This window comes from Myzus persicae, unplaced genomic scaffold (assembly GCF_001856785.1).
Source record: "Myzus persicae strain clone G006 unplaced genomic scaffold, MPER_G0061.0, whole genome shotgun sequence".
In the NCBI taxonomy this organism is placed as follows: Eukaryota; Metazoa; Arthropoda; class Insecta; order Hemiptera; family Aphididae; genus Myzus; species Myzus persicae.
In genome coordinates this window covers 92,133-164,221 of record NW_019103878.1, presented here as the reverse complement: position 1 = coordinate 164,221, position 72,089 = coordinate 92,133, and the positions used below count along the sequence as shown (strand labels likewise).

Genomic DNA, 72,089 nt, shown 5'->3' with positions numbered 1-72,089 from the left:
TAAATTGTAGGTAGGTATTTACATTTCGGTGAAAATGCAGTTAATTTTTCAGGTTAATAATCCAGTTAGTTTGTTCGTGGTATTCGATTCAAAAAAGAATATATTACGCAGGTAATCGTTATCGGGAAAAAGAGATTAACATGCTTATCAATATGGCAAAAATAAACACACCTGTTCAATGATGACATACACAAGCAGTAATCGAAGTACCACATTTCTACCGCCATATGAAATGACACAAAAAAAAAATGGTTTTTTAAAAGTCAATACCTGCACATATCTTTTCAATATTGTAATTTTAAATATTGCCATATAATAGGCCATACTAATAAGGTACGTATAACTTGAAAACAAAATTAGTAAAACTCCAAGGAACTCACTACTGCTGTAAGGTAAGTTTCGAGTGAACCTATATTGTAAATCAATGTAATGGGATATAGGAGTTAAAGTGGGAGGAGAGAGTCAAGGGAATTCAGTCCACTTACTCCTAACTGTGATTAAATAGAGCACATTTAAAATGTTCTTCAAAATTACGTTCAACTGCTTAAGCTCTTAAGTTGAAGAAAAAAATTATTATTTATCTTCGAAATATTATTATTTTACTACCTACCTATTATAAAGTTATTGTTATTTCATTAAATAATTTTTAGTTCGAGTAGTTACTTTAGTACTTAGTTGTGTATTACTTTTTTTATTATACTTATTTAATTTTGTTATTTTATATGTATAATATGCGTTAAGAATCATTGATATTAGTTTACGTATACATCCTAAAGTGATTAATGTTTCTGTCATATTTATATTTTGTTTTTTTTAAGAATATTTTTCACTCAAGATTTTAGGTAATAGGAGCCTACTGTATAATCATCACAGAATTTAAATTTTGGATGAATGGGTGCTAGGATTAATTCGATTAATTGGATTAAAATATGATAGGTAAAGCAAAGATTTGAAATTTAAATCAAATTATAATTAAAGTGTACCTCCTAATTTAGAGATTAGTAATAGGTACTTATTTTTAATGAACAGAATAACGACATGGGTTGCGACAACGTAATAAAATTAAAATTTTTAAGTAATAATATTTATTGTTGACACTAATGGAACACTGGAAATAGTATATATAAATCACCGAAGTGAAATCATTGCCATTTTGCTCCATTTTGTGCCACTTTAAGTCATGATATTATGGATATGTTATACAATTTGAATTGAACCATAAATCAAACTGCGTGGGTACTTGGTACCTATGCAAACAATAATTATTCCCAGAGAAGGAGTTGAGTCCATCAGAATCCACATTTTTAAGGATATAGTGTTTATGTCGTATGATTTCATAGCTGCCAAAAACCCCAATGTGTTTGGGAAACTTAAGACCCCCTCTCTGGATATTGGTTTTTTTTTCAAATACATACTCATTAATTTGTTATTTTAGATTATCATAGAATATAACACGAGTAAAAAAATTTTGCATTTAAATGTATTGAAATTCACAAATTGATAATAAAATACTCTTATTTACTTGTTTTCCTGTGTTCACCTAACGAATGATGGTTACATAAAATCAAAAAAGGATGGATTACGCGGACCGACTACCTACTAACAATACGTAACAATAAACTTTTCGCCATCGTCGTCCAATAACAAGAATCGCTATTTACGACGACTACGTCGAAAACCCGTGTGAAATTTTTATCGTAATTATTTTATTCTTTAAGTTTTATTTTTAACTTTACCTTAAGTAAAGGCAATACTTAATTTATTATTTTTCGGTACTTAATCAATAGCGAATGTACGTACTTAAAAACGGACAGTGAGTCTGTCAACGAATAATATATATTCGTAGGACAATAGGACATGTTAAATTGAACTTGTTAGGTTGATTTTTGTTGCCAAAAAATATCGCATACTTCTTACTAAAAATGTTGGTGGGGGTTTCGATGTAATTTTCATTTGTTTCCTAAATTAGTGATGCTTGTCTTATAATAATAACTTATATTTTACGTATTTTTCAGAATAACCATTTTTAGACAATTTTTAATTTTAAGATCATCTCTTAGGACATTTTACTGTTTCTAAGGTCTTCAAAACTGAAATCCGGTTATTAGAATTTTATTTTGAGATTTTTACTTTGAAAAATGTCTTTGTAACGCTCAAACAAGAATTTTACCTAATCGAATATCATTATTTATTAATCATTATTTTTCGAACGTAAAAATAGAGATTACGAGTGGCAACGTAAAATTACACTATAATTTTTTTCCAGATTAAAGGTTTACGTAAAATAATCGTAATTATGCAGTCTTGCAAAACCTTTTTTTAAATTTAATAAAAAATATTTTAAGGTTCAAAACTAATGCTTAAAACAATAAAAAAAATTATGTACATTTTTTCATACTTGCATTATTTTAAACTTTTAGGGCAGTACATTCACAGTCAATACCGTGAAGTGCCGTAGAAAAGCATATATAGGATCACGGTATATAAATAGCTTAAAATTAGTCTGAATACAATGGAAATTGAAAATTATAATATAAATAATGGCGGAAGATTTAAAGTAACTCTGATAAACATGTCTGAGCTCAGTTTTGCATGATGATACATAGATATCAGTATATCTCGAAATATGATTTAGAAAGCCTTTATATAGAGGTGCCTTTGTATAATATATTATATAATAGATACAAAAAATAAATAATAAGTTGAAACATTTTTAGATTCTGAGCGGAGCGATGAATGTATTGATTTTACAATGATGTGTGTTTTTATTTTTATTTGTTTTTCATTTCATTTGTGCGTCCGTGTACACGATAAATAGTCGAAAAAATGCTTAGATTTTTAACGTTGGTATCTTATCATTTCCGAGGGCAAAGGGAATCAAGTTGGTACATTTGGGAAGTCTAAATTTAAAATTCACAGAAATTTTTAAAAAGCGCCAGGAAAAACAATCAAAACATTAAGAAAAAAAGGGAGTTTTGATCAGTTTTGATTTTTGGTGTAACTCTAAAACAAGATATATGAAACTCTTACTGAATGCATATATTAGCAATTCCTATACACCTTTAACATTTTAAAAATATTTTGACTCATGTTCAGTTATTAAAATGCATATGAAATTTTCGATTATTATTAGTTTTTCTAAGACTGGTAAAAAATGTTCGCTTGAAAATGTAATACAATAGGTTTCTCGTAAGTTTTTGACAGTGGAAATAAATAAAAGTCCACATATTTTTATGAATTTAGAATTTTGACACAAGACATCCCGACATTGTAAATTATTTTGACTCGTTCTGAGCTGTTTATTGACATTCTCAGTTTTCAATTTTCAATTTTTCTAGCTTTTTTTCTGTAAATATCAATACAATTTTGTTCGTTGGGTCAAAACGCTTGAAAATTGAATACAAACCACAAGGTTTTGTTTATTGCTATAGTTGTAGTTGAAAATAATAAATATACATTCCCACATTTTTTTTTATAGGTTTTTATAATTTCAAATTTTGATAAAATGGGCCAAATTTAAAATTTAAAACTATTTTGTAGTAATCAAAAATTTATAAAATGTTCAACTTTTATAGTTGAGGATTGAAAATTTAAGACAAGGTTCCACGTAAGTAAACTATTTTGTAATCACAAAATCTAAAGAATATATAATCACATTTTTTTTTCATTGTTTTTATGTTCAAATTTGGGTGAAATTACATATTATTAGAAACCAAGAATAATGATTTTAGTTATTTTGTTGTAATTTAAAAATATTATTCGTAGGTACTTGAAACTTTTAGAGTATATTATTATATTTTATACACACAATGACCTTTCAAAATATTTAATTTTTTGGCATAAATGAATTTAACCTACTGCAGTACTAATGACTTATAGGAAAATAAATCACTTTATTCACAATAATATCATCAAATATACTAAGTAATATTATAGGCTGGCAGACCACCTTCGCTCAAAATCGTTTTTCGTGTACAATACTTTTATATCATTGAATTCAAATTTCCATTAAAATCTGAACTGGTCCAAAACACCATCCATTACAGTGACCTACTTGTAACCCACTGTATAGCAGAGCGACATCCGCTTACCCGCTTTTTTTATACATATTTTCAAAAAGTTTTCTTATTGATTCGTCAATTTGGGTGAATAGATAGATATATAAATATACGGAACATATCATATAAAAACATCGTTTTTCTGTTTTTGAAAAATGTTTACATAGTATGGTAAAAAAGGAACAATATATGTATATTTTTAAAAATATTTCAGAATTATATAGGTAATTTACATCAGTCTTAAGATTAAACAAGTTGAATATTAGTTCTAACAACAAACAATAGGTACTTAGGTAACTTCCTTTTTATACATAAAACAGTTTTCCTTTTTCTAGTAACAGTACTAAATTCTTCGAAACTTTATAATTTACATAAGTTTTAGGTTCAACATAATAGTTTGACCTATAAAAAAAAAAATATATTTAGGTAGGTAACTTTCTTTCTTATGCTGAAAACAGTCCGACAGTCTAATTCAAAAGCATACAACTCCAAAAATTATGATGTCCTTTTTATGAAAAAATAAAAACTTAATAAGTACCTCTTCAATACTATACGAGTATAATACCTATGTGGCTATGTCTTATAATAACATATAGTGTTCAAACATATTATTTATCTAGAGCAGGGTTCTCCAAACTACTTTTAATCGGCCCTCCGAAGGACGATGAATAATTTAAAAAATATGTTTATGTATATATCTCAAACCGTTATCGCATGCACTTCTCATCATTAGTCGCGTGTTGTATGTGTCAGGAGTTATTCTGTAAACGTAAGGTGAAAAGTGAATAGTAGTAAGTGAATAGTAGGGTGAAAAATACTTATATTAAAAAGTATATGAGCTATTTTGAGCCGACTAAGAAATTTACATTTTGTTTGTATGGCCCACGATTTAAAAAAAAAGTTTGGAGAAATCTCTATCAATATTATTAATTTTTTTTAATAATGAGTCGTCAGTAATCAAAAATAAGGTACACAAAAATACCATCTAAAGATGGTGTAATCTATTTATTATGAAGTACACCTAATAATAAAACAAAATATGTATAAATACTATTATCATAATAATTTTAAATTAAACTGATTCTTATATATACATAATTTACTATAAAATATGACCGAGTAATTTAATAAATTATAAAAATCTAAACTTCGTTTCATAGTTAAATTATTTAAAAACCACAGTTCCCAATGAATACGATTAAGTATATAATAATATTTACTATTGTTTAATTTTTCTTTGTAGGTATCGTATAATTGCAATCAACCACAAAATGCAAAAATATAAATTGTATTATTTTTACTCACATTTTTTAAATGTATTCAATGGCCAATATTATGTATGATTAAATACTTCTTTGAAAAAATTTGTACTTGTATATTATATTATGTGTGTGGCGTAAGCGGGGGCCTTGGCCCCTTGGCCCTCCCCTCCACCATCGGATCCGTCCCTGACTAGAGTATGATAGAAAGTATTTATATTCGCTCCGAAACGACGGTGGTATCCACTCGATTTTATTTCATCAGTGCATTTTTTTTCAGCATACACACCCGAAAAACGTACTATACAGTTAAATCAATAGACGACGTAGTTGGTATATATAGGTATAGTTGAGGGTTCTCAAAACGAAATTATTATATCTCCTACACGGCGAATTTCTGATCGGATAAATAATTATTATTATCGACGTCGAAATAACACTATAGTGAACCATTTTGAAGGGGACTATATCATTACCGTTTATCTACCTATATGTGTAGGCAATGTTCTATACCGCGTATACCATGAAATCATGTGTGCGTGGGCAAAAAGTAAATAATTATTAGTGCGAGTTGATACTTGATGCGTTCAGGACAATCAGCCACGTATAGTATCCGTCGACTGTCCGCCATGTACGCCCATCGTGCATAATATTTATAATTTATTTGAATATTACATCGCATTATATTATATTATTATTTTGTACAAACGAAAACGCTTTGTTTCAAAAACCAATAGATCGTTGTACATATAATATTATACTACCGAGTACCGGTCAAAGTATCTTCAAAGATTCTTTGAAGTCATCGCCGGATCGCATTAGTATAAATATCATGGATAACCATTTGCTCATGATAATATTCAGGATCATGATGGGTTAAGTTAAATAGGTTAGATGCCAACATGCCCCCCCTCTCTTTCAAAACATGGACATTTTATAAAAGTACTTACAAACATTTAACAAAATAAAGTATTTTTTTTACTATAGTTCCCGCATCCCCCAACTATAAAATTCTTGTATACGGTATACTGGCTACTCATTGCCTATTCTATGGTCGTCGATCTCTACGATTTTCTCAGTCGATATGAATTTAATTATAATTGCAAACCAATAGCATAGATTAAAATATATTTCGTATTTTTATTATTGAAATCTTTTACAGGAATAAAATAACCACCGGGGCTATAGGTCACACTTTTAATTAAAACACAAAATAAAAACTGATTCTAACAATGGATACTAAAAAGTAACATTATTATAAGATATGTATAGGTACAGGATTAAATTCGACATTATTTTTTATACATAGGCAACTTATTAAAATGTATCTGTGACGAGTCTGATTTAAGTATTATAACTATTTCTTCAATTAAAATTACGATTATGTCATATTTCTCGTAAGGAGACGGACTGCTGTTTTATTATATCTACATTTTTTCTTTTTTGAATGACAATACATTAATTTACAATTTCATATTCCAAAGAAGAATATTTTTCTGAGTTCTAATTAATACATACAGATCAAATTTTAAACGAGTAGTTAATTCAAAAAGTTAAAAATCTGGAAAAAAATTAAATTTGATAAGACATTAGAAAAAATATAATTTTTTTCAAAAATGTAACAATGACATAAAATTAGGCATGTAAAAAAATATTTTCAAAAAGCTTGTAACTTCAAAATAATGCATATAGACACTTAAAATGGATCATCTTGCAGCAGAATAAAATACCATATAGATCCTAACAATGCGTGGCCCCAGGGGTATATATATGTTCGGAATCCACGCCACGCTATTGGTAGTTTTCGACTTTTATCTCTTGAGTACTTTCATTGTTTTAGTGTGCTTCGTTGGATGTATGATTTTTATTTTAAAAACTGCGATGGAACTTGTTTGTTAGGAAAAAAACCATTTGATATCATTTTGGACTCCGGTAAAAAAATATCATCATTGCAGTTGTTTTGATTGAACCACTGAACAATAATTCGTCGTATAGTTATAGTAAAATAGGTATGTGTATGAAATAAACGATTTTAACGCCAAATTGTTAATAACAATTAACCAAGTCCAACTAATTATTAATAATTTACACAACAAAAATTCAATTACTGTTTTTGACATGTACAAACTGTATGTCTTTATTATGAAAATTTTAAATTTAAATATAATAAAATCGATATTCAATATTGATATATTTTACTCCTCAACAATTTCAAACACCATGTACCCATATATAATGCACAGAGGCATAATAATAATTTATAATACATTGATATTATACACGCTATAACTGTTGGTTACATTGATGATATGCTCTTGAGAAAGTTATACAGTGTTGATTTATATCAGGCCCTTTGAAGTCTTTTTTCCAAATAAAACTTGCAGTTGACAGTTTGATAAAGTACTATTGTACTTTCATATTATAGTATCTAGATGAATATTTTCAACCTTAATTTCGGGAAACACAATATTATATAATATGATAATAATAACATGATATTGTATTAATATAAATATTAAAATCGTTGCAATTAAATTTACAATGCCTTCACTTTCTAATAATTGTTTGCAGATGACTCCACTACGTGAGCTCTTTTTTTCAAGGAAATTATACCTGTTATTATATTACCGATTATCATATTTTATTGTTTGCGAGATGAGTTTGACTCTATGTATGCAATTATTTGTTCAACGGGCGTATTCGTGGTGGTGAGACTATATATTGGTCTTTCTCTAAACACTGATATACTGAGTACTGGGAAATGTTTAACTTTTACTTGACTTCGTTTTCCATTGGTTAGGTCAGAAATTCGAGATTTAGTTTTGAAAATCATATTAGCGACCTATATAAGGGTACGGTTTACTGAGCTCCCTTACCATAGTTTCCACATTTAAGTTGAAATGCATGCATCGTAGAAGCTAAAATCTATCATTTTTGTTGTCATAGCTCGTGAAGGGCTTTGACCTCCATAATCTCCACACCTCACAGATCATTTAAAATACTGTATAATATGTAACCACGCCAACCAAAATTCAGCCAGACTCTGGTGACTGTTTAGAGCTGTGCCAATAAATTATTCAAATAAATATGCAAATTTTTAGAAATTAATTTACAGAATTATTAAAATATCTACAATTTAGTTTATAGACACATCAAAAAACAGTTCACACCATAATCCAAAAAAGCCAGGAAAGTCACTCAGCTGCATACAGTAGATTTCAAGTGCACTTCATCTTTGGTTAGGTTACTGTGGCGGTGGCAAACTCAGCTTTTTTGAAAGGGATTGACTTTTGACTGTTCACAGACTCCTCTGTTATAACGGAAAAAAAAAATTATATTCTTACGTTTACCTGCAGAGACTATCGTTAGGGATAATAATAATACTAATAGGTACTAAAATGTTTTAACTCAATTTTCTTACATAATATATCATTTAAAATATACAATTTAAAAAATCATATTAATTACGTAATCTCATATGAAAATCACCTAGTAGGGGGAGGGCGGGTAAATATGCATTTGTATCATCTCGTTACACATATTTTATTGTTACCAATCAAATTTTAAAAATCACAAGAAAACAAGAAAAATAAATTTTTATTTTAACAATAAATTATACAGTGTTTTTTCTATTTTGTGTTGAAGGAAATTCAATAGATAACTCCTACCCTTCCCTAAGAACATCAAATGGGTCATAGTAATGGATGGAAATTGGTTAAATTGTTCAATAATCATATTGATCAGCCAAAAACGATTTTGAACAAATAAAGCGCAGCTCAGTCTCTATTTCTATTAGGTAGAATATAAATTTATAATTTATAATACTTATATTATATTAATTTTATTTATAATTGTATTAACGTATATTTTGAATAGTAGCCAATTTTTTCCAAAAACGTCAATAAGTAAATTGTTGTTAAATTAACTTATAATTAAATACCGACGTGCCGTATGATGGTATTGATAGGTTCATCATCTAAATAGCTATAAACATTGATAACAATGTTTTGAAAATGTAATTGCGTATAGAAAATATCAATATTAACTTAATGACAAAAACTTAAAGTCCCTACGATTAATTTATTGTAAATAACAATAAAATAACTAAATTTCTAGAAGATAACTGTTATTAATTGTCATTTAAATATCCAATGTTTCAAATATTATGAAAACGGAAGTGTAAAATATAAATATTCGATGAAAATTTAAAGTCTCTACTGTTATATTTTTTAAATTGCTACAAAAAAAAAAATAAAAATCGATTTTGTCAAAATCCCGTGTTGTCTAAATATTCCTATTTTTCGTAAATTATTCTTTAAGTTTTCCCGATTATTTTGAAAAGTTCTAGGAATTTTTACTTTTTATCCACTCCCTAAAGTACTACTTAGATCCAGTTTTCTACTAGAAACCTCTCAACGTTTAAAGAAGATTTAAGTATTTTTATTGCTCCAAAAAATGATAATAGAGTGGCAGAAAGATTGAAATACATAAATGTAAAATATAAATCAATAAATGTATATATTTTCCAAAACAGTATTGATATTTACTTTTAAAACCATAAAATATAGTATGCTTAAATATGTATGCTTATATTTTTAAAAGTTTTGTGCCACAAAAACACCCTTTTGGTCATTTATTTATTCATATTATGCTAGCAGACTGAGAACCAAAATTAATATATATAGATATAAGCATGCATAATAATTAATAGTATACATAATAAAGTATGCAAAAGAAGCACACAAAATAAAACGCTAAAAAATGATGACCCTTTTTTAGAAATAATTTGAATATAAAAATATATTGAAAATTGGGGTCGACATTTACAAGACGCACGAGTTGAGTTACAGGTGTATTCAAAATTAGAGATATACATTGTTGAGGTAAACGAACAGAAAGTTTAATAATGTTTTTATTTTTGTTATATTGAGTTCCTAAATTTTATCTCGTGGCCAATAACTCCTGTGAGTCAATTCTACCCGATAGACATTTGAAATGAAAGTTTTGCTGTTTTATACGGTCAGTAAAGCTGGACAAATATTTTTGAATTTTAAATAATACCCAATGTATGCTCGTGAGAGAGGAGGGATAATTTATTTTATATAACCAACCTTAAGCATAATATAAGTTACGACGTTAATATATTTTTTGTATAATGTACGATATATGATAATGTATTATACTATTGTACTGTGGATTTGTAGGTAGAAATCTAAAAAATGTTATAGCAATAGTGTATTATGGAATACTCTCTCAAATAATTTTTAATACGAACGATTCCTTGGAAAAATGATTAAGGCATTACGCAGAACTCAGATCAAAGCTGGCGTACCTATATTAGTTGCAACTTGTTTCACTGAAAATTATAACAGGCACAACCATATTTAAATGTACTCATAAAATGCAATGAAATATATTATGAGCATTTTATTTTACTTAACTTTTATGGAATATTTGGTTTTGTTCTGAAGTTTTATGTACATTAACGGCGGGTGCGTATGATACCTTATTTGTCTTATTCCATTCCATAAAATTAATTAATATTTATATTACAAATAGGTAGGTACAAAATATAAATGTATAATACAGGGTGATTCACTAAGCATGCCCACCACAATTTTTTCTTTAATAATGTAGTTATTAAAAATCTGGTTTTTGGCGTTTTTAAATAAACTTAAAGATATAATTTTCAAATTCTTAAAATGTATTGTACTACCTATTTAAAGAGTCTCAGGTAAGATACAAACTTATACTTTAAATTATTCACATAACAATTTTCTACTTTAAATTATTTAGCTGATATAATTTATGAAAATGTTTATTTCTCAGAATAAACTCTCGTAGTTTTTGAGTTATTTCAATTTGTGCACACTAAGGATAATAGGTCCATGATAATAAGTCTGCAGGATATGGAGGCTACAGTGGTTTGAACATTTTGGATATTAATATTAACAATTTGTAAAAATTATCAAAGTAAAATAGGACCTAAATCCAGTACCTATTACATATATTTTATATTTTTGAAAAACCATTTGTTAGTAATATTATTCTTTGTATAAGCATTTTAATAACTGAGAAATTGTTCTCCCTCTAATTTTTAATTAAGTACTCGTACAATAGTATTTTCAAAAAAAAATCCACTTAATAATTTACAGTAAAAAAGGAGGAAGTTCTCATTTGAAAAAAGGGAGTTAATATTGCCACAGGACACTCCTTAAGTAGTACAAGCAAATTCAAGAATTTGAAAAAATGGTCGTAAATTTACTACAATTAAGACTCCAAGAATCAGAATTTGAATAAATTCATAAAAAACAATGGGAGGTGAGTACTGAGTATGCTTGGTGAATCGCTCTGTACAAGCATATTCATAATTTTTATTAAAAGAGTAAACACATGTATAAACTATGATAATTGTACCATTGTGATATTATATTATTATTAGTTATTACTTATATTTGTATCATATAATATATAATATATTCATATGAAATATACCAGTAAGGTTTTTACACTTTTATGTGTTTATAATTTTTATTTGTAGAACAACTGAGAAGAGTGCCCTAAAAAAAGAAGAAAATGTATTAAATTAATACATTTTTAAATTAAATTGTATATATTTTATAAGTTTCTTGAGTCACGGAATACTAAATTCGGCCCTGAATTACTGAGAACTTATACATTCCTTAGATAAAAGTCTATAGTTTGTTGAAATTTACGTCTGTGATTGTGTGTATTACATGTTTACTTTTTTCTTTATATTTGGACATGTTATCAACGAATATGAGTTTTAAAAAAAAACGCGATTGTGATGCATAAGAATGCCAAGGAGACTCAGAATGTAAACAAAGTATTGATTCGATGCAAAGTCCTTAAATTCGAAATGCGCTAGGATGGATTCAGTGATATTATTGTTAATTGTAGAATAAAATGTATCAATAAACATGAACACTTTCTTCGCTATTGGAATTGGAGTTTTCATTTTAACTTTATAGTTTGTTCGTCAAAACACAAAATGTTATCCATGAATTTTAATTTTTATAAAAATTAACGAAATTATAATTATCCAGAGAGAGAAATTATCTGTAAACTAGGTTTTCTTCGATTTAAGACAATTTTCAGCTGACTTATTGGTTTAATTAACATAAATATAGGTAGGTATTATTAAAACAGTTTTTTAGGATCAATTATTCTTATCGACGACATTAAATATTTTTTTAAATAAACACACTTGAAAAAAATTATAAAACCATGTACTTACATTTGAATAAATATTAAATATTAATGTATTTGTATAAGATCATTGTATGTGATAATAGTTCAAATCAATAATTTCTTTTCAACGCGGAATAGATATCATTAAATAGGTTTTTACTTTTTACAATTTATTTGATTTCATATAAAAAAAAACAAATAATATAAAACAAATATTTTCTATCTTTAAAGAACGATGACGGCCGTGGCACAGTGTAATGAAAGAAAAAATACAAGTATATGTACCTATCTACAAATGTTCCGTATAATTACATTATACTTCTTGTTTAATAGGTTTTTAAGAGTTAATTACAAATAATAACAATAATAATAATAATAAAAACCGCAGAAGTCGTTCTACTGATAATAGGTTACGAAGTACCTGCTGGTCAATGAGTGGGTAACTGTAATAGTTGTGTTAAATTTGAATTAAATTATAAATCATATTGAATACTAAAAACGAGTCTGGGCGGAGACGGTGTGTCGCCTCCATGGCTCCATTTGTAAGGATATTTTATAATTGAATTTATTATATCATTATAGGTATATAGTAGTACTGTTCAATTAATTTTTGCCAAGGTACAAATCATGACTTATATGTAATATGTGTACTATTATATTATTATTATTTATTAAATTATTATATCATACTTTATTGTTATTTATTTATTTACTTATAACTTATAATAAGAGGGTACCTACCGTAAAACGGTGTGAATACCTATAGGTTCGTGTTATAAATACTTAAAAATTTAAATAGCTTAAAATTAATCGAAGTATTTTCAAATGTTATTGTGTATAGAACATTATAATACAAATAATAGCTGAAAAGTTTCGTTTCCCAATGATTAATATTTGTTTGAATTAAAACATGATAATTAGTAATCATCCTACAACCGAAACATTGACATTGACATTGATAATTTGGTAAGTATTTAGTCTCTGGAGTTATTCATTTTTTAAGTACAATTTATTTAGAACAAATAAACAATTAAAAATATTCCGATCTTGTTGAAAATTGCTTTAGCGTGATAATTCTCGTTTTCCTCTTATCTTTTTTTTTTAGATTTTTCCAATTATTTTGAAAAGTTCTGGAAGATAGTGGGAATTATACATTCCCCAAAACTTATAAGTAACAACTAAACCTAATTTTCTTTACTAGAAACTCTATCAAAGTTAAAGTTTTATTTTTACTACTCTAAAATAGTCGATGACATTCCACAGTTTCGACAAACGACCAAAAACTAAAATAAAGATACCTGCATTGTCTTTATTGCTTTGATCGGGATCTAAAAGAGGTTAATAAGCTTTTAGATATAATATACGAGTACTTTTGCGAAGATAGGTAGTTTTCTCTTATTATGTTGATGGGTGATAATCACATATAAATACGGGTTATGCGTTAAATTTAAAAATATTATTTAACTTAAAGCTATACATGTAAGTATTTTGGCGAATTATCATAACAAATATTGATCACGGCCAGAGCTTACTCGACATTTTGTATTATATCTACTCACCTACCAATAAATTATGTAATTAGGCAAACACATCAAATGTTGGGTCCCCGTATTAAATATTTTTCCGATACAAAACTTCTAATAATAAATTACAACCCATCATACACGCGATTATATACGACTGATACTGGTGTCCAAATAATACACGATAATTTCTGGGTAATCAATGGTTAACCCACGCAGCTTAATATCAATATGACATTATGACTTAATATATACATTTGGGATTAAGACATTAAGTATATCATAAAATATTATTTAAAATAAAATAAATGCATCTATAAAAATTTTAAAAAATTTAACGGGGCCCTGTCGAGAGGTTAGTGAGTGAGTGAATATACGTCCAACCACCCGGGGCCCTGCTTTGTAGAGGCCTTGCAGGTACGAGGTACCTATAGTTTTAAACTCAGAGTGTTTATGACTCAACAGATTTAGAACGGTGTGTTTTTCTAAAAAAAAAGCCGTCGACGTAGTAAAGTGCTACGCGGGTTCTTGAAATATGGTAACAAAACTGCACTAGGACGTTCACAATCGAATTGGGTGCTGTGCCTAGTTTATGTTCTTCTAGGTTTGTTGAGTTAATTCTATGGATATAGTTCACTCTTTGCCTGTGACCGTATCTGCTGAAATCCGAACTCCTAAATCGTGCTCTTTGAACTGACTGAAGAGCACATCAAAAGCAGTTTTTTATTTATCGTATAGTCGAATACAATCGTATTTATCATCATTCCTGACCAATGACCTGATTACAGAAGTGGGTTTTGATTTCCTGATCGATTCACTAATCCCATTGCTATTTTTTGCAGTTTTTCTACAACACACAGCTGGTTGATTACAGCCATAGAAATATCATAATCGACAGCCTTGATTTTGTTCACTGAGAATACAGAAGATGTTACAATATATTTAAATCAAAAAGGTTTACTGAATATTTAACGTTTATTATTATTATATATTTATATCATTATATGTATATTATAACGGTTGACGCCTATAGACTGTGTCAAGTGACGTTTTAAAACATGTTGATGGACATACTGTTTACGTGGATGAAGTCACCGTTCTGATTACAATAAAGTTTATTTGTTCGCAACAGTTTAAAATATTAAGTTTTTTTGTAGTTTCAAACAATATTTCATAATGATTTGAAGAATCAGTTTGATCGAATTCTGTTTAATCTATTCAAGTAGTTACAACTTTAGTACCTTTAAATATGTTGAATGTTCGGCTTTCATTTTAATCTTGTCTTAAAAAGTTTGAACAAGACTAATTCACTTTAAGGTTACAAATTACCTCCATAAAGTTTTAAACAGTTGTTTAGTTGTTAATAAAAATGCTGTGTTGTATAAATTCTTTAAGAATATACAAATGATAAATATGAAAAACTATTCACTTAATAAATTATTTAATTACCTTTTTAATAAGGCAGTAATATTTACGGACCATATACATTTGATTTAAATCAAATAAAAAAAAAAGTTAATGCGAATATCTACTTAAATATTTTCATTGGGAAAAATCGGAAAAGTCGCTCTGGTGTAAGCACAATGTTTCAGATTTCGAGTGTTCTTCGTCAATGAGTAAATTGATGTGTTTAATTGAAATTCAATGTTAAATCATTAGAAAATAGAAATATGGGAATAGGTTCGTGGTACTTATAAATAAATTTAAATTAATCTAAACATTTTAAAAATTACATTGCTTACCTGTAGAAAATAATAATATTTACAATACACGTAACAATAAAAAATGTAAAATACGTAGGATTAAATTTTTTTAATTATTACACAATACCAATAAAGTCGATGGAGGAAAAATCATTTTTAAAATAAATATCCAAAGTCGCTAAAATTAGAACTTCAAATGTCAATATTGCATGAATATTGAATATATATATTTTCAATATTTTGAAAAGTATATTTTTTATATTTTTTGGAATGCTTTAACTCAATAAAAATGTTAAGAATTTAAGCTTTTAAAAGCACCTATACATACCAAAATGTATGGGAATATAACTAAAAAAAACATTGAAAACATCAAACTATTAATATTTATCCTGCTACCAATGCTTAACATTCGTTTAAATATTTTTAAAATGGCATTTTATAGGTAAATAAAATGAGAATTCAAATAATAGTGGAATTTTCGAAGTTTCTATAATAGTACTTTGAATACCTACTTAATAATGTTGACACAACTTATAAAAGTTATAAAAAATGTAGTTTGCACGTAGAACTAACAAACTAGGTATGTCCTGTATTGAATTTTGAGATTTTTAAGTCACAAGTCAAAAACTAACTTTTTATCATACGTAAATCAAAAAAAATACTAAAAAAGGAGACCATTTAAAATGTCTATAAAAAGCTAGAAAATATCCAAAATATTTTGCACTTTGTATATATAAAGTGAAAAGCTGAAAAGCGAATATTGAGCTGCTACCATTTTAGTCAATACGTTAAATTATAAGTAGGAGAGGTAGATATACATACCTAAATCTTTTTCAAGAATTTAAGATATTTCCTCACACAATAAACTTAGAGTTAAAACTTCTCAAACTACAAAGCTCCAATTATATTAACATATAAATAATGAGGTATTGTTATAATATTTTATCGTATTTTTTGTTTAAATATCGTTAAGTATTTGTGATGACTGATGAACGTCACGATGTCATATATACTAACGAAAAATCAATAATGAAGAACCCAGCCCATTCGAACTTTATATTTTGAAACAAAAGAAACAAGTTTTTAAATAACTTATAAGTGCTCCTCTACGTATATAGCTTCTAAGGCCGTTTCTAAACGTAATCCACCATAAGAAAATATAAATGGCTAAAAATATAGGATTATATGAATAAAGCTCCCGAGTATATTTAGATTATTTAATACAAAAGGACCTTTGTAAGTTTTAAATTTCTCCTAACTGTGCTTTTGGCATACAGTTTTACTTAATATTTTGTGTTTCCTTGGCACTAAAGTCACAAATTATTTTAAAAACGTTTTTGCAGGAATCAAAAATTATTAAAAATACAATTTTTACTATGCTCAGATAGTTTATAGGCATTTTCAGTTCAAAATTTGACTAAGTTTAATATTTACGCAAAAAAGACTAAATTGTATTCTTATTTCCTTTAGCAGAGAATTTAGTCATTTTGGTGTGATTCAAAAAATATTAACCATAGGAACTTGAAAATGTTCTAGATTATTACTGTTAGTACACAATAATTACATTTTCAACATTTTGTGAGAAATTTTCTAGTCAAATTGTAAATTGTTTTAAGCCCTTTTGTCTTTTAGTACAAATCAATTTACATCGTTCTACTGTACGTTGAAGATATTGACTTATAATATACCTAATATAATAACAATATATGTGATGTTTTTAGTGAAAGTAAAATCGACATACCGTATTACTTAGTCTTTAGAGTAATATAAATAAATTATAAAATATCCTTTGAAGTTTGAAGCAGTCTCCGCTCAAAAACGTTTTTCGTATGCATTGAACTAAAATTGATCACATCCATTACTGTGGCCTTCTAAAATACTAAATGCAGACGAGGTAGACTTAAAACTTACTATACGCAACCATTAAAGCGACTTCTCCAGTTTTGTTTTTTTGTTGAGTGTAATTGTTATATTTGTGATTTGATTGAACTTTTATGCCACAAATTAATTATTCAGTAAGAAAGCTATTCGAAAAATATTTCGTAATTACATATTTAATCAATTTTTTACGTTTAATTGTTTGTCTTAGCAATTATTATTCCTTAAATTAAAAAGGCGTTTCTAAGTGGTGGACTTATATTATTTGCTTATATTAGAACCCAAAACATGTGTGAAGTTTCTCATAATTCTTTTGAATAAATCTAAATAATAACATGTACAACCCAAATTGGTTAAACTCTATACATTGTCATTTTTTTTTTAAATACATTTTTTGAAATGTATTGAATAATTTCAAAAATAACTTTGGTTTAGTGTGTACATATATCTACGTACCTGTGATTTGTGGTAACTTGCTTTCTAGTCAGACTGCTTAAGCTATTTGTGAAAATTCCACGCCTTTTCAAAATAGTGTTGTTATAATTAGTTCAATCAAAAAAAAAAAAAAAAACACTAATATGTACCTTCAACTAATAAATTATTAATTATTATAAAATAAAAATACTCCTCCAGGTTTAAATGAAATTTATAAATTATAACTAAATATAAAGAATTATCTATATAGCATGCGTTATTTGTAGATATTTATACAGGAGTTATTTTATATATGAATATTTTTTTATTAAATCTACATAAAATTTACATAATTTTTACTTGAAATAAAATTTCAGCGATATATCTCTCTTTTAAGCAAGCTTGCAATAGAGATAGAGAATCTTGTTCTTATCATATCTAAATAAATAATAATAATATACACCTTGAAACATTCAAAGTTACATATAGAGCTAATTAATTTATAACATAACTACATCTAGAAGAGAACCAATATAAGCGATAAGCGATTAGCGATTCGAAATTACCGAATTAGTAATAGAATAAGGTATATTTGCAAAGGATATAACCATAGGCTTGCACACGTGTATGGCTTACAGGGCTATAGCCAGACACGAGATTGAGCATTTTTGTAGATAGGTACTAGGTACCAGATACTTAATAATTTAATGTTTTTCTCTTGCAAGTTTTGTGATTGTCGTATTGAAGTTAAAGTTACATCAATGCAATTTACACCAGTTTTTTTAGATTTGGGAGGGCATTACACTCATACCTTTCAACGCTTGTGTCTGCGCCTTATATATAGGGACGGATTTCAGCATATTAAAATTACAAAAATTAAAAAAACAAAATATAAATTATAACTTTATAATATGAACTGAATACTGGTAGGTAACAGTTTGGTTTTTGCATAGTTCTGTAATTTCAGGAAATTACACAAATGTGATATATTTTACTGAATACAAAATATTTGACAAATACTCAGAAATAATTTTTGGTATTTTTTTAAAACTTTTTTCGGGTGTTTTTACAGTATTAACGAGTGTTTAATAACGTAAATCGTAATTGTATGTATAATAACCTATGGTGTTAATGTGTTATATTATTATTGCTCACGACACTTAGGATTTTATCATCGTAAATAAAAAAAAGGTGGCAAGTTGGTACTGCTGTGCTGTATAGAAAGTATCGGGTGGGTGGCGTGAGCCACTGTATACACTGTATACCATATTTGTGTTAAATTATAATTCGGTGATAGGTATATATTATCATGATAAAGGAACGAAAAATGATTTTCGGCGGAGACGGACCAAAATGTTTGATGTTCGATATACTTATATTGAAATCGTTGGAATCATTTAGGGGAGGGGAACTGAGGCATTTGCTCCAATCTAGTATTTACATCAACATTAAGTCGGCACATTTAGAAATTATAAGAAGTCTTGTTTTTGACTTCTAAAGCCATTATCATAATATTGTTATTTAATAAACAAACAAATTTGTAATTAATATATCTTATACTGATAACTGACCGGTTACTGTTTGGCAGTTGGGATTTGGTGCCTATCCGGGCGCTCATACATTTAGATTTTAGACACACTGCCACACTGCAAAGTACTTACTGCACTACAAACAGTTCAACTGCCACAGATTATATGAAAATCATCATATAATCTATAGTACAGCGTCCAAGTTGTATGGTACAGTGGTGTAGGTATGGGCATAATTTTTCTATGATTGTACGACAGTCGACAAGTACCACAGCTACCCACGTCATGTGTCGTGTCGCGCAAGTGAGTGGTAACTTTATGGTTATAACGGGTAACCAAAATGGCTTGAAATTTGAGTTGTTGTCAATTCATTGTACACTCGGCTGCAACTTATTACATGATATCAAAAAATTATGTCCAATCACAATGCGATTTGATCACCACGAAACGACACATGAGTACACGACGTAGCTGTGAATCCGGCTTAATAAGAATAATATTATATTAATTTTAGAATAGTACAAACATTGATTACAAATTAATAAATTACTAAGTAAAGCACAAACTAACAAAACGTCATCAACATCAGCATATCAGAAAATACCTATATTAGCTGAATATAAAATACCTATGTAAGTATAATGAAAATAACTATATGTTTCATTTCCATTATTAGTTATTTTTGTATATAGAGGAATATTTTCTATTAATAATTCAAAATCCAGTGTGTGAAGTTCAAATATCTGAATAATTACCTCCACGGTTCACACTCTTTCCAACACTATGGCCACTACGCTATTTGAATCAGCGTGGAAAAAATGTTGAGTCGACAAATCCTTGAGTGGTTGCCCTAGTCTAACAAAAACTGAAATGACGCCACTGATTACCATTGGTAATTAATTTTACTATTGATATCAAAATAGATTGATTTAATTTTCACCGAAAACATTGCGTGTTTAAAATTATTAATATTTAATTATTATATAATAGTATAAATTTATACAGTTTATTATTGTTATTCGTTTATTATTGTTATTCGTTTATTATTATTACCTCTTGAGTCGATACCAGTATACTACCGTAATATGGTGTGAAAAGGTATGTGGAATAAACATAGGCAAACAATAGCATAAAATAAATTTAAATGCATTGAAAATGTCATTGGGTGTATATAAATGTAATAATAGGTACGTAAAAGTATTAAGTACCCACGAATTGTATTTTTGAATTGCAATAAAATAATTAAAATTCTCATACTTTGTTTAAATCCAAATTTTATATCTAAATTTATTTTTGATCTAATTTGATTCAAATTTAAACTTAAAATGTCTACGAAAAAAATTGTGTTTAGGTATTTTTTTGATTTTTTTGTTTCACTATAAACTACTTATGATGAGGAACCATCAATTTTATGTTCAAGACTGAGCTCTGCAAATCTAACATTTTATACATTTTTAACGACAAAATAATTTGCAAATCTTAGTGTTTTTGTCAAAATTTGAACTAAAAATCCTTATAAACAAAAACTGTGCTTATGTACCTTTAATATTTTTAAATAGCTACAATAACAACTTATGAGAAAGCTTGTGTTCGATTTTCAATAATTTTTTTTAGCAAAAAATGTTTTATGGACATTTTAAAATGTAAAATGTCAATAAATGTTTCAAAAAACCCTCAAAATATTAAAAGATTATATCAACATGTAATATTAACATATCAATTATTATAAAATGCTAAAAAAAAAAAAATGGGTAATATTTCAAGTGTCTATGATTTATTCGTTTTTTAATTAGGACAGAATAGGTTTGATGAGAAATCTTTATTTTATGAGTAAATACCAATTTCGCCAAAATTTAAATTTCAGACGTTCATAAAAAATAAAATGGAATTAAGGTCACTTTATTTTTATTTCTTATTATGACAACTTACGAGAAACCTTGTAGTATGAATAGTAAAAAGTTTTGTAATTTTAACAACAAAATAATCCGAAAATGTTTGAAATTAAATGACAAATTTCGCAAAAACCTAAAATTCAACAGTTCATAAAAAATATTTGTAAAATTATGCTACACTTTTTATTTTTATTTTCAATAATAGAAATTTACATGGAACCTTATGATACTCTATGATTTATGAGTATTAAGTGTTTTAAATTTTTAACTACGAAATAATTCCGGAATTTCCGTGATTTCGGCTAGCTCAATAAACATTTGTACTCCGAATGCTCATAAAAATATTTGTGGAATTATGTCCAACTTGTTTTTTTAAATTCCCTAATTACAACTTATGGGATACTTGTATTAAATTTTCAAGTTTGTTGACTACAAAAAGAATGTTTATCATTAATTGTTGAGAAAATAATCAAAAATATCTCGTCATGCTTGTGAATTGCTCAAAAATAATCAAAATATTTTTAACATAACACCATTTATAAAAAATAATTAGGTGTATGCACATTTTGTGAAAATGTCAAGTACCGTCTATTATTATAAGTTTTTGAAGTACAGATGACTATAAAAATTGATTTGAACTGGTTTGTGTGAAAATTTCCGTTTTTAACTAATTTTTTTTAGTTTTTACCAATTATTAAGAAAAATGAATAATGTTTTACTTTTGTCTCCCCTGAGTACCACTTTACTAACAAAAAAAAACTGAAGTTAAAAATCGAATCATTTTTTCTGCTATTAAAAGTGTCTTCAGACGTGAAAAATACAATCACACATACACACACACACACATACACACACACACACACACACACACATACACACACAACTTTGTAAAATCAATACTTGCATTGCTCTGCTATCTATATAGGTACTATATTTCAATTCCAATTTTGGATTATTTGAATAATTGACGTACAAAAGAGTGTAAATAAAAATGATGACACATCTATCTTATAATGTATTTAATCATTATAGATAACGTTTATGACCGTAACGATCGAAGTGTGTGTAGTCGGCTTAATAAAAACAATTCACTCCAAGCGATTAAATATGTTGGTTGTTAAAAATGTTATTATTTTTTAATACAATGATATATTTCTTAAATTATTTAAATAAACGATTATTACAACAATAGGTATATATAATATACTTTACACATCAGAGAATATTTTATAGAATTTTCGTTTGGAACAATTATAATATCCCTATGTAAATACAAACACAAAATGTACAATTGTATGGTAATATTTAGTATTTTACTAGTTAAAAATTTACATACCTACCAACAGTTTTGAGAAATAAAGATTTTATTAGAGATTGCCAGTTTATAAGCAGCAAAAAAAAAGAAAAATTTAAAGTCTACCTCTAAAATAATTGTTTTACACCACATTATTTTTCTCTCAATATTTCAGGTATCTGTATAACATGTGGTTATTATCATTTTTGTACTATTTTTTGAAAATCCTATCTTGATATTCAATAAAAAATTAATAAACAAACATATTACTAATATGTTTGTTTTATAATTGTTTAAAATCAAATAGCATTTTTTTTTGAACTCGGTATTTACGAGCATATTTTACGGGACATTTATTCATTTTTATTGCATATAAATGCGTATTTTTAAGAACATATTTCGTGATTTTTTAGTACATAACATAAATCCAAGCCCAGCTGTTAACCTTTAACGTTCTAGATAAATGTAAGTATTGAAAATTTCATTAAATCTAAATTTTAAAAAAACTGGGGAACTCCTTCTGCAATATAGTGGGTATCAGAATGGGCATCCTCGTCATTGAATAGGTCACAGTAGTATTTGATGTGTTTAATTTGAATTGAGCCGTTTATCATTCGATGAAAAACAATTACTAGAGCGGAGACATTTTAGAAAAATAAGAATAGTGGAATACTTATGTACCTAATTATATTTCGAAATTACTCATTTTACTTCTATTTCTCCTATATAAGTAATATGTTATGATTAAGATGTTTTTAGGCATGCTAAAATTCTCGAATTAGTGTTAATGGACTCGGCCCTTCACTAGCAAGCTGCTAAGACTCTTTTTAAATTTATATTGCGTCTTGTTGTATTTGATTGTACTTTCAGATTGTAAATATTGGTTTTTCTTAATTAAAAAAAGACATGTTAATAAATAAAAAATAAATTATTGCACTCAGTTATTAAAAATTCTCCCCACTGGAAAACTAAAATATTTCACTGAGAGACAATAAGTCCGAGCTAGTATAATACTAGTTAAAATATCCACTGATACTCATAGTATGATGTATTGATGTCGTACTCTTATTCCTGTTTCCAGGCCCAGATAGAACCAGTGACCAGTCACAGAGTTGAACACTCAGTTAGCCGAGCTATATTTTGATAGATTATAACTTATAAGGCCTGGATTATTATGCAAAAAAAATGTTTATTGTGTGTTAAAAAAAAAAACTGAACATTTTAAAACAATACAAAATATATTATATGTGAAAAAAAACAATTTAAATATCGGTATACTTCTGCGTACAAATGTGTTCAAACTTTTGAACGTTTTTTTTTATTGCTCAATTAAATAAATACAAAATTAATAGGTAACAAAAAATGTAATCCTAATTTTGGAACGAGTACCAACCTGAAGTTACAGCATGTGATTTTAAATTTTCAAATTCGAAATTTCTAGGATTGTCAGGTGGCATAGATTTAATGTTGAAAATCTCCTTTCTACGTCGAAAGACGCGGTAGGTGCATACTTTAAAAAGAAATGTCTTCAGGTGCCAGCTCTTCAATGCCTTCGTTGTCATTGCTTATTTTTCCGATTAATATTCCATACATTTTTATAATTTGAGAATACCTTGGATTCCTCGAAAATACTTTAATTAATTTAAGTATGCCTATTTCTCCTTCACTTAACCTAATTTTAACATTTTTAACCAACGATTAGTTTTTCGTAGGTTTTTCTATTTTTAAAATGGTTTTTGTGATGCATTGAAAATCTGTTTATATTGCTGCAAGTTCATTTTGTATTGAATTGTCTTTAATTAAATCTTGAACTTTTTTAATAGACATTGAATCTGTTTTATTAAATGTATTGATAACTTCTTTAACCTTATCAAAGTTTTTACCATAGTAAAAAGCTGCATTAAGCCTAGTACCCTAACGAGTAATAACGGGCTCTTGTGGTAAACTTAAATTTGGCCACATTTCTTTAAAAATATTTACCCGAGCAGGTGCCCTTAAAAATATTTTTTTGTGTTAGAAATTAACATGTCAACTTTTAGGAATTTATTCTTAATGGCTTTCAAATTCCTATACCTTCGTAGGCCATACATGTAATGTGAGTTAGTTTAGGATAAAACACTTTTAAAGCTTTTCCAGATCTTATTATGTATGGTACAGCGTCTGTCACATAAATTAATACTTTATTATGTAATACTTTTTCAGACCACAGTATATTCATGGAACCATTTAACAATTTTAAAATCATTTGATAGTTAGCCTTTTCAAAGTTTTCGAATATTATTGGTTTTGTAGAATTTTCTGACAATAGGTTACTAATCATTACGCATGCACGGTAACGCCGTCGGACATCAGTAGTTTCGTCTATTGATACCCATATAGAATTATCCACTACTTATTTTCGGATTTTACTTAATACGTCTTCATATCACAACGGAGCATAGTTTTTTCGTAATGTCGATTCTTCTGGTAATTTTAATTTAATATATTTTTCGAAAAAACATTTAAATTTTGGGTTTTGTAGTTTCCAAAGTGGTTTATCATTTGCCACCATTAAGGTACAAATATATTAATTAAATTCATTAAGATGTTGATTATTTGTTCTAGTTTGATCAAGCGAATATTTTATAAACTGTTGACTAACCTGGTCTTTGTTTGATTTAAACTTACTACGTTCGATGTGCTCTGAAGTTCCTTAATATTGAGTACCTAATCTATGATTTTATATAACACGATACGCTGGTTTCACAAAAAGTCCAAAATAATATAGCTACATCTATACGAAAGACACCTGGGTAATCTCTTACGTAACAATGAGCTTTCTTTATTTTGACATTTTCTTAGAAAAAAATAATAAAATTTTACACTAAAGTAGATATAATATAATTTTATACGGACACATAAACTGCGGTGGGTAAATTAAACCAACAAATTACAGTCACTAACTAATTGAAACACAATTCGTGCATTGCATGTATCTAAGGTGCAGATAACACAAATACTCAGACTGATTTCCCAATTAGTGCTTAAAATAACTTTTATCTCGGCAGCACACTCTCCTTGCCTAACAAAAAATCATCAACTATTTATTAAAATGTAACTTTTATGCAATTATTTAGAAATATGCAATTAATATGCATTTTCATCCAAAATAAGCAAAAATATGCAACAAAAAAAAATTGTCGATATTTTTAATCAAAATTATTCTAGGTCAATTGTAGAAGAATATGCATTTGCACGAAAATCCAGACCCAACATTAAGTTTAATACTTATATTTATAAGTATTAAACTAAATGTTGTTCTAACCCATTTTAACGAGGTTTTTGCTATTCAAAGTTTTAACTCTCAGTGGACCGATATTATATTATATTTTAACCCACTGTACCACTACCTGTACCTACTTCCTGCGATGGATAATATCCGAAAACATTTAACAGATAATTAAAACGGCTGTGTCATTTAAATTATTATTAGTAATTTCCGACAAATACTATTCGGTGCATGGACGTTTTATTATCGCCATAATATTATATTGGTTGATGTATATTTTAAACACGGCGTTTCCTCTGGTTAAAAATTTATCTTTCCGAGAACCTTTGTCAAACGGATCAAACGTGGCCTGTGATCAAACGTCATGCAATCAATCAGCTGTACATTATAACCATGATAATATAGGTATCGTATTAATGTTTAAATTACATCAATGATTACTGAATCACATATGTGAATACCTAATTTGTACAGTCATAAGATTCACTTGAATTTTTTTTCAAAATCAAATGTAGAATAGTGTATAATATAGGTCTTACTTGCAATATTATTTTATTCTTATATTAATATTTTTTTATTATTTTAACTGTATGAATTAAATATTATTAATGAACAATATTATTTTTGAACTTTTACTTTAAAGAGCTTAATTATTATATTTTTCTAAAATCGTTAAACATTTTTTGAAAGATGGATCAAAGTTAAAATTTAGTCATCGGGAACAACAAATTTGTTAGAAATGGAATACAATATGAATATTAATATTAAAATCACAGAATAAATGAGATTTAATTAATTATTCTGTGATGACTCCTTCGGAAATCATATGTATCTAACCGTTCTTATATCCAAATATATACCTAAGTCCCAGTTGGTTTCAATGAATATTATGTTCAGTTCTGATGGTCCATCTATTTTTGGTATAAAATTGGAAATAAAATTAAATGACCACATTTCAGTTGTACTTTTTATGGAATTATGGTTTTTAGTTCTTACAGGTTCAAACAAGTAACTGTCCTGTGTTAAAATAATTGTTTTTATCTTAATTCCAACTTTCATTCACGGTGTAATAAAATACAAATTAAAAAAATATGTACAAATGTGGTAGGTAACGTACATATAATATGGGTCCAATACAATAATTACTTGAAGGGGCTTATGTCGTGTTTACGAGCACTTAAAAATAATTTAGAGGGTAATAAAGACACACAGAACAATGCGATCGCCAGCTGGGAAGGAGCACTGTTAAGATTTTCTGAAGAATCGGTCCCTATAATTATCCCTTTTATAATGATGTTATTCTTCCATATGTTAATAAAAAGGGCATAATAAAAATCGTCTTGGATCACCTCGCTGACAGTTTAACAATATATTTTAACTATTAAGTAGGTGCGTACCAAACAGTATTTCAATGACCGTTATATTAATAACCACTGACATAATTTGTCAAAAGAATACAATAATTATGGTAAAATAAGTGTTTAAAATATTGATTCAAATGTTTAATCCCTCTAGCTTGTCTGTAAACACGCACGGCAGTAAAGCTGTCAATTCGCTGGCTGCTATACAATATACACTAAGGTCGGCGGGTGACTAACGATGTTTCAAAAATTTCAACACGCGTCTAATATTAATATGTAAACACAAAATGAATAATCAGCTGTAAAACGATATGCTGTGTGAAACTACCAATATTGTGCTATTATTTTCCGAATCAATCTCAATAACTTAATGGTAATAATAATTGTAATGCGATTTTTCTCAGATCGGGTGTGTGTAAACTGTACGTGTTATACCTATATGTACCAATAACCATCATCACTCTCTTAAGACAACTGACGGGTCTTTTCATATTACATATTATATATACCAGCGTAAAACTACACACGTGCAGTGCGTAATGGACAACCGAGTCTAAGATGAGTGCCCAACGATGAAATGATGAAGAAGGAAGTGAGAAGTGGGTGCGATAATAGGAGTGCAGGCCCCTCAAATAGACCGATCCCCAATATTTCGATTTTTGGTTCAGTTAGTCAGACCTGTGTAATACTATTATAGTGAGCGTATAGATATACATATAATAATCTAATATACTAACTGTTCTGTGGGGAGTAATGACCGGCTGGTATATTCGGTATGTCAAGGTTAATTTCAGTTAATGGGATAAATATGTATATGGTTTTAGTTTAGTCGTATGGATTAAGTTTTGTTTAATTTATCATCATCGAATACATATATATGTAACACCTATATATATAAATGTATATATACGGACCGGCTGCCGGCTAGAACATCTATACGGCATCTTTATTGACCCATCAACAATTCTAGAGGTGCTTGCATAACGCGCGAGTAGAAAAATATGTAAAATTTCAACTTTTTGAATCAAGCTTAAGTATTTCGAATACGGGATTAAATGGAAACAATCTATCAGTATTATGTTCTCAGATAATGGGTAGAATGAGTCAATGATGGATAATATATATATCTAACTTGATAGTTGATTGTCAAGTAGAGTATTTAAAATACTCAATATTAGCTAGATATAATAAATCAATCTGCTAGGATGCCATTATTTTAAGTTGTTAACTATCAAATCAGATAATTTCATCTGATAAAAAAGAGTGTAAGTATACCATTACGTCATATTGTATTGAAATTACTTAAACAACAACTAGTGTCTAGCCTAGTACCTAACCTAACCTAACCTTAATAATGCATACGTAAATGTTTATAAATGCAAAATAATTACTTTTAATGTAAAGCAAATTCCATGCCATAATAATATTACTTAAAAAATTCTCAACTCACTTGTGCTTACCAGAACAAAGATTTAGGTATAGGTAATTTCGAGATGTCTCTGTCGTTAAACGCACAACGTATTAATATGCAAAATAAAACCTCCCCTATGCTGGATCTTGCAGGTCGGCTGTAAAGACTTTGAAAATCCAGCTGCACTGAAAGCACGTCTATATAATATACGTTCGGTGTTTGACTAATATAATTCTGTAGTTTGCAAGACACCGCGAGCGCTGTAAATTCAATACGAATAATTGAGTCTATTCAATGTCGTTTTCCGAGAACATAGTATCCTTTAGATGTGGTCGTACGCACGTGCACGTCAACCTCACTCGTCTTATTAGCCATTATTAGCTTTTTTTTGTTGTTAAACCCTGAATCATTGGATTCAAAAAGGATAAAGTTAGATCTTTGCTTTATCTTCAAATTACTTAACGGACATATTTACTGTCCAATATTCCTTGTCAAATTAAATTTTTCAATTCCTTGTCGTCGTACTATAGCAGACAAGCAAATACCTCGTACATTGTACGATTTGCACGTGCTATTTCAGTCAACGAACTTACGAACTATATAATATGGTCTCCGTGATCCTGTTAATATAGCGACATACGTCCAATGTCTATAGGGATTTAGTTAATAAGTATTAAAGTATGGTATATGTATTTTCATGTATAAATGTTAATGTTTCTTAAATAGCTTACCACCTTAATTTGTTTGTACATTTTTATCTCACAAAAATTTTACTAACAGCTGTATTAATATAACAACTAGCAACTAATGCCCAATTGACTGCATGATAGTAAATAAATAAATATTGATTCGATTATAAAAGGTAACTGCTTGGTGTGTAATGACACTTGTTTAAATTATTCTATAAATAAGTCATTATCCTGAATTGGATGCATTCTTATAATTTATGTATAAATTATTTCAACGTGTAACTGGATAGTGGTGAAAAAAAGTTATAGGTCAAAACACTTCTGGGAAAAACAATCTCAATACAAAAGTCCTAAATAAAAAAAACTGAAGCATACAAAGTCGGCTTTTTTGAGTTAGTGGTAAAAAAACACGATATCCTTAAAGTAAAAGTAGAAATTATTTATTTAAAAAAATAAGAATACAGTAATTTATTATAATTACAAAGTCTAGTTTGAAAAAAAAATTGAATTAATTATTCATACGAAAATTGTATACGAGTATAATATGGTGGTATAAGAAAAACTCGATAAGCCAGATAGTTTAGATAAAATTAATGGTTCAATGTTGCGTGCTCCCAGAAGTCGAACAATGTTCGAAGTCCGAAAAAAGTAGTTCACTAAAGTTAGTGAACTAAAATTAGTATCACTAAGTTGTGATATTGACGATACTGGTAGGTAGTACCACCTACGAGAATAGTTATTACTTATGTCAGGTAAATCATGTAATTAAAATTAAAATTATAATATTAATTTTAACGTTAAATTTTCATCGTATTGCATTTTTTTTTTACTAGCCAATTTTAAGCGGACTTTTATACCATAGACTTTTTAGGCTTCGTATTTTCCTTTAAACTTTTGACTTATAACTTGATTGCCTATATGCAGATTTCTATCAACCAAACTTAAACTTAAACTTCAATTTACCTATACTATTTTTTATTGTATGACTGTGAGTTGCCAATTGTACATTTAAAAAAAAATTAAGTTTTAAAACAAATTATTATAAACTTTTTTTAAGATTAGTAATTTTTATATAGTATATTTTGACCTTTCAAAATAATAACCGTACTTAGAAGTATTAGGTTTCCAGGAAAAATATAAAATTGCGACCTCTTGTAATTATTTCTCTCTATTTCTTTCTGGAAGTCTAAACGATAAAATGAAAATAAAAGTTTTAATCAAAAACACATGTATTTAAGGAATACGCTTACACGTTATACACTTATATTCTATGTGTGTACCTAATAAGTACGCAATATATGTTGTTGCCTATAGCATTTTATATCTTTTAGTTGGGTTAGGTTATTTTATACCCAAGTTATATAAGTAGGTATATAAGTATATAACTAATACCTAATACCTATAACTTATGCGTTATAATATCCACGCTTGTTATTGGCATGATAAAATATGTGTTGAGAAATAAAATATTTAAAAAAATCTTCCGAATTAACTTGTATAGGTACACCACACAACTTATAAATACTTTCTTTTATTACAATCAATAAATTTGTTTTACTGCAGGTGGCATTGCCTTTCGATGAGTAGGTAGGTAGTATAAAAAATTGAAAAACTATAATTTATAAAATGTCATAGCAAATAATAATAGCAGCTATAGGTAAGTGACCGTAAAGTAAAAACTAATTGGTGTTGTGAATTATTTTATGTGCCATCTTTCTATCTGCAATACTGATAGTGTACAAAACATAATCATAAGGTAACAATTTAAAATTTTAAACAAACCGAAAAGAAATTAATAAATACTGAATTATGTAAAATACTGTAGGTTTGAGTATTGAGTATTCTAAAAGTCAAGAGTCAATATTAAGTATTTCACAATTTTTCAGATTTTTATAGTCTGTAAATTCCCGTATTGTCGGTCTATCAGTGCTAACAATTTATTTCCGTGGTAACCGATACCAATATAAATATTGATAAATCGGTTTTATTTCTACATTTCTTTATATTTTTAATATAAATTCTTTTTCTATGCTTTATTTTAAGTAGGTACACAATTATTATTTACTAATTTAAAATAATTACACACGGTTTTCTTTCATCACATTATACCATACATATTTATATGAAAATCAGAAAATATAAAACGCTTGATGAAAATGTTTTTCCTAATTTTATTAATTAAATTTTTTAATTATAAAACTTCTTTATATCATATATATATAGCGTTATAGTAATGACATTATAAGTATAAGTATAGCTAACAAGCAATTATCGAAATATATTTTAGTATTTAAAAACGTAATGAAAATAAAATATTAATTACAAGTACATTAATTTCATATAGTCGTGTGTTATTCAGCGGCGTATATGAAACGAGTACGCAAAGGGTGGGTCACTCGGTTCCTTTTTCAACAGTGGTATTTTCATAAATAATGTATTATCCTTGCGGGCGTATTGATAATTTATCGTTATCGACGTTTCTAAAATGTACTGATAAGGATATTGTATCACGCAATATATTTTGCTCATTTTTGTGCAGACTTACTATGGTTTGGCTTTTTTAAATATTATATACGTATAGAATCACTACAGAGATATTGAAGAGGAAGGCCAAGCAATCATAGATCGGAAAATGTACCATTGTACCTACCTATATTATAGTTATTACTTTAAAAAATTTCATTTCTGGATTTTTTACTATAAGAAAATAACATTAAATTGTTTAAATAATTTCATTTGTTATTTGATGACTTTTTGAAGCCCTTCGTCAGATTTCGAGGTGAATTGCAATTTGTAATTGGATTCCTCTCTTAATTGAGCTTTACACTGTGTACAGACATGATAAACAGGTCATAAGATACAAAAAATTCTCTGAAAAAAAAAGTTCAGTAATAAAATCATAATATATTACGCCATTAAAATATAAAATTTGCTAGTAACTTGTTATAAACAAAATATTTGTATTGACTAAAGTTCAAGTCACATTTTAACCATAGTACAGGGGTTGTGAGCTCGTCTGTAACTTCTTCAATATCTATATGCGAGGACATTTTTTGAAAGCTTTTTGTTCAAAACTTTTAAATCTTTATGACGTTTATATAAATAATTACTGGAGTAACAAAATTAAAATGATATGATCATTAATAAATGCACTCTGATTAAAACAATAAATATCAATGAAATATAAAACTATATTCCTGCAAAATGTTAAATGAACTAATATTAAGTTATCTGAAAAAAAGCCCCTTCAGTTTTCAAGGCGATAAATTTGATATGTTTGTCGGAGTTATAGAGTATACGCATATTATATAAACACAAAATGCAGTACCCTCGTATATCACATTTATATGGCCTTAAACTTAAATGGGTATAATTTTATAAGTTTCAAAAAAAAAGTTTAAATTACATCATCGTATATTTGGTAATATGGTAAACAATATTCATAAACGTACAATGACAACGGATAAGATGTAATAAACTATTTGCGTATAAGGGAACAATTTACAAAATAATGAATTTTAAATATACATTTATTTCTAATTTCTATAAAATAGTCAATAAGCATCTATGTAATTTTTGTTATATTACTGGAGACTAGACTACTATTACCAGATCTAGGTAAGGTTAAAACATTAAAAAGTAATTTACAATAAAGTTAAATCTATGATTCAGGTAGGTAGTATAAATTGTCGTTAAATCATAAATAATAAAAACAGTAATTTAATTATATTGTGATTTATGATGACTATGTAGCAACTCGTATAAATAGGCGGAAGCCAACTTTTTGATTGATTGTCCATTTATATATGTACCTACACATTAAACTCCACGACACCTTTAACTTTACATAAAATAAACTAATTTGAATATTGATATTTGATAACGTAGCTTACGAATATTTTGAATTTATTTTATAAAGTACCTATATAGTCCGACGGGGTCGTACATGATAATGTATAATATTATGCACTCTCTCTATGTAGGTACCTACTTGCAGATCAAATAATACATACGTTCAATATTATGATTTTATGAATATACTTATAAACCATATTCTTGGTGTGCCTGAGTAATTTTTTACCGCGATTCTTGTAGTCTATAACAAAATAATAAGATTGTGTGTAGGTACATATGTTTTCGTTTGAGTATTAAATGGTGCTATTTCATGAAATATCTGGGTACCTAGGTACTTTATATCGACCAAATTAAGGCAGTAAACTATATAATTTATAATTCAACTAAATATTTTATAAGTTCCCATTGATTGGTCAGTTATATTGTGTAAAATAGTACAACATATGTATTTATACATATTATTTTAAGACTTCAGTTTTAAGTGTCACGTGTTATTTACATTTTTTTTAAATGTTGTTACAATAAAAAGGTATTACGTGTTTAAAATATACATTTAGGTGGTTAATAAATTAACTTAATTTTAAAAATATTTTAAACAATAGTTGTATTACACGTAATCGTATTACTGTAGGTATTTTCATATACTGTTATCATATACTAAATAATAAAAGCTAAATAAATACTGATATTGTCAATTTTTTTATCTAGATGTTCATTCTGTTCTAAATGCACCTGGGTAAAAAATATTTCCATAGTATAAAATATATTATTATTCCTGAATATTTAATCAATATTTTTAATAATAATATGAAAATGATAATTTTATATGAATTTACTAAGCTATATTCTCAATAGGGGATTGTATATTACAGAATGAATCTAGTTTTTAGATTTCACAATTTCTAGATAAACTATTGATTTCATTTTTAAATAAATACTTAGCACTTCAACTAATACAGTACCTATTCTAATAACCGATTTCATATAATTTAATGGTAACACAATACATAAAACAATTCGTGGTCATGCTATAGAGGTATATACATAATAATATTGTCATCAAGCATCGCGGGTCTATAACTGCGAAAAATCCAATCATTTGGTCTAATTTGTTTTAATTTGTTTATTCGCACAGCATTCCCAGACCTTTATAATAGCTTATTATATAATTTTGTAATCGTTATTTTTTTTCATATGGTTTTATGACATAACTACAGCGATCTACAAAATGCAAACTGACTGTCTGTGTTGCAGTTGTTTGAACATGTGGCATAATACAATTATTATTATTGTGGGACGTAACGCGGAAGAAGCTGGTTCACGATGATAAACAATCTTAAAAAAAAAATAAACTATCAAACATATTACACGTCACATAATATTTAAAAACAAAAATCCCTAATTTTCATTTGAACATCGTTAAACATTTTAATACTATATTTCACCAATGCCGTAGAACCTTCACTGGTAGGTTCTTCTCTCAAGTCAGCCAAGCTACTGCGCTAAATTTAAAAAAAAAACCCACTCATTATGCTTATTATACTTTTTTGTTTAGTACAGATTGTAAAAGTTCTAGATAAAAAATAAAAATAATTTTTCACCTATAGGTACACGAGCACGCATTGGGATCGGGTGGAATTTCAAAGCCAAAAATACCTAACGAGGAGATCATATTATTATTATAATAATATTCTTAAATCCACAACATGCCTATTATAATATTATATAAGGCCACGCCATTCTATAATATATAGTTATAAGTACCTACCTAAGTAATAAGTATTTCCGTAGGCTCGAATAGGCCTACATTTGTGGGATTGATTAAAAAATTGATACCGAATTGGTTCCCCCTTTGAAAAAAGGTTTTAATAAGCTAAGTCGAATTGGTTCCCGTTTAATAACTCACATATTCCTCCTAAATTTCGCAGGCTTAGGACTGTCAATTTTAATGAAAGCTTGGTTAAAAATGTGCGGTTATGTGCTAAAAAAATAAAATATAATATATATATAAAATTTAAAATAGTTGATGTGGAAGTCAACCAGTCATCATTTAGATACACAAAATAATAAAAAAAATTTAATACATACAATTTTAAATCGTTAATTTACAAATTTGAAGCAAACTTTTTTCAAATATTCAATTCGTGTGAGTTTCTCATTAATGTACTCAGTCATACAGTTTTCCAAGAATTTTTTATCTGTTTCCTGTTTGCTGGTAAGTTTAATTGCATTATTACATCGATATTTCATGTAACGCCAATACAACTATTTTATTGTATATATTATAGAGTGCAGGTTCATTTATATTTTATACTATATCATTTATATTTTGTATCAATTATACATACATATAATTTACTATTGCAAAAGAATGCTTAAAAATGAAAATTGAAACTATTTGACTGGCACACAAACGAGGACTAATTCGGCTCAATTTAATAAAATACCTTTTCGAATGGGAACCAATCCGGCCAAATGGAAACCAATTCGGTTACTCCCGATTAAAATTACTTGGCCCTCACATCCCCAACTATATAAGTTATCGACATGAATACATAAAAATACCATTTGCAATTTACATTCAATATCTACTATTTATACTTCTCTTATTTGGTACAAAAATAACTTTGATACAATTAACTCAACATTTATAAGGTGTTCAAAATCGTTTTTTGTTTTTTTTATCGTTTTAACCTATATACTTAGAGATTTTATCGTAAATTGAGTTTTTTCCGTCACTAAATAAGTAATAATTACCTACATAGATTAATAATAATAATATGTATCAACGGATTATTATCGGAGTAAATATACAACTGACAAAATCACGTAATATTAATCAAATTGAGTTAAATTCACAGTGTACAGACTCGCATAATTTTATCTGTGATAAAATATTCTTACACTATCTGGTCACAGGGTCATATTATTATTATTATTATTATTATCATATTATACTCTCACCACATGTGTTTCACCAAATGCAAAACCCTACGGAAACACACAAAAACTATTATCGTTCGTGTTTATATCGCCTATAAGAAATACTGCACCACGAAAATAACCAGTGGAGTACGATAATCATGCGTGTTGTACCTTTTTGGCCATTTTGGGTATACGATTGTGGGTAGTGCCGAATAACAAAGAAGAGGATTTTGACTCTTTAAAGGCGTACGACGGAGCGTGAAATTGGAAGCGACGTTGCCAAATTGTGTTACACCAAATTTCAGTTATTTCACAATTATTATTCAATGTTTAAATACAGTTAGAAATTCAACTATCACATTCAGAAAGTGTCTAATACATTGAGTACTTAACAAGAATGTTATAACTTTATGAAGTTCAAAGTTTAAAAAAAAATTAAACCACAGAATAGCAGAATTGTATATATTCACGCTCAGCCTACGTCATAAAAGACAAACATACCTTATAAGTAAATAAAATATAATACAAAAGTAAATAATTTTAAAAAATGTGCAAATTAAATGTTGTATAATATTTAAATTAAATTTAAAGCCGCGATACCTATTTATAACTATACTTAACTACAGCTAGATACGTAACTACATTAATTTCTGAAGTATTATTTTTTACATACCTACTCATTGAGTTCCTTACTGATAAATTTAATTGTCATTCCTTCTTCCCTTGATTTCTCCTCTATTATTCTTTTGGAAATGGATTATAATTTGGTAACTGTTTCTACCTGAGTTTCAATACGAATAGTAATAACCATAGTTATAGTCATGGTTATAACAACAAATTGCGGTAGATGAGCACTGTTAAGCTGTGCGTTGTATGTAGTATGGAAACTTTCAGCCCTGTCTGTTGTTCTAAAATGTGTGTGACGTAGGTACTAGTATTTATCTAGTAAACAATATTTTTTTTATTTATCAGACTTTCATTAGTCAATATTTACCATGGATTTGGTGATGGCGTCTCAGCCCATAAAATATGTGGAAATAGTATTTCAATATAGGTACGTTTTCAAAACATAAACAGAAAATAGTTGTTCATTTAAAATATTTAGAGATGCACATATAAGTTCTATAGAAATATCTTCAACGATCCCGTGGAGGGATAAAAGATGAATGAAAGTCTAAAAAATAATTTGAACAATATTTGTAAAACATTGTTTTTATCGTTATATGCCATTCTTAATTTTGTATCGCTATAAATCTGAAAATTTATTTGGATTGTTTTTTCAAATAAGAATTATTTGGTTCAGTTTTAAAATTGTAAAACTAAATAATACCTATTTACTTAGTAACTATTTTCACTTACTTGATAAAGGTTTAGGGGCCTAAGCCCTATGTATCCATATTCGTGACAAAAGTATTATTATTTTAATTTTTTTTGAACTAGTCAAATACAAGATATATCAATTTGATTTGAAAATAAACTTTTTTATTATATTTATAACTTTTAATTTTGGAGGAGGAAGTGAGTTACAAAATGTATACTAAATACAATTTAGGCAAGATTGTACGGATAAATTAAGAAATAAACAGTGTGCAAATATACATTATTAATAAATTAGAAAAAATATATACAAAATTGAATTTAATATTGGTGCTTATATTGTAATCATTATTGATAATCATGCAACGTATAAGTACAAAAGAAAACACGAAGTCTAGGTGTTATATAGGCACAGAGGCATTCTTCAAGAAACTCAAATATTCATTTCGATACTTCTGTTTTGACATGTCTGGCCAAAAGATTTTTGAATAAAACATAAAATATATTTTGTTACATATACATATTATGTTAGAAAATTCACATACTGTATTATGCTTATTGCTTATACTTCTCTTGTAATATGAAAGCTCTTATGGTTTATTGATTTTTTTTTTAAATAAACTTAAGAAAATTTACAATGTTTAACCTTACTATTTTAAAAATATTTTTAAGAAGACAGATTCTAATTACTGAATATTTTGCTATATCCAGGTATTAAAGAATTACATATTATAGGTCTGTGGGTTAAATAATATATGGTCGTTGATAATACTATATGTATATTACGACTTATAACTGTTAATGATACCAATATTGAATGTACTGCAAGTAAATAAAGTAGGTACGCGATAGCAGTTGGGCGGTGTGTAATTCAATCAAAAATAGTCTGTCTATATGGGTACAACTCTGGTATAATAGCCACGCAACTCACGACCAACAAGTTTCTAAAAACGCTATTTTTGATTCTTAGCTGAGTGAGAAATGAACAGGTTTTAAAATTACGGTAGTTCTGTATTTTTTTTCTTAGCTGTTTTACCTTGTGACGTTATGAAACACGTTATAAGGATTATAGGTATAGTACTTACTCGAAAAATATTCATGCTGTAGGACGTATTTCAGAGCTATGCAAAATCCTTAAAAAAAAATGATTTTTAAAATCCAACTCCAAAATTACTGAATAAAAGATTTTGAAAATCCTAAACTTAAATCGGTTAGTATGTATCTAATAACTGTGGTAACTAGTAACCGGCTGATAGACCCACTTTTTTTTATTAATTGTTCAAAACTATTAACTAAAAAAGTATAAAAAAGTATTATCTACGTCGATGTTGAGAACTGACAACACGAAAACCAAACTCATTACAACGATATTTTAAAATCAAAAATCATAATCCTTTTAAAACTGAATTTTAAAATCTAAAATTCGGAGTGGATTTTAGATTTTGGATTTGAAATCATGCCCAGCTCTGACATATTTAAATGTGATTTATATGTAGATACCCATAAGTACCTATATGTACCGATTGCCAGTGGATAGAACAGGTAGATTTAAAGGAGAGAAAAGCAAATATGGACATTTGTTGACTGCAGGGCCTTTGCGATTGCGATCCGGGCCCAATTACAATTTGTTTTCGACCATACCAAAAGCAGAACGGAATATGATTCGATCTAATAATATTCCAAGAATGATACGTCATGTCACCATTTGCAGGTATATTGTGTGGTGAAACACCCCCTCTGGTCGTTTTTATGCATATAATATACTTACTATACATGTGCCACAGATTTCTAAAAAATATGTTGTCATACTATAGTTCTATAATTTCAATTTCATATTTGATATTATATTAATGACTACAGCGGACTGCGTGTAAGCCCCCACAGGTTATAATATTTAAATTAAAAATTAAAACAGTTCCCCTCCCCCTTAGAAAATATTGTCATTTGAAAAACAGATGTTTGTATTTCCACTAGTTAAGCGGTAGTACAACAAAAATCTCAAGAATTTAAAAACATGGTAAATGATATTATGTAAAAATCTGGAAAATCATGTTTTGAATAACTGCGTACTGTTGAAATAGAAAAAGAGGGTGGGCTCGCTTGGTGAATCGCACTGTATAACACAGACACCGAATCATCGGCGAGCAGCAGCTTACGATGGGACGTTACAGGAGCGCCCTTTGCTGCAGTAGTGGAGTGTAGATATAGATAGACCACTCTACATAGTAAAGTAGGCCACCGTTTTGGATGGGACGCAATAATAAGCATATGTCGCGATAACTCGGTGTCGTATATTATTATATTTACAAATATTATAAAAGCGACCATAACAATATTGTTATTGTCACGACGGCATTGGAAAAAAATAAAACGATTGTGAACAGATCTCAGCCCATACAATATATATTATATCGATGACAAGCTATGGGAATGCCGCATACGGCCAGCGTTCTAATCTCTATGTCAACCGATCCCCTAAAAACAAATGGCACCCAACTCGTCGACATACTTTCGTATAATAGTATGAAATATCCGATGGCTTCTTTCATCATAAAAATAATTTTTCGTGAAATATTTCAAAACACATATGTTCAATGTAAACCCTCGTATTTAACAGATTGTGGTGACATTGCGGTTCATATTATTAGAAAAATAATGATAATGCTAATACGAGTAATAATAATAAAAATTATACAATCATCGCCGTGAAAATGACTGCGTATTATTTTCATTAAAACCAAACGGCGCAAACAACGTTTTTTGTGAATATTAATTAATAACGTCCTACTCAAATTCCCAACACATCCAAAAACCTTTTTTTTATTTTTATATTTACCAAATATGCCACTGTTTTATGCGACTTTTTACGATTCGCTAGTTACTTGTTAATAAGTCCATCTGCAGTTCTGAGGCACCACCAAATAATACTTGAAAAATATTTTAATTTCAGACAAGTACTTATAGCTGTGTATACAAATATGCAAGGCGAGAGAAAATTCTGTCCAAACAATTATTACCGAAAATAAATAATTGTAAAAAGAAAACAAATGAAAAGGAAAACTATAAAACTTGATTAAACGAGAAACAAATTACATTTCGGGTATAATAGGTGCACTATACAGCTAATAGCTATTTACATAATTATTACGAATATCTATATAACTATAAAATAACTGAAAACTTAAAGTATACTTAGTATGTGTGTTTTATTATTTATTTCATAACAAAAGAACAGACGGAAAAATTACTATTGTTAATGTATACCTAGGTGAATAATGAATATTTTATTTAACAAAAGACAAAAAGAAGTATGATTTCATTTCGTTTATTTTTGGAAACAATATATCCTTATTGATTAGTTTTTGTCTAGACAAAAAATTTGAATATGAAATAAATGTAAGAATAGTATAATATAATGTAATTTGCAATTTGATTGGCTGATGTCCATTAATATACCCATTGTGCGTAAAGGTAAGTAGGTAGATAAAAAATGTGAAGTGAAAAAGTGTTTTTTTTATAATTATTCTACAAAAATGTTCAATTATTAATATATGGTTTGAGAGAATTTAAAAATTTGAATAACTATAACTTAATATTAATAAATGATTAAATTATAAATGATTTTTATATTATGACAAAAAGAAATATACCAAATCGAAATTATTAAACACTTTCATATTACAAAGTCTCATAAGCAACAAAAATAATTTGTTAAATATAATTACATATATTTGGTTCAAATTTGATTCTAGTTCTCAATAATATTTCGTTTAACACAATATTTCATTAAAAGGAAGTGTCACTGTATTATAATATAATATATTATATAATATATAAGTATATTATATTATAATATATTAATATACTATAATCGGGTTTCGCCTCCTGCTTACTTTATGTCCACCAACCCCTTCACATGTTTTATTTAAGATTATTTTTATATTTTTATGCTCATAACTGTCATTTTTTAAATATTATTAATTTTGATTTGTTTTTGACAGCCATATGGAATTTATAAAATACTGAATAATATTTTAAAAACTTTTTTGTGTAATAGAAGCATATGATTATTATTTCTATAGAACAATCAGAATATTTTAATTTTATAATTGTCGTCATTGTTTCATGTTATTTTGGGATAGTGTGGTTTTATTTTAGCTCAGTCCCTCATCCAAGTTCCACTTAATTACGCCTATGTCCATAGCAATTTCAAAATAGAGATCTGCCACAAACAGTAGAGGAACCAACGCCCTTAACGCACAAAGGCTATACGCATTTCTATTATTTTTATGGTTCCAAACAAGTATACTACCTAATTAAATTAAATGTTATCGGATTATATTACATTTTACATTCATAACTGAAACCACAAAATGTATTCAAACATTATACATTCAGTAAAATTTAATAATGATATATTATATACCCATATTATTGCTAAAATATTCATTACACAATGTGCTCTATTGTATACATAAATTCGTTTAAAAATGAACACATTGGGACCAGTCTAGACTAGTCTAGTCTTTGTTTGTCTCAGCGTAGGATAGTGTTAGATATTATTTTATATTTATATGAATTCAGAAGCAATGTGCTATTGTAATATAATCACTGTGTCAAAAAAACCATTACGAACGCAGCCCAGTCGAGTGCCAAAATGGTAAGATTTTCAAAGGTTGCCGATACTTTTTAATGTTTTTGCGTTTAAAAAACGACTGAAGCAATATTGAAAAACTAAATACTTACGACCTACCTATTCAAAGTGACATCTAGACTCGATTTCCAAATAATAGATAGGTACCGTAAAAGCAATATAATATAGTACTGCTTGAAAAACCATAAAACAGGAAAAAAACATCGTTGGAAACCCTATATAAAAATGCGTTCACCTACACGCTTCACATTCAAAAGCTAAAATCCGAGTAAACCACTTCGGCGATTGTGTTATAGATAGGTGGGTACTTTAATGCCAAACTCGTTATGCATCATCATAATATAGGTATAGTATAAAATATTATGTTGTATTTGAAATTTAAACGATTTTGAATGAGTGTTTTTTTTATTTTTCACATTTTAATAGAAGCAAATGTATTGAATAGCATTTAATATAATATATGTACCCGAGTGCCCCTCTTAACTACACCTGTATAATATATATATTGTGCATAGCTCAGGCTTGTGAAATATGTTGCCACTTACACTCTTTTAAATTTTTAACTAGGAACATTAATATTTATCGAGATTTGTTGATTTATTTGAGATTACTCTGTAACTTGTAGTTTTTGACGTTACAATGTCCATCATACATTGATAATAAAAATATTTTGATGAATTTGTGGCTCGGAAGTCATAGGATTGGACTGTTTAGATTTTTCCTATTTGTAGCAGTAGACATTCAAAGTCAAAAATTAATTTAATTTAAATAAAACGAGATTGAATTATGCATACTTTTGCATATCTCAATAATTTAACTTGTGCTCGATATATATGCTTAATATAATATATTGATCATGCATGTAATATGTCAGCCATATTATTGCCATTAAATATTGAATATATTAAAATATATATTTTAACCATAACAATACAAGCTATACAACATGAATGATCACACTCGTACATACAGACCACAATGGACGATGTATGTATTATGTATAATAGTATGTTTATCTATATTGAACTATTGGTGGCTATGTATTATAATAATATATAGGTATGTAAATATTATGTATACGTTTACTACGCTCCGATTTTCCGAGACGTATATTTTTTTTAAATGATTTTATTTTTCAGTTTAGTTTAGTTTAGTTAATAGTATACATATATATATACTTCAATGTCACAAGGACACAAAGTAAAAGTCGACTTAACAATATTTTTAGTTGGTATCTATACATATATCTATATTTATATCTATACATTAAGTGTGGACAAATATGAACAAAATTGTAAATTATATTGTAAATATTAAGTTATTAACCTAATGCATATTTAACATTGAAATGGTGTGTACTTTAATTCCGATAACCGTCGAGCGATATAGACTAATAACGATAATATACTATATGACATATTATGTACTTATGTACACATTATTAAACTGTAACTTCCTGCAATATAATGTAGATATGACGTTTAACAACAAACACAAGTTCTGTGTTTAAAAAATAAATAAATGACGTTTTCGTGTACATTATGTTTTCCGATTTGGACTTTAAACTAATATAAATTATTGATCTCAAGCGATATGTACATATCAACCGAAGAATAAGTTAAATAAAAGAGCCGTTATTACCGAAAAGCCATAATTGATTTCAGAATTTAGTACATTTACGATTAATTACTTTACAAACCTACAAATTAAAACATATTGATATTATACACTATGAATATAAGCTAAACCTAAGTCCTATTATGATAGGAAGGGAGGATTCAATTTAAATATTTATACATTTTTTTTCTACACTCGTATATAATAGGTAATATACATTTTTATAGACTTCCTTTGAATTATTTACTATTGAAATAATATTTTCTCTCCAGTTAAATATCGTCAAAATATAAAACAAAACATCTCTAATCATAAATATCGGATTCCAATACGATTGCAGTATTGCACAATAAGTAAATAATTTCTTTACATATAAATAAAACCCTACGAGAGGAGAGCGTCATTCGTATCGCCCCCACACTGTCTCTGTCTGCGTCTGTCCTTTAAGTAAACTTTTAACGATAAAGTTTTACGGCGTGTTTATCGTTTAGGAATATCGTGAACCAATACGATATAAAACAACACTGGACTACCTCAATATTTACAAGAATTGAGAAATTCTGGGAAAAGACGAACCGCAATCGATGAAATGAATTTGTTTACAAAAAAAAAAGTTTTTATTATGACGTTTATAAGGTACTCAAAACAAAAGGAAAAAATGAAGTAATTTATGTGACTTTATTATATATGATATTTTTATAACACTAGAAAACGGATTTTGAAGCACTAAAAATGTATGGAAAAAATATTTAAAAATAAGACAATAAAGTTCTAAGTTCCTTTAAAAATCTTAACAAAAGAATTATATAAGATCGGTTTTTTTTTTAAAAAATTGTCCAGTTAATATTATGATTAAACTAATTAATACTGCTGTAAGTTTTCTTCCAATGATTAATCTGTAAATTGAATAAACTGTTTAAGGTTATTTATACAAATATATGAAATAATAGCAAGTATTCAAATAATTTCCTTATATCCTCTGATCATCAAAGTTTTTTAAGTTTTCAAACAAAAATCTTTGTTAACTATCAGACAATATAATATACTTATATTTTGAAAAACTAAGTTCTATATCAACTGATGAGTTTCAATTTCAATTTTATTGAAAAATTGAAAAACAAAAACACTATTAGTATGTTTTTTTAAAATAATTATAAGGTACATTAAAATTGGTAAAATCTCTAAAAAGGGGAGCCATATGTAAAATTCTACATTTTAGGCTTCTATGTAAAACACTTTTTAACATAACTAATAATACTAATATACAGCTATAATGTATAATAAATCATAATGTGTACCTCTATAGCAGTAAAGGATATTATAAATGTTATAAATTATAATATAATACTTAGTATTTAATTTAGGTTTTCGACTTGTTTTGATTTTATTTTTTAAACTTAAAACTCAGTTAAGAATTTATACCTAACTAAAAATTCAGCAACTCTCAGTTTAGAAGAATAAGAAAGAAAAATTAGTTAATTAGTTAGTGTTTAAAAATTTAAAATACCATATTAGTCTGTAAAAAACTTTTAAATAATACACAAGTGGAATTAAAGTTCTAATAATATTGTGTAAAAGTGTTTATTGTATCAGTTAAAATGTCAGTGTAAATACCGAAAAATCCACTAAAATTGTAATTTATTATTTCAGTATAATAAGTACTTCATAGGTGACAAATTATTAATACTATTATGATAAATAATAACACTGTAAAGCCAAAATAGTTTTCATATGTACCTACTTCCATACGTAGAGTATGTACGTAAGAGTTAAAAATATTGTGATGAAATAAAAGTTCGGTAAAAAGTAACATTCACAAACCAACTATAACCTATATCATAAAATTGTTCAGTTTTGTAAATTAAAAGTATTTTACTTGGATCTAATACCTATAGTTTAAATACTTTTCCCAGGGACTTATTGGTATAGGTAACTGTGTTTTACATGAAATACATATTGATTGATTAACACATTGATTAACATTGAAAACAAAAATCGATACTTCGTTAATTTTTACCTAAGTCATACAACATATTACATAAACAATAATACAAATGTAAGAGCAGCTTTATGTTAATTTGTATACATAGCTTGTGAACCATGGTTTCAAATTTATAAACAATCATTTTCAGAGCCACAAACCGTCCATTTCATTCAAAATAACAGTGTAATAAAACTGGAAATGCCTTAATAGAGATCCCATTTCCACAATCGAAATATATTATTTTATTCGTGTGTGATTTAAACTCAATCAAACTTTCAGATAAAGAAAATAAATGAAATAATTTATAAATTATAATTAAGCCAATCGATGCGTGATGAAATGTTTACAAAATTATTATATAGGCGTATTATAGGTCAAAAAAGGTCAAAAAACTACATTTGTAAATACGATATAATATTTATATAAATACTTTCAAGTTCTGGGCGAAGCGATACATGACATTTTCACTGAATGTTTATGTTAGCATTTTCCATACAATTTTCAAAATAATTTGATTCATTTTGAACAATTTGTAGGCAAATGAAATTTTTGATTAATGTCTATAAAAAATGTGAGCTCTCCAAAAAAACTTGAAAATATAATAGAAGGTTCCTCATAAGTTTTTTTGAGGGAAATTGAAAAGAAATTTGAAAAAATCCACAATATTTTTATGCGAACTGCTGAATTACAAATTATGACAAAATACATAAAAACGACGAAAATTTGCAAATTATTTTAAGTTAGAAATTCATACAAATTTTTCTTTTCATATCTATAATTTGAGCTTTTTAAGTTTACATTTTTACAGCATTATTCACTCTATTCTTATATATCGATTTTTTTATTTATATAAAAAGTTATAATTAATATAGTTATAATTCAAAAGCAAATAATTGCAGATACTTTAAATTTACACCATATTATCAATTTATATACTTGGTAAAATTTTGAAAATATTTTGACTCATTTTGAGCCGTTTTAGCACATTTTCAATTTTAAAATTTATAGTTAAGTTTTCTATAATTGTCAATAAAATTGTATTTGTTGAGTCAAATAGCTTGAAAATGTAATACAAGGCTTCTGATATATTTACAATATCAGTTAACGAATATTAAAAATATATAACCACGATTTTTTTTTATAAGAATTTAAAGTTCAAATTTTGACAAAATTCATATCATTCAAAATTTACAAATAATTGTATAGTAAGAACATTTTAAAATTTTCAACTTATATAGATGAGTGCTGAATATTTAAAACAAAGTTGCACGCTAGTAGGTTATTCTGTAACCAAAAAGTCCTCAAATATTTAAGCACAGTTTTTTTTTTTAGTTTTTTTATGTTCAAATGTGGACGAAATTACATATTGAATAACCAATAATAATGATTCAAGTTATTTTGTTGTAATTTAAAAATATTATTCGTGGGTACTTGAAACTTTAAAGTATATCATTATATTTTATACATACAATGATTAAAATATGTAAGTTTTTACAAAAATGATTTTAACATACAGTAGTTCTAATGACTAGTAGTAAAATAAATTACTTTAGTCACAATATATCATCAAATATAATAAGTAATATTATAGGCTGGCAGACCATCTTCGCTCAGAATCGTATTTCGTGTACAATATTTTTATATCATTGAATTCAAATTTAACACCATAGCAGTGACCCAATTGTAACCTACAGTACAGCAGAGTGACATCCACTTACCCGCTTTTTTAAAAGTATCTTTATCATCTGTACTGGAATACTTTTAAAGAGTATAATTTATCTTTTACGAGACTGCTATTGCTATAAATATATCTTTATCTATTTACACAGTACAGTAATTTATTATTATAGTCACATTATATAATACATAATATCTGCAGACATTTCATTCATTTTTTTCTTTATTTTCAGACCTTAGAGATCGAGTCTTGACCACATATCAAAATTAGAATCTCAAACAATTATCGGTTTTCAGACATGAATAAAATGAAATAAATAACATATACTTACAGTTTATTTTAGTATGCTGTCTATACGGCATTTTAACAGAAGATAAAAATATTATAATTAAAATTTTATTATTATTAATGCATAAATCACCAGGAATCTCTTGTACTTGAAGAATTATCGGACCTAGATCTTGCAACGGAATATTTTATTCAAAACGAAAAATATTATTTTTACTACAACCATCAGGAGACCTAGTTTTTTTTAGCTTTTCGTTGAAAAAAATGAAAAATGAAACGTACCAATTTAAAAATTCTATTCAGAAATGTATGATTTAACTTCTCTGGTATTTGTTAATTTTCCATTAGCCGCCCGTGCAGCAATGCCTCGGTTTTAGTTGCCCGTCTATTTCATACAGAATAATAATGTTTCCAAATTTTCCGGGAAATGATCTGGCTTTTCGGGCTACTGAATTTCATCAGTATCATTACCTATATAGCATACGTCTACTCGGGTAAATAGTACAAATAACATATTTTAATACATGCGGAATTCGTGTAACAATAAATAACGCATTTTATATTTTATGCACTAACACACACATGTGTCGCGTTGTGTTGTGGCTCGTCGTCGCGACGTCGTAAGTACCTCCCATTAGTCGTCAGCGTGTATACTATAAAATGCCGACTCTATGTGGCCGTAATTCCATTTCAAAACGTATGCGCGTTACATGACACACGATGTCATTATGATAAAAATGTGAGATTTGTTTTTTTTTCTGTCGCGTGTGGCGAAATTATTGGCGGGAAAAATGTTTAATTATATGAAAAAAAATACAACACGTCGTTACCGACGGCATAATATTATTATTGATTACCTACGTTCGAATTAGTGTCGGCGGCGGCGGCTCAGTGGCTGCTGCCGCCGCCGCCGCCACGTCCATGAAGTTGGCCGCCGCCTACGTTGCGCGTACGAGTCGGTCGTATGCCCGTATATATAATATATATGTATATATATGTGTATATATGTGCACCGGGTTCCGACGAAACCCACGACGGTCCCAAAGCGCAAAGCTCTGAAGGCACATCGGCATAACGAGGGAAGGCCTCCCCCCATCGATAACCGTTTTCAGACCCCCCCCCCCCTCGACACATGGCATTTATCCAACCGAGGTTAGGGGGGTAAAAAAACTTTGTCAAGTTCAGTTCAATGGGTATGAATGTATGATATTTATTAATTAATAATGTTTATTTCCCAGGGTTATTCAAAACAAATCATCACCCTATGCTTCCTCGGTCAGCGGATCTTACGCCGTATGATTATCATTATTTTAGGGATGGGTTAAAGAGATACTGTAGCTGTGTACATAGTACACTATTATTGTCAACTACGGGAAAACTAGAAAAAAATATCGGAGCAATTAGAGCGGATCTGCATGGAAATATGGAATGAATTTGAGTTCCGACTAGACTTAGTTTTATTGTGACCAAGGGAAGCCACATAAAACATATTTTATAGGTAGCATTAAATAGTAATGAAATCTTAGAAATTTATTTTATGTGTTTAATGTAACGCATATATTACTCTAAACCTAAAAAATAAAAACATATTAAAAGCAATTGCAATCAGATGAATGATGTAGAAAAACCATTTATAGTGTAAAATAAAAACATATATTGTTGTTGGTTATTCCAGGTTTCGCAGAAATAATTGTTGTGTAGCGATGGACAACAATATAAAGTAATAATATAATTCATTCATTCATTTTTTCGCAGTACCTACCTATGAGGAGAATAAATTATTACATATATTACGTCGACCATGTCACAAAATATACTAAGCTATACTAAAAATAAAAAGAGATATTTACAAATTACGATTGCAAAATATTAAATAATATTATGCTTATTTTAGAATAACAAATACAAACTTAGGTCAGCTAGGTCTACTTATTTTATCATTTATATTAGATTTTTAACGACAAGGGGCCAGGGGGGGCTTTTAATTCTATTTTGTATTTTTGATTTCTTTAGCCCATGTAGGCTGTAACCGCTAAATCCTATAGACACCCATGATTTCGTTCGCAATAACAACAATAACAACGATAACAATAATCACGACGATCGTAAAAACACGATATTAATGTCGTAATAATATTATCGTTATTACTATTACCGAGAAAAAGCGGCGTTGCCCACCGACCCGTCTAAACTTTTGCATGTAAACTTTTCCACGAGAGGGGTGGTCGTTCGGCGAGCGTTTTCCACCCTCGCTGTCTCCAACCACCCCTCGCATATAATAGTAATAATATTACAATATACCTCCGCATTAGCCCTGGACAATATTATTACATATACGATCGTAAAAATAACGATATTGTCGGTAGTGCGGTTACGAGCTGCAGCAGCAGCTGATGGTCTGGCTCGGAAATCCACACGGTCGAGGTGTTTAGTGAGAGGGGGGGAAGCTAGGGGGCACCTGTGCGCGGTAGAAACCGCATCTCCGAGACCAGCGGTATATTTTTTACGGTAAGCCGGCAACACTGTCGCGCGGCGACGACGGCGGATCGCTGGCCGCTGCTGCAGTCGCCGCCGCCGCCGCGTACCATATTGATTATTTTCCAGGTCATATTTCGTCCCGACCAATGAGCTGACATTTTCCCCGACGCTCGCCGTCCGTCACCGCCGCCGTACACCGGTGCCGAGCGTGCGCGTACCGAACGCTTGAGCGCGCCGCGCGGCCGTGCGTGCGCGCGCGCGCGAGTGCACCGGCGCGCGGCAGTGTGCGTGTGCGAGCGTTACGGCGACGACGACCGTGTGTTGTTGTAGACTGTAGTGCGCGTTCACGTTTCTCCCCGCTCGCTCGCTCTCTGCGTGCGTGTGCGCGACCGTATCCTCTCGCTCTCGCTATATCCAGTCCCCCGGCACCCACCAGCCCGTCCACCATACACCGCGCCGCACTCTCGCTCGCTCGCTCATTCGCACCGAACGTGAGCGCTGCCGGTGGTGGGGGGGTCGTGCGACGTCAGTGAACGCGCGCAGGCACCGCACGTCCGATCTCGGCGGAATTTATCGCGTACTCCTCCGTGGCGGACGCCGATAACGCGTCGTTTTGTTAACAATTTTTTTTTTTACGTTTTTGAAAAACGCGTACGCGCGCACGTAATCAGAATAATAATAAAAAAATCGTACACACACGCAGACGCGCAATCTCAACTAAAACGACTGCAACAATAATACGACATAATGCCCATTCTGCGCCGGGTACGTTCGCTTCGCATGTCTCTAAAACAGCTAACGATTAATGATAATAATATCAATATATTGTGATAAAAAATCAAAAAGAATTCATAATAATTTCGCACGGGCCACAGCGATCGTGTTAAGGTATTATAAAATTTCGTGCGGCCGTGACATAATAATATTACAATAATATTATATAATATAATATAAATTTATATTATATATTAAATCTCGTCTACGTTCGGTGTGTGCGCCAGCCGAGCCGCTTGGAAAGACGACGACGACGGCAAAGCCAGCCACGACGAAGAGGCGACATCCGCTTCTCGACTCCGGCGAAAAATATTATTATTAATTTTTATCATAATCGCGAAAAATGCAGCGGCGGTCGGCGCGTACGAACGGCGCCGTTGTGGAAACGCCGCGGCGGCGACGATCGTAGTGCGTTCGCGCCGTGTGCGTGTGCGTGCGTGCGTACGTGTGCCGCGCGCGCGTAGGCAGTGTGCGTGCGTGTGTGTGCGCCGCCGTCGGTGTGCGCCCGCGCCGGTGTGTGTCGGTGTGTGTGTGTGCGTGTCAGTGTGCGTGCGCGTGTGTGTGTGTGTGTGTGTGCGACGGCGGCGTTCGTACGGACGCGACGCGCCTTGGGTGAGAGCCGCTCGCAATAATAATATAGCAATCGCGCGTACCGGATAACGTAATAACAATAACGACGACGGCGGCGGCGGCAGTGCAGCAGCAGCACCTCCACACGGTCGCCGCGGCAGCAGCAGCAGATTGGAGCGGCTGCTGTTAGATGCAGGTGGCCACTTTGTTCCGCGAGTCGGCCAATCTACTCGGTGCCGCTATGGAACCCGGTTCGTCGACGGACAGCAATTCGCCCTCTCTGAAGCAACAGCAACAGCAGCAGCAGCAGCAGCAACAACAACAACAGTAAGCACCGAGCTTTACGGTTTTTTTAAAAAAAAAAATGTATTTTTAATTTTTCCATTTCGTCGTTTTTTTCACGAAATTTTCTACCTGCCTATTTTTTCCGCGCATATTATCACATCTCACGGCCAACAATTATCATCATTATCATCATTATTTTTATCATTGTCATCGCTGTATTATCATCACACCACTCATTGCCGGGGGAGGGGGTAAAATCGTAGTGATACGCGTTAATATTTTTAAAACAACTCTACACGCTAACGCCCCCGCCTAGGGGGGGAGGTGGTCGATGTTGATGAGGATGAGGAGGCGGCGGTGGCGGCGGCGGCGGCGGCGAAGACAAAGACTGGTTACCTACACGGTTTTCCGTTTTTCCGAGCTGGTGTTTGTTCGTGTGTGTCGTATGTCTGTTTGTTGGGGGAGGGGACCGAACTCTGATGGGGGGGTGTGCATGTGTGTGTGTGTGTTTTTTTGCGAGTACTCGAGAGTCGAGACCGATAGTTGTGCGGTCGGTGTTGGCGTGTGTAGTTTATTTTTTACCGTTTTTAAAATAATATAATATAAATATATTATATGCATATTTTTTTTCCCCACCGGATACGGCTCTTCGGCTTGTCGTGTGTGCGTGCATACGGTACGTGTGTGTGCGCCCGTCCGTACGTGTGCGTGTGCGTGTGTACGTGAATGTGTACGCGAGTGTGCAAACTGCAAAGCACACGCGCCAGCCGCCCGATTATACACGGCCGTTTGTCGGTGTGTGAGTGAGTGTTCGAGTAAGTGACTAGTAAGTGTGTGTGTGTGTGTGTGTGTGAAAAATATAACGCGACGACTATTATAATGTACACGGTTACCTACGATTTACCCGCACGCACACGTAATCGACGACCCACCGGGGCAGGTAGTGCTTATACGCATAATAATAATAAATAATAATAATATTTTACCTAGGTAACGTTGTAATAATGTCGTGTACACGTATATTGTAGTGTACAGTCTAAAATAATAGTCCGTCGATCGGGGTGCACTTGGGCAGTCGCTGGCCAGCACGATAACGCGATAATCAGGTGCTTGCGCTTCTGCTTCGGCAGTGGTTCTTTACGAAAACCACTCGACACGGATTTTGGTAAAGTTGTGCGTCTGGTTTTTTATTTTGGGGTGAGCAAAACTCCTCGCCGTTCATCGTCATCGGCCGTTTTTGTGTAGGTTTAATGCTGTGCCATCGGTTTTTTACCTACGTGTAGATGTCTATGTTGCAAAATATTGGTAGGTATACGTTTTATACCTTTTTTTTTAAGTACGGTGTTTGATAACCATTTTAAAAAAAAATTCATGTTTCGTTATCAGTATATAACATTATGTCAGATTGGTGTATCTTATCTTCATAAATAATTATTTATGTATTTCAGCACACCATTCCTACTAAAACAGTTACCTATACAATGTGTAACAATATTATTATAAGTATTGGAAGGCACTTAGAATATATATCAGCGTTTTAATCATACCATAGCTGTTATATTATATTATAAACATGTACATGTATACTAATACTACCTGTTCCTGTTAATATATTATATTTAGATTATGGTCACACTTTTTGTCTGTTAAACAATAAACGGTTAATGTCTTATTTGATTAAAGTATAAACTTGATAGGTAAGATGCTTCTTAACATGAATGATAAAACAATCCAACATTAATTAATATTTACTTAACAAAATTGTATTGATGTTTAGCACCTAACTATTTGTTTAAAAGAGTATAAATAAATGTTAGTTTTGGTGTAGGTAAATAGTACCTTCTTTAAAAATATATTCCTTCCTTTACCTATAGCTGCTTAGTTAACAAGTGTATTTAGTCCAAAATAAGTAATGCAAAGCTTTATGTCAATAACCCAAACATTTTGGATAAAATAATCACAGATAAAGATTTCTTAGTTCTATTCAAACACTATGGTGAATGAAGTACTCATGCAATTTGATCATGTTATAAACACCAATTTATCAAACATAGGAAGAATAGGTGTTGCCATAAAAGTAAAAAAATTTAATTTTCTAGTTAGTATCACAAATTAACATTCATTGCACATTAAATAGGCCATAATATGTGGTTGGGGTAATATTGTATTTGAAATGTACAATCAGGTACCTATGGAGATGAATTTAGTATAATGTCTATTTCTTTTTTAATCATTAACTACTCATTAAGTATTAATATTTAATTCAATTGAGAATTATATTTCACTTATTGTTAATAAATAGGTTCCTATGTCAAAGGTAACCTTGAATTAATGTGTATTAAACTGGCAAGCCTCTTACTAACTAAATTTACAATTTTTTTATAACTGAAATTGTGTGAGTTTATTCTTGGAATTTTCAAGTAATCTCTATAGTAGGTAACAAGTAATTGATAGTATTTGTATTATAAATACTGTTTTGGTTTTGAAACATAACAATTATATTGTACGTATTCATATAATAATAATTTTTGGTAGGTACCTTATGTTCAGATTAAAAAACTAATTTGTGAGCTTAAATTCCACATATTTGTCAATTTTTCTTATTTTTTAATCAATAGGTATTTTAACCCAATTTTTTTATAAAGTTGTTGACATCTCATCAACTAATGAAACACATATCTGGGTATCTATTACCTGCCTACATATTTCTCATTAAGTTCTCTAATTTTAACACCATGCTAACATTTATTAGATACAATTTTAGAAATATAAATAGATACCATACATAGTTTACAATTTAATCAACTTTAATTCAAAAATGGCTGGAAAGTGTATATTATATGATTGGCGTTATTGTAAATGTCAACATATTTATGTCTATTTTAATGATGAGTATTAAAATGTAAATCCATTGTAAGGTATTTGTTTAAATAACCGATAAGTATGATATCTTTAGTTCATGGTTGTGAAAGAAAAGTAGCTAATTGTATATACATATACATTTTGCTAATCTATAGGGTTTTTTGTAAGTAGTACACTAATGAATTGAATGTCTTAATGTTTATCTCTTAATGAAAACATTTTACTGATGTTTAATACATCTATTGAATGATTTATTATAAAACTTAGATAATAAATTAAACAAACAGAATCCACCTCATATATTTTGTGTAGCATGTTCATTTTTCTGCTATAAGTAGGAAGATCATATAGTGTGACAATCGTAGACAATTTTTAATTTGTATAGGTATCTATAGTTGACTATTTATATAAATTAAAACAATTAAAAAAAAAAACATTACTTAATTGTCTATTATGTATTTTACTAATTATTTTTATACTAATTATTCCAGTTAGTATCAGTTTTCTAACAAAACAAAAAAAATTGATAAGCACGGATTAGGTAGTTTTCTACTATCATAATTTGTTCTAATTGAATTCCCCATTAATTAATGAAGTTTAATAATGACATTTTTAAGAGATGTCCATTAGCAAGGAAAATGTAAATATTGATATTATTATTTAATTTGTTTGTTTATTCAATATAATATAATTTAATGGTGTTTTTTTTTTTTAATGACAAAGTTTGAGCTGAATTTTTTGTTTATCTATTAATGGATGTTTACCACTTTTTGGATTTTTCTTATTTTGCATAAATTATACCATATTGTGTTAAAGTATATTTCATTTAAATATTAGGTAACTAATAAATACAAGGGGACAAACTATTTTAAAGAATAATGGTTTGTATTTTGGACTTTCAGAACATTTAGGTATTTACATTTTCTTCAAAAGTATATTTTATATCTTATACTCAATCAAAATATTTATTAGGTATAAGTATATTATAATGTACTTATATCACCTATACAAGATTCAAATTATATTTTTATCATTCCACCCTAGATATTATTCATCCATGTCATGTTAGGAAATATATAAATATATTTTGTATTTCACTATGACTATGTAAATTACTTTGAATAAACAGATTCAAATTGTAACTGTTAGCTATACTGTTTATGATTATACCTACTGCAGCTTATTAAGTTGAAAAAAGAGATTAATCTAAAATAGTTAAATTTCATTCAAGATGTGGCATATTAATTATGTATCTTTCTTTCTACAGCATTTTTATGTGTATATAATATATGTAAATATGCATTGTTATTAAATAATTGTAATTCTTCAATAATTTAATGTGTGGTTTTGGTCCAAAAACATAACAATTTATTTTGCTTGATAATTACTTATAATTTAGTATGAAAGATTTTAAATACTTAAAAGGTACCTACCAAATTAATATTTGATATGAATACATTTTAAGTATTTTGAAGCCAAACTTAACCAACCTAATCACAATCAATCATGTGAATAATTAAATTAAGTTTCTGTACAACACAAAAATGACTATACATATTTGACAAAATTTGGTTTATTTTAATGGGTAAAATGAATGAATAATCTAGAAGGTATAACACTTCTATATGTTTATATTATATAAATTGTCATTTAAAGAGCCATCTTGCCATAATCATAACCTATGTAAATATTGGTACCTATCATACTTAACTCAGTATTAAATACTTGAGACTGGGATTGTTAATGATAATTGTAAGCTACTTTAGTTAGTTAAACAAAAAACAAATAAAATTGAATAACTTAAAATCACTTTTTATTGCGATGTTTTGGCAAAGTGAATTACAAAGTTCATTGATAAAATATTATTTGTCTTCATTAAATACAAATAAAGTTTTTATTGCAGGTACTTAATTGAGAAATTGACTAATTCCCTCTATACAGAATATAAAAATCAATTCATTCAGAATATAATGTAAACTAAAATACTACACAAGTGGTAACTAAACAAAAAGTCAGAACAATTTTAAATGAACAAGTTAAGTTATTGTACAAATTTATGTACATTTTTGAATTAAATTAAATTAAACATATTACGTGTAATCCTGTATTTGGTATTTTTTTTTAATGAATTACTAGAATATAATAAAAAAATTATAAATCCAATAAGATTATAAAGATTACTAGAATGCTCTCAGCTTTGTGTTACTCTGTTTGCAAATAGTGTAGCCATATTACAAAACTTTTTAAAATAATTTAGTTTAGATTTGGTGCCTACATGGTATAAGTATATTATGTAACAAAATTGAATTTTTTCATTAAATAATAATAAAATTACAAATATTTAAAAATTATTTAATATCGTTCAGTATTTTAAAAATATATTATAATATGAGACAATGTCAATACTTACTTATATATTTTATTAGATATGTTAGATAGATAGGTAAAATATTTATTTATTGCATGAAAATAGAAAAAGTTTATTATATTTCGATGTTAAGTATTTAAAAATATTGTACCTACTTAATTTGAGTTATTATAGATTTGTCAAGGAGAAAAAAAAGTAGTCAACATTAAGTGTTTCAATTTATTCACTTTTCGATGTTAGTGTTTGCAAGTATCTACCGAGTGCATGTGCGACTAGAATTCCAAAAACGAGTTCCAATTTTTTATCTTTCGTTTGCACATTTTATTTTTCAAACCGGGTTGGATCGACTTGCTGGTCGTGGTCAAGGTTGGAGGGGTTGGGTTGTAGTGTAACGAATTGATACAAGATGTGTGTATAATACAGCCAGACTTTCTGTTTTCGAGCGGACTCCGTGCCGAATAAAAATACCTACCTATCTGATATGTGAATAATTCTACGTTTTTTAAAATTCTTATCGCGTTCAATACAGTCATAATAATATATTATTTTATCATCCAAATAATAATAATAGTATTAGTACCTATTATAATATTATATTATTGCGTTCCTGAAAAATGTTTCGTGCGATCGAATGTGGTGTGCCCGCATCGACCGACACGTTCATGCGCGTGCGCGTAACGCATCGCCATGGTGTGGCGCAAGTTGGAGGCTACTACTATGGCGAATGCACACATGCACACACGCACACTAATTATTATCGTTTACACGTCACACGACTGCGATATCGCCACATCATTAGTTTTGTTCGCTTTCGACGCTATTTCTCTCGGTGACAGTTCGCCACCTAACGACCAGAAACCAACGATTTAATACACATGTTATCGGTTGACAATATGAGACGGACGACGTTCCCCGGTCTTGTTTTTTACACCATCGCGGGGGAGACAACAAATTTACATAAAAAATAAAAATAATATCCGTCTGATTTTCATCATCGTCGCATAATTATTATTATCGCCATGTTTTCGAGACGCGGTGACCCGTTCTTATACGATATAATAATATTATTATTATGTATACATCGTCGCATCTCTATGTACATAATTTATTATTGTTATTATGTCATCCTCGCTCAGAGAATAATAATATCTTCATTATCTTCTGTTTTGTTTAACCGTGCTCCTCTCCCCCTTCCACTTCCATCTATCTTGCTATCTGTACAGAGTAAAGGCTTAACCTAATGTTGATATTATTATTGTTGTTGTTGTTATGTTGTTGTTGTAGATGCACAGTACCGTGTCCCTTCAAAGATTTTGTGCTACCACAGTAATAACGTGCTAGTTTCCCGGGCGGTTTTAAAATCAATTAGCCTCAAAGATTATAGTAACGAATTCAGCGTATTACAGGAGACGTGTGTGTGGTTCTAATAATAGGAATAATAAGTTGACGATGTTATAATATTCTGAACGCGCGATGGAGTTTTTGGGTGTGTGCAAAATGTCAGCGTCTCTTGTTGACGGCGAAACGCGAAATGCTTGTACAGGATGTGCGTATGTCCCTCGGTGTTCCGGATTTTCAAGTGGCGGGGACTATGGAAACTCCATCACCCCGCCACCGAAAAGAGCTCCCGAACGCCGTAGGATACCACCATCATATACACACAGCTTTCAAAAAAAAAAAAATTAATCAATAAACTTCCTCGATTATACACCACCACACCCCCACCACTACAACCACTCACCAGCAGGGATGATTTAAACTACACATTTGCCATATACGCATGTATTGCGTTTTTGGTTTTAATAAAAATACATTTTACCTAATCAAATATAATATGTTGTCGTCGTGTCGTCTGTCAATTGAGCCGATTGACCTGTACCGATTATATACTTGAAATACGTGAAAAAAACCGATTAATTATAGGTAGGTAACCTACCTATATAATCCCTTGGCGTTTATTGGCGCTATGTTGTTAATTAATAAATAACATTTTTTTTTCTAATACGTTTTATACATAATATGGTTGGTCCTTAGCTCATAACGATTGTACTTAACCTCTACATGACCGTTACTAATATAAACAATATTCAATGTCGTGTTGATTTTATATACACAGGTACAACTTTTATTTATTTAAAAATAATCGTTTTTAATGGCTATCTATTAGATTTTAAGAGTTAATTAACAATTTTCAGTACTGGAAACTTACTTTAATTCATTATGAAATACATATTCTGCAGGATGGAGGTTTTTATAGGGTTCGTTATTAAATTATTGATGTTTTAATTGTATTTTTTTTTAATATTTAGTTTACCCTTAATTACCTGTTATATTTAAAAACCAAAACAAGTTTAGTCTAGTTAGTTTACGTACAGTAGGTATTAATAATAAGACAGCGTGGTGTATACAACAGTTCGAGGTACTTTATATAGTTTATACATCTATATAGGTGCGTTTAAAAAACTTTTTCACTTTGCAAACTTTACTGCAACACGGTGTACCAATAAAACTCTTTACAATATTTCTAACGGTTGTTTCAGTTTGACGTATAATATTATGTATTGTGTCGCTATATATAATACCGTAGTAGACTCGATTGTATATTCGTTTCAAATATTGTGATGTTATTTTTATTTTATCGCCGGACAACGAAAAACAATGAAATATTTCGCTGTTGAGTGTGGACCTTTAGGAATGCACACGGATATTTTTTTTTTTTAAATATCCCATACCCTCCAAAATAATATTAAGTTCAACGACCATTGTATAAACCCCGGTGGCGGTGGCGTTCAGTTCTCTACGACCTCTGTTCCTGCAGCCCTGTGCACGTATCCTGACCAGGTTGCCTGTTGTGTTGGCCGGAATCATAAATCAATACACCCTGCCGCGCGCGCCGCCGCCGCCACCCAGTTCGCTAATCTCCCTCTTTCTTATTCTCCCCTCCCCCACGGTCCCGCCTACCCCATGACCCATCATATACCCGACGCCGCCCCTCCCCACCACTTCTGCACAACTCTTTCCCTCATCCCCTAATCACTCCCACCATTACACGTATGGACGTCCCGCGTGCGCAAAACTCTAACTCGCTTAACGTTGGAACCGGTACGAAGTTTTGATCAAACGAAACCCAACGGGACGATCCTATTACAGTATTACGATATGGTATAATTGTTGTCGGGCAGGTACCTGCGTCTAGTACCGTAACTTTTGCGTATTATTGCCATGGAAATGGATAGATAGAGTCGGTACCGTCCAACTTATGTTTTAATATAACGAAGCCACCTATGGGAACATCCCCTCCCGAGCACACCTAATTTCGTTCAACCCGCCGTGCGAAACCATCGCTACACAGTATACGTACATCCGCAGTACTGTGTTCGGGAATTGATTCCACTCGATTCACAGAATTTTATTTTATAATAAATATTAATTCACAAATTTGGACTCGAGTCTGTGTTGTACATTAAGTCTTACAATTCAGTTCAGATGACTGATGAGAAGTACTAAAACAAAAAATAAAGCATTATTCCCCATGACCTATAACGTAAAAGTTATCTATCGACGTGTGAACGGAAAGCTATCATTCTGCTGCAATGCTACTGGGGTAGAGTCCATTCCATAATATTATATAATCGACCGTGGGTATGAACTTTTGAATAAAAAAAACTACTTAATGCGTGTTTATGATAATCGTCGTTAGGTACGTTCTCTAGGCGTTGGAGTAATACGCATATTATTACCTTAGTTCTTCCGTCAAAATATTCTCGGAAATAATATAACACACGGTCAACACCTACCTACCCGCAATAATGTGCTCGATGCTCGTTTCACGCTCAAATCGACCGTATTTCTTCGTGTTATTATTTATTCAACGAGTTTCGTTTCAATATTTAATTTGTCCCTTTTTAATGCAGCAATTCCGTTTCTTAATACTATTTTTTCAGTTGTATTGACTTGACGTACTAAATAATAATATTCAATATTCGAATGTGGACTACAGTAACAAGAATTTTATTAAATCCTTTTTCTTAAAACGAAATATTAAATTCAATGTAAACTTGTCGTATTATTTGTTATTGTCGTTATATACATAACATTATTAGATTGTAGGCAGTTTTAACTTGTATTTATTAGGTAAAACATAATTCATGATATTCTCGATGTATCAAAACTATTTCTAGATATACACAATAATTGGATGCTTGTATTTATTACACAATCTTTGTTAATAGTACATGATAACATATGTAATACGTCATGTTATGAATTAAAATTTAAAAATAGCCTACACAATAGTTTTGTTATTTGTCCATGTCTTGAAATTATTGTGTACAAAGCAAATATAAGTTTCTTAATATAAATAAGGTTTTCCCTGGTTAATAATTGTACTTAAAAAGTAAAAAGTAACAACTAACTAGTATTGCTTTTAATACTTTGTAGTAGGTAATTAACTTTTAATTAAATTCTAGTACAAGCATTTAAAAACTATTTTGTTTAAGTTTTAATGCTATAGTTGAGTTTATAATTGAATAACTCATTTTTATTCAGGGCTGTTATATGAATGCTATTAATTTTCCATTAAATTTGAATTAGAAATAATCACATCGTTTTCACACACCTATTTTAGTGATCCGCCCGACTTACATTGGTTCATTTTTACCTCTTATCTTTTCATAATAGTTTAATTATTGTAATTAATTGGTTGGTTTTAAAATGTTTGCAGATCTAATAATTATGGTAATTGTGATGTTGTTAACAATGGACCTCAGCCAGCATCTTCTGTAAAACAAGAATCTGCCTGTGCAGATGATGGATATGAAACTAGTGGTGGTGGTACCGATGCTGAACAAGCTGCAGCAAAACATTCGGCCGCAGTAGCCGTTGCAGCAGCTACTGCTGCTGCTGCAGCAGCAGCAGCTCAGCATCATAATAATATTATGAACCAGTTACCTCCGATGCATCATCATCAACAACAACATATGAATACACACATGCATCCACATCACCATGGTCATGCTCATCATCATCATCAAATGAACAACATGCAACAACACCAGATTAAGTATGATATGCCTGATGATCCATATAGTTTTGTTGATGAAGAAATGCAGCATCATGGTCAACAAAACTTACAATACACTGAAGAAATGATTCTACAACACATGCCAAAGAAGCGAGGCAGGAAGAAAAAATTCAAACCTGAGGATCAGATGAGGTAAACTAATATATGATCTGTATTAATATTATTTTTTGTTATTATTAGATGCATATTTAAGACATATAAATTATTAAATTATGTTTAGTTTGCAATGCTTAAACCCTGATCAAGCATTTGGATTGATGCAACATATGTTGCCAAAAGATAAACTTTTGACAAATCCTTCCAAGGTATACAAGGAAAGAAAAAAACATGACCGTTTTAATGGTATGCCTGAAGAAGAGGTATCAAAGCGTACTTTACCTGACCATCTAACCAATAATTTAGATATTGTAATTGTGAGTAGAGTATTTTTTTGTTGTTATTTTATTATTACTGCTGTTTTATATAAATTAAATTAATTTTTAATTTATCTTAAACATTTTCAGATTGGTATCAATCCTGGTTTATTTGCTGCTTATAAAGGTCATCATTATGCAGGTCCTGGAAATCATTTCTGTAAGTAAATACATAGTATTCTAAATAAGTTAGACATTTATGTATGCTATATTACCAACTTATTTTATTTTACATTCATAGGGAAATGTTTATACCTATCTGGTCTTACACCAGAACCCATGACTGCTGATGATGATTATAAACTTCTTCAAAATGGTATTGGGTTTACCAATATGGTGGAACGAGCTACAAAAGGTAGTGCTGATCTCACAAGAAAAGAAATTAAAGAAGGTTTGTTTTCTATAATTTATTTAATAATGTTTTTAATTTTGTAGATATCAATTATTTTATGTTTCTTATTGCTATATATATATATTACTATACAGTCTTTCACAATAACTCAAAAAAACTTGACAACTCACTTTTTTTTACTCTCCTTGAGGTTAGGTTAAATTTGAATTAAATATCTCAAATACTTTATACCTTGAAGAGTTTTTTTTATCTCCCTTCAAATTCAAGTGATGTACTGTATTTTATTACATCAATATTATCCATATTATCTCAATCAATATCCAATATCTTCTATTATTTTTTTAATTTGAAGTTATATTATCTAATACATGTATAATTATTGCAAGTAACTAAATTTAACTTTCATAAGTATCTCTTGAAAATATTATAGATCGATTTAGAATCATTTTTCCACTTCATTATTTTATACTATCTATTTACTTTTGAATGTTAAAGTATTTGATTAAAACTTCTTTGACAATCAATATTATGTTTATTATGATTTAAATTTTTTATTATTTACCCTTATATTTCTTCTCTACTTCATAAACAACAAGCAGCACCAATTCAATAAGAATAAAATATTTTTCAATTCAATTTTAACAATTTCTTATTATTTTTTTCACTTTAGGAAGTCAAATTCTTCTCGAAAAGCTACAACGATTTAAACCAAAAATTGCAGTATTTAATGGAAAACTTATTTTTGAAGTGTTTTCTGGGAAAAAAGATTTTACATTTGGTCGTCAACCAGAACTCGTAGATGGAACAAATACGGTAAACTTTTATTTATTTACTATTAATACTTGGTATTTATATCATAACTGTCAACTTTATTTTGAATGTATCTTTTATTTTAAGAAATAGGTTAACAATTTATTTTCCTAAATTAATCAGTTCTTTCTGTTGCATCATGCTATCATGTATAACAAATACAATAATCTTTTATAGTAAAGCATAATTTTAACAAAAATATTTGATGTTTCAAGTATTATAAAAATAATTTTAAACTAGTGTTTTAAAATAATCAAACAAATAGATACCACATATTTCAGCAACTTTGCATGTCGTCATCATCAGTACTGGACATAGATATTAGCATTGGTGATGTCCACATTGTTATTGCATTAAGTATTAAGTTGTATAGTAGATCGTATTGTGTTGTGGATAGGGTCCTATTAGTTTCATGTTATAAATAAAAACCAATTATTAAAATAATTTCCACCAATATTTTGTGTATGTTCTTACATTTACACACTGAAGATTGTAACTTAATTTATGAAGTAAATTAATCATTTAGAATTTAATTACATTACTATTGAGTATATTTTATATTTCTTATGTTTTATATCACATAAATTAATACATTTTTTTTTTTACCATTTTTATAGTATATGTGGGTAATGCCATCATCTAGTGCCCGTTGTGCACAATTGCCACGAGCAGCTGATAAAGTACCATTTTATGCAGCGTTGAAGAAGTTTCGAGATTATTTAAATGGTCTGGTGGCCGAAATTGATGACAGTGAAGTGGTATTCTCATTTACTAAATTAAAAAATTATTATGAGCCAGATATCAAAGAAGAACCTAAAGATGAAGTGCCATCAGTGTATTTCAACAATTATAATTCTGTAGTTGAAAACCAAGAAACATTAGAAAATATTGCCGATGTTAAGGATGAACCACCTGTGGTTCAAAAGAAAAAACGAGGGCGACCGAAGAAAATAAAAACTAAAGATGGAATACCTGAAGAAGTGAAAGTCAAACGCCCTAAACCTCAGGTAGTAGAAGAACGAGAAGGAATGCCTAAAAAGAAAAGAGGCCGGCCAAAAAAAATTAAGCCTGACCCAAATCAGTTACCACCAACAAATAATGTTGTGCCACCAGTTTTGTCTTGTGAACACAGTAACCCATCAACTCAATTATCTAATTGTTTCTCTCCACCAATTCAGTCTCCGATGAACTTGTCACAGTTATATGGAGGAAATAATGTTATAAATAATATATATAACAACCAAAGCTCTTCACATTCACCAATATCTAATAGTGGCGGTGGTGGTGGAAGTGGAGGTGGCGGTGGTGGTGGCAGTAGTGGTGGAAACAACAATGCGAATTTTCACCATCATCGTTCGCCGATTCAATCTCAACAACATAGGTATTCACAGTCACCACAAGCTCCATCCTTCACACATTCTGATTTGTCATCAGAAATCAGTGCAGCTATCTCTTCAGAACATAATTTAGGATCACGATCTCCAGCATCACCCAGTTTGGGTCCCCCCGATTTTGAGCCACCAGCTAGCCTGTTGGCCGAAGATAATAGTCCTCACAGCAGTCAACATAGTGGCGGTGTAACCAAAGAAGATCTAATTGGCGTTGACCAACACTCTAGACCATCACAAATGGAATGTCAGTTTAATAATTCAATCGGTGGATCACAGCAACCACAAAAAACGAATACAAAGATGGATATGCATCATTATCCTCAATCGCATGGATATGATGAATATTCAGGCAATGTAGAATCTGTAGCAGGATCTCCGGCCTATCCTCCAGCAGAATCTCCAGTATATCCTCCACCACCAACTGGATATCCTCAACAACAACAACAACAACAGCAGCAGCAGCAGCAACAACAACAACATCCACACCAACAAAAGATAACAAATAATCAAGATGTTACAGCAAAAAGTTTGTCAGGCTTGGAATCTTTGGTTGAACAAATTCCTAACATGAATGATAGTGATGTACAGCATGGTGGACATCACCATCATCATCATCAGTATATGGATGAATCAAATTCAGGCTACATGCCCAATGATTACTCTTGTTCCCCCTCTTTAAATTATTCTTATTCGTCATCGCCTTGTGCACCCCAAGGAAATATGAACAACTTTTCAGTAAGTTCGTTAACAAATGGGGCAAATCATCATCATCAACAAGCCACAATGTCTCAACCTTCGACATTCTCTGTTAGCAATCTTACATCTTCATCGTACCCACCGCCACCACCTACAATAAATTATAATCATCATCATTCGGGTGGTGTTATGATGGACATGGATAGACTACAACAACAGTATCAACAGCCATACAACAATCAGTATGCCAGCTCAATGCAATTTAATGGGGGATTAGGACCACCTGGAAATGGATATTCACATAACACTCACAACATACACATGCCAACTCCAAATTTCCCTTATCCACCTCAAAACTCCATGTCTTATGGTAACAACAATAGTGGTAATGGAGTTTCACCTTATATCCAATCGAGTGGTGGGTATTTGTCTGTAAACCGTATGGATATTGGATATGGTGGTGGTAACTATTAAACTCGCGGAAACGCTGTAAAAAGACTGCGATATTTTCTCTGATATTTTTTCAACCATCGCATTGTATTAATCTCTTTTATCAATTGTTTATAATAATATTATTTGTAAATATTATAATACTTGGTTATATATTCAGGGAACGGTTCATTGACGACTTGTATGCAACTATGAGAATAGTTTGAGTTATTATCTCATGATATTTATCTTTTATCAATCATATTACATTTTTTTCATATCCTGAATTCGATTTAATAACATGTAAATACTCTTATTTTACTTTCATATTTTTATTTAATAAATTTGAGTAAAAAAAAATACGCCGAAGTTACCACAGAGTATTAAATTTACTAACTTCGTATACAATGGCACACTAGATTCTTATGATAAATTTATATTTTTCTCTTTTTATGAAAATTCTACCTTAAAAAAAAAAATAATCTGTTAAATAAAACTATTCTCTATTTGTTCGGCGATATCGTAATTTTGCGATTTTAACTCGAATTTGTTCAATGTCATCTTTTTGCTCAACCAATATTATTGTTATATTATTAGAGTAATACAATATTTTCACGTTACCAATATTTATCCTCCTAAGTATTTTTTGTTTTCGTGTACATTGGTATATTATTTGTTCAAATGGTTCGTGGGTTCCTATCAGTTGATTTATGATTTGTCCGAAAGTATTGTGATTATTATATACATTTTGACTGGGTTTGTGCAATTAAATCAGTTACCTCCGGTTCGTTTAGATTATATTGGTCCAAGAACCGCCAAATTCATAATATATATATATATATATAAAATAAAATGTTATATAGATAGAATACATCAAATTATTAAATTTGACTTAGATTGGACATTCCAAAAAAAAAATAAAAAAATGGAACTTCTTGTTAACAAATGTATGTAATAAATCATAATAAAGGTTTGATACAAAAATCACTGTGTTTCACAACTGTTTCACTTTTAAATAATTTTAAAATGTGCAAGAATTATTTTATTTCAACACAATAATTTTACCCCAGCATATATCCAATTTCAACTGATAATATTATTGCGAAACTCCAAAACGATCACACTTTATTCTAATTATATTATTAAATTAACTTAGGAAAATAACAACTTCTAAGATCTATATTTAATTAATAAGTATAATGTTCTATAATCGCATTCTGAAACTGCATAGATCATATATGTCAGTTATTATTTATTTAACACTTTTTCATTCGATTTCTATGTTTAGTTTACACCATTAGTAGAATTTTAAGTGTATATTATAAAATAGAACTTAACTAATAACATAAGAGGAGCAAATATAATAGCATAGTAAGAGTATTATATATACCATCTGTATTGAGAAGACATTTTGCTTATTGAATGAACATCATTTGATTTTAAATGTGCTTAAATGAAAAATAATACTCATTTCTATTAAATTTTTAAAGATTTCGTTAAAATGTAATGTTTGTATGATGCATGGGTATATTTAGGGGGGTGTGGGGACTTAACAACCGTCCTGTGGAAATCTTATAATCCTCCCTCCAGAATTTTAATCCATCTAAATTAAATGTTGCAAATTTACAAATTTAATTTTACAAATCCATTGATAAACAAAATCTCAGTTTTATGTATCTAAAATTATTTATTAATTAATTAATTTTTATTTGTTTTTATTAATATGTAATAAAAAAAATTGAAATTGTCAAACCATGTTTTATGTGTCAAATTAAATGAAGGATAAAAAATATTCAATGTACATTTATATTAACATCAAAATGAATCTTCTCCAATCTCTATTCATTTATTATTTTCTCCGTTACCATTTTGCGAAAATAACAAAACAATCCCTATTATATTCTTTCATTGTTCTTTGTTATACTTATATAATATATATACATACTTATATATATATATATGTATTTAATTATTTAAAGAAACATTTATGAGAGTAGACTTGATATTATAATTTGCTTGTAGTAAAATTATATTTAATTTGTTTTTATTATTATGATTATTATTATTATACCAATTATTTCAATAGCACTTAAAATATGTTATAATTATTTTTTGTTTGTTTTTTAATAATTATTGAATTTTAATTTTACAATTTTATGAATATATGATCCCTATAAATTTTTTTGTTGGATTTTATGTTTGATACATAATAACAATGCATTATACATCTTTAATATAATTCCTATAAACATTATTTAATACGAATAATACATATTTATATAAATTATTTTTCCCAGTCCTCTTTCGACTTTCATAGAAGTAATATAATCCATGTACTGTAATATTATTCTATGTAACATGGTCTTTAATATTATAGCACACTATGTAAAATCTATAAGACATATTTTAAGCTTAGAACAAAACGTGCCAAAGGATAACACACAAATTGTATACAACTAATATTATGATGTGATTTGGCTCAATTTCGTTCCTTATTTTTATCTTGTGTGCGCGTGTATTTGGTCAATGTTTTAGGGTTCATTAGATTGTCTTATTTTGTTATTGTTTTTTGTCTTGCATACCCATAGTATTTTTTTTTTTTGTAAATCTTGTTAGTGTTAATTCATTCAATGTATTATTTCAATAGTTATGTTGTTAAAAATTGTTTTTTTTTTCAAATATTTGTTAATCTACATTTTAGCTATTCTTTGTATAAAATAATAACTTTTGGGGACTAAAATGGCAAACCGATCATCTTTAAATAACACATTATAACTTCTACAAAATCCAAAATTATTACACATAACTAACATATCTTTTTGTTACTAAAAAATCACTTCAAACATTTTTGTTTTTATGAATACAGATATAATAAAGATCATATCCCACAAATTATTTTGCACTAAATAAAATAACATAAGTTATAAATTAGTTTGATTTTATTTATTTATAACCGTATACATAAAAATTAATTGATTGATTTTTAATCAGAATATCATAATTATAGGTTTTTTTTATCATAAATAGTTCATTTTCTATGTGTTAAATGAATAATTAAAACAAATCTATGATTTATGTAGCAAAAAACAATGCTTTCTCTAAAATAAATAAAATAAGATCAAATTATACATTTCATTCGGTTTTTTTTCATACTTTTACTGATGTTATGTATTTATGAAATTCAAATGAAAAGCAAAAATTAATAGTATAGACAAAAAACCTTGATAAATAATCTCCGCGAAACACTGAACATACTCCTATTTGAAATCTCATTTTTATTTTATTCTTTTAAGATGTATGTACAACGTTTTATTTCAAAATAAGTATGTGTTTAATACATATTATAAATATATATTTTTCACGTTGTAACTTTAATCTATACTTAATTTTGTTTAAGTTAAGATATTAATGTAATCATTTTTTTTTTTAATAATTTCATCAGATTTAACACTAGATACATATAAGATGTTTAGAACAGATATGCATTACAACATATTGCATACCCCTTGCATTATCTTATAAGAGTATTGATGTCCATTTACAAATATGTATCGCTCGAGGAATTATAAAATTGAAATGAAGCATAATTATCTGATGCTAAGATTTAACATTTTCCTAATATATATGCATACAATTTTTCATAATTTTGTGTATATTATTAATCTTAATAAACAAAAATCAGTGAAATAAAAATACAATTGTATTGTTATGATGTGCTCTTCATAGCAGCATATTGTAACTATAATAATAGCATTTTATTATTGCATCAAGCCGACATTTTTGATTCCAAGACTTAACTAACTTTGACTAAAAAGAAAAATGTACATTGTGTAAGATATATAAACGAAACAAGGTGCATTTTGAATTTTTATTTCTTTTTTTAGAAATGTATCCTAGTATTAAACTGTGAATATTTTTCTGATTATTTATTTGTTAATAGTTGAATAGCCAGAAAGAGCTATGTATGTTTGCCTTGGGTTTATTATAATGTATGATATAATTTAATAAAATAATATCGTTTTAGTCTTATTGTTTTATCTGTGGAGTTGAATTGAAAATTTGAATGCATAAAGTTGTATAATTATCATAATTATCATATTATTATTTTAAATATATGAAGCGTCACATTCAGGAAATTGATTAAATTATGTGTATATAATACTTGTATCTATGTTTTTTAATTAATAAAACTATTTGTATTTATATTTACGTCAGGATAATATTATTGTTTTGATATATATTATAATTATAATAATTATTATTATTACTTATTATATTTAATTATTTACTATCCATAAACAATAATTGTAAAATGTCTTTGAAAAATGTTACAATGCAATAAAAATTGAAAACAATGAAAAAAAGTCAAATAAATAAGTAATCGATACAAACAAAATTTAAATACTTAAATTAACCTAAAGCTGGGCACTAACTAGTTACAAAGTTACTTTCGATGTAACTTTCTAACTGAACTCATATTTGGTACTTAAAGTGAATTAATTATAACTTGATGCAAGAAAAATGAAAAGAATTAGATATTATTCATTTTTTTTTTTTTTTTTAGTAAAAATAATCACCAATAAATTGTATTATTCACCACTCCTCATAGATTAACACGAGTTATTGAAATTAAGTTGTGTTGTACCAATTATTATTTAAGATTTTCATTGATAATAATACTAGTAAGTCTTGAAAGAAATATAATATTTTAAGAAAAATATAAATATTTAGTCATGACATCATGGTTGTTTATCTTATATCCAAAGAATAAAATTCAACAAAAATTCATTTTAATTAAGGCTAGTTTTTTTCTGTATATTCCTTAATAATAAGCAATTGAGTTTAAAATAGTGATATTAATGTAAAATGAAAAAAAAAACAATTATGTTATAAATTTCCGCAATTAACTTCATTGTGTTAAGCATGTAAATAATTTCCAAAACTTGTTTTTACCGAATTTTTTTGGTGTCTTGTACTATAACTAAATTAAGTTTTGTAAGTTCAAATAGGTCTTGTTCAGCTTTGAATTGAGTGAATGGAAATTCTGTGCTGTATAATGTATACCATGAAACATATTAAATTTGTCACATTCAAGATAGCCTTATTTATTAACTTTTGTGTAGATAGAAGATATAGTGTAGGTTAGGTTAGGTAATTAATCTTAATCGTACATTAGTACAAGTACCTATAGTCTAAAAGGATAGATCTAGGATTCTATATGGAATGGTACGATTATAATTGTTTTAATAATTTATTAGACACAAAATTGGTAACAATATCCTTACTGAACAAAAATAAAGGACTACACTGGCCCAGGGGGTTGCTGTAACACTCAGCATCATTTGATAGATCCATTGACCATCTCTGAATGCCCTGTACATGCAAACACAAAAGGTAAAAAAATACAAATAAAAAATTTTTTAAGTCTATAGTTTTGATTTTAATTTAGAAAAAATTGTATATTTAGAATTAGTACAAATTGTATGTGAACATAGTGCAATACGTATATTGCTCCTTATTCCAATCATCATTGGTTTGTTTTTGTTGGATTAAAAAAGAAGTCATATTGTCGTGTGTTTAAAGGAAGACATAAAAAGAAATTCTTTTAAAGAATTATACTGGTTAGAGGCTTGGAGCCTTAACCATCCTGGCAATTAGCAATGGCTACAAATAATATTGTTAATTTATTTAAGAAATTCAATTTCAGGACTATTAGCTGTGCTGAAAGGTGGAGTTTTAGACCTAATTGTCCAGCAAAGATGGAAGAAA

At 29.0% G+C, this 72,089-nt stretch overlaps 1 protein-coding gene across 1 annotated transcript; it reads left to right on the top strand.

The window, feature by feature from the left end:
* The first annotated feature begins 50,576 nt into the window (after positions 1-50,576).
* LOC111035782 lies at positions 50,577-67,825 on the top strand. Its single transcript, XM_022317556.1, has 7 exons — positions 50,577-51,958; positions 61,870-62,361; positions 62,450-62,642; positions 62,733-62,802; positions 62,884-63,033; positions 63,665-63,807; positions 64,422-67,825. The coding sequence occupies exons 1-7, from the start codon at positions 51,822-51,824 to the stop codon at positions 66,363-66,365; spliced, it is 3,129 nt and encodes a 1,042-aa protein (XP_022173248.1). The 5' UTR covers positions 50,577-51,821; the 3' UTR covers positions 66,366-67,825.
* Positions 67,826-72,089: the final 4,264 nt, after the last annotated feature.

Bases quoted from the DNA above. Each gene is read 5' to 3' on its own strand.
- LOC111035782 (XM_022317556.1), top strand. From the start codon at position 51,822: ATGCAGGTGGCCACTTTGTTCCGCGAGTCGGCCAATCTACTCGGTGCC. The intron at 62,643-62,732 runs GTGAGTAGAGTA...AAACATTTTCAG, and splicing joins ATAATTTAGATATTGTAATT to ATTGGTATCAATCCTGGTTT. The intron at 63,034-63,664 runs GTTTGTTTTCTA...TTTTCACTTTAG, and splicing joins AAGAAAAGAAATTAAAGAAG to GAAGTCAAATTCTTCTCGAA.